This window comes from Phocoena phocoena, chromosome 11 (genome assembly GCF_963924675.1).
Source record: "Phocoena phocoena chromosome 11, mPhoPho1.1, whole genome shotgun sequence".
Lineage (NCBI taxonomy): Eukaryota > Metazoa > Chordata > Mammalia > Artiodactyla > Phocoenidae > Phocoena > Phocoena phocoena.
The window spans coordinates 80,179,696-80,251,784 of NC_089229.1; the positions used below are offsets into that span (position 1 = coordinate 80,179,696).

Consider the following 72,089-nt stretch of genomic DNA (forward strand, 5'->3'; position numbering starts at 1 on the left):
AAGGGATGTACATTTCTTTTATTCCAGTACCTTCATATAATAAAGTTAACAAAAATAATAAAATATTAAAAAAAAAAAAAGCCAGCTGGCACTGCCAACCAATTCCTGTAGTAGTCTTAGAAATCCTAATCCTGTAGAATTTCCTCTTGTAGTCAGAAGCACCACCATCTTCGGGAGTATTTCAGTGTACTGTTATCTACGCCAAGCAAGCCTGGTGATGCAGCTACCTGAGTTCTCTGGGTTGTGAGCGAATATGATCTTCATTCATAATTTCCCAGCTTTCATGTAGGTGGGGATAGAGCCACGCTGAGTCAACCCTTCAAACCTTTTATAGGTATAATTGAGAAAAACCCAGTCTTTGGATTTGTAGTCCGGTTCTGTGGTGTTTGGCACTAGGAAGATAGAAAAGTTAACGAAGAGCAAAGGAATTTCATTAATGAAAACGTCATCATCTTCAGAGACTTTTAATAGTGTTAATTGTGTTGTAGATTGTCCTACCTGGTTGTAAAATATCGGATTCAGGAAAGTCATCAAAATTTGATGTATCATCAATGCTTTTGATTTCTATAGGGATCGCTGCTGGCCTTTCCCTATAAAAAGGTATTGAGTAACCATGGTAAGTTTTCTTGAACTCAGTTTTCCAAAACATAATCCTGCCTGCAAATTCTGCATGCTGTTCTATAGATATTAGAAGAACCAAGGAAATTTATTATGGATTTGAAAATATCTGTAGTTAAGTGGATTTCATACATGAGTATAATTTTTTTATTAAAATATTATCATTTACTTGGAATTTTTATTTCTTTGTACCAAGACTTTCTCATGCTGTCTTTTTAAAGAGGAAAAGTAAGAGTTAATGAAAGGGAAAGCAGAAAAGATTTTATTTAAAGAACTTTATCATTATATAAAGTACCCTAGATATTGTGGGGACTGGATCCTACCTAATTAATTCAGGAATAGAATTCTTCTAGTAGAGGATCCGTAAATCAAGTCATTTAGGAAAATAAGGGGCTCAAAGAGTGAAGGGACTACACATTTGTGATGAAATCTGAATCCAAACACTTCTCAGTCATATAAATGTTAAGGGAATCAGGGACATTAGGTTAAAAAAAATACTAAGTCATGGAAATGCCTTCTTATCATGCTAAAAATAGTTAAAAGAATTTATCAATTTTTATTGCTTCTATTTTTTTACAAGTACTTATTGGATCTATTAGGTGATAAGTTTACAGAATTACGTAAGAGCATGTATATATTTTCCCCAGAATTATTCTAACCTATTTATACTTAATGTACTAACTTAATAAATTTACATTAGTTTAGTGTAAAGAAGCATAGACCCTGGTGCCCTGAGATCTAATCTCTTGTCATTACTTAGCAGGATGACCTTAGGTACTGTGACTGTTCCCTAATATAAAACCAGGAGACTGGACTGGTAGTCTCTAAGCATCCTTCCAACTGTAACAGGGGGGAATCATAGTTCTGCTCAATGAGGTGTTGTATAGACAGTATAATACAGTGTAGCAAGTAAGAGCCAGGACTCTAGAATCAAACTGCCTGGGTCTAGTTCTAGTTAGCAGTTCTAGCTAGATCATTCACTAGCTGAGGCACTGCAGGCAAATTACTTCTCTGTGACAGGTTTATTATGAGGATAAGATGAGAAATGCATCTAAAGCACTTAGAACAGTGCTGGACATACAATAAATGATCCCCCCAAATTGGCTATAATCAGGTAGAGTGCCTAGCATATCATAGAAGCTCCAGTGAAGATCTCCAGTGAAGGGACACACAGACTGTCTTGAAGGTGAAAAGGGGCTGGCTAGGCAGGGCAAGGGCAGGGGCAGGGAGGTGAAGAGCATTTTCGTCAGAATGAAGAGCAAATGACAAAACCCTGCGGTGGGAGAAGTGGGAAAGACCATACAAGATGCAGTTTGTACAGATGAAGCAAGAGCCACATCCTACGATCCTGAAAAGCAGTTAAGGATCCTTAGTTTTATTCTAAGTGCAAAGAGAAGGAAGAAAACGGCACGATCAGACCTGTTTCTAAACTGTTGCTGTCTGAGGAATAGACCAGAGCCACTGAAGGTGGTTTGGCCACAGACTGAATAAAGGCCAGTGCTCACAACGAACAACCGTAAGCAAATTCTTAAAAGTTACTTGCATTATTTAACTTTCCCCACAATGTTCAAAAGAGGGACTGTATATTCTTACAAATTAATGAAGGAGGCACAGTATGGTATATTAATTAGAGGACAAAAATGAGGGGTTATAGAGTCAAATGTAATTATATCTCTGTTGTGCGAACAGTCTCCGTCATGTAACTCTGAATATCAAAATCTAAACAGGGGCACAATATGTGCTTTTTCCTTAAAGTGGACATTAGATAAAATGAGTCATTTAGCTATAGCCACTATAGTCTCACTCATTTAGATAATCCAGAGAACACTGATTTATCACATTATCACAGTCCTACTTCTTGTATTTAATCTAGCAGAATCAAAGAAAAATTAATCACCAAATCTAGTAGAAAAGTTTTTACTCAGACCTCCCACTCAAAGCCTATAAACATACCTGATGTGCCCCCAATCTACACCTTCAAAAAAAGGATGACTTTTTATTTCTTCTACTCCACTATTCCCAATTCTATTTTCAGAATCAATACAAAACCTGGAAAACGGAGACAGAGAAATTATCATATGCAGATTATATCTAAAGTAGTCTATTTGCATGATTTCAAACATTTCATCTTTTTTTCTGTTTACTGAAGTTAACTCTATTGTGGGAGATGTGGGAAAAAAATAGAAATCATCTAAAATTGCACTACTCAGACATAACTACTATAAACACTGAAGCCATTTCCTTCTAGTCTTTTAATATAATTTTTAAAATATTGTGTTAATAAGTAGTTACCATTTTAGGACTGTTTTTTTCACTTAGAACGTTTCTCAAAGTCATTAAATATTTTTCTATAACTTCATTTTCTAAAATTTACACATGGAAACACTACAATTTATTTAGCCAGTTCACTATTGTTGAACATTTAGAAGGTTTTCAATTTTTCATTACTAAAAACAATATCAAGATAACATACTGTACCTAAATCTTTACACACATCTCATTATCTGCATATGCGAAATTCCTAGAAGTAGCATTGCTGGGTCAAAGGTCATAGACAGTTGAAGATTTTGTATAATATGCTGCCAACTGGCTGTTCCCATGGGTTGCCCAATTTATATTCCTTCCAGCCATTTACAACAGAGCCTAAACACTTCATCTTAGTTGAGGAACAGAATGGAATCTTGTGCTTAGAAAAGGTTTCATATAGAGACTTTTGTGATATGAACTGCTACTAAGAATTTATTTTCCCTTTCTCTTTAGGGAATAGGGATAAGGTCATTGTATTTTTTTTTTTTTTTTTTTTTTTTTGCGGTACGCGGGCCTCTCACTGTTGTGGCCTCTCCCGTTGCGGACCACAGGCTCCGGACGCTCAGGTTCAGTGGCCATGGCTCACAGGCCCAGCCGCTCCGTGGCATGTGGGATCTTCCCAGACCGGGGCACGAACCCGTGTCCCCTGCATCGGCAGGCGGACTCTCAACCACTGCGCCACCAGGGAAGCCCAGGTCATTGTGTTTTAACAGGAGTGACCTTTGAAATAATACAAGGCCTCTTCCCTCTTCTTAACTCTGACATTTTTTCCTGCATAATTCCTTTTAAGAGTCTTCATTTTTAAAAAACACCTTTTCTTTACTGATGCCTTTGACTGTATAGATCAGTGATAGTCTTTTTCCTCCCACAAAGCTGAAACAGGCAATTTAGTCTTTTAGGTCCCTGTGAAGTTTTAAGATACCACAAACTCTTCTAGGGATTTAACTACTAACCTAAGAATTAAGTCCTTGGCTTTTTCAGATATAGGCACCTCTGGAGGAAATACCAGAGTTTCTTTCCAGTTCATCACTTTCCTATATGTTTCTTGAGGTGTTTCAGAGCAGAAAGGTGGATATCCTACGTATCAGAGAAAACAAGTTTCATGAGCTTTTGTGATCAAATATGCTACACCTATTATATGCGTGTCACAAAAAACAAAATAGCCCTGGGTGCTCTGCTTAACAATAAAAAAATACCACCATTCAGCCATTTATAATAAAATTGCTAATAAAGTCAATAAAATAAACGATTTAAAGCATTGCCCCTCTTTTACCTAAAAGGCCATGCAGACACAATTTTGATACACGGGAGTTCCAGTTATATGCCCCCTTCCTGACAGAAGATCCCTGGAGAGCTCACTGATATTTATCAGTGTGTATTTAACATTGGCGGATGTCAGAAATCAGTTTAAAGACTTCAGATGTTTCAGCCCATAATATCTACAATATGTTCATCAGTGGCACTCAAGGAAATTTATATGGTATGTACATAAATGAATGATAAAACATACCTATTAGCATTTCATACATAATTACTCCCAAAGACCACCAGTCACACAATTTGTTGTACCCAGTCTGCATGAACACTTCTGGAGCAATGTAATCTGGTGTCCCCACTGTGGAATATGCCTGCAAAGGAACAGCTTGTCAAATCAGTGTTCTCAATATATATTTTTTTAAAGATCCAAGTATGGCTCACTACTGGAAAAACCAATATATACAGAGGTTAATTTTTCATTTAATACTTGTTTTGCGTGTTTATCATGTATAAGGCTTGGTGATAGGCACTGAGTCAGATAATTTGTTATTTAAGACATGATTTCTGTCCCCCAAAGAGCTCAACAATGTTATTTATGTATTTAGCCCTGAATCCATTCCAAAAAGAATAAAAAGCTTGTGCCCAGTAAGCCTGGCTTCCCCACTCACTAGTAATGTGCTCTCAGGCAAGTTATTCAACCTTTCTGAGCCTCAGCTTCTGCTCACATAAAATTGGAGTAATAATACCTGCCCTAACAGAGTGGATACCAGGATGAAACAAGCAAAGGAATGTGTTTGTAAATTACAGCCTACTATAAAAACGTCACGTATTTTCATTATAAACTCATTTCCAGGGCACTGCTTCTCCATTAGAAAGCAATGCAGTTTATGATTGGCATAGAGTGGGCAGGGGATACAGGTTCTCAAAGAATTTCCTGCCCCAAATACCAAGAGTCCCCTCTGTTTCTTCACTGGGAAACACTGATGTAAGTCATGATGGTCACAAGAATAATAAAACCTACACATGAGTAATCAGTGTGAATATTCTGTAATCAGGGGGTACAGAATTCCCACCATAGCCTTAGGCAGTATTCATTTTTCCCTTTAAAAGTAGGAAATACTACAATTCTTTTCTCAATTGTAAAATCTGATCTAAAAGTGACACATTTAAAAGTAGAAGGAAGATTCTGTCATTAATGCATAGCTCAAAACATTTTTAAAAACTTATAAAAACACCAAAATGTCTTACAAGCACAAAAAGTTTACTTGGGCTAATGAGAGAGTGAGGTCATTTTATTTGCTTTGAGAGGGTATCGGACTCTTGCCTTTCAGTCTATTTACCTTCCTGAGGGACTCCTGAATGAGTTTCTCTTCATCACTTGGTTGAATTGAACAAATATTTACAGAGTGTCGATATGTACCAGGCCGTTGTACAAGAAGTTAGGAAATTAAAGTCAAAAGGCACATTCCTAACCTTGACAATGTTCATGGACCTAGTTAAGAGGATAAAGGGAAAGAGGAAAAGGGGCAAATGATTCTAATACTTGCTGAGTAATGGAGGAGGAATCGTGTGGGGTTAAAAATAGACAGTGTCGTTCCACATTAAAGCAGTCACTAAGTTTATCTGCAGTAAAGTCTGCTTTCCAATTTTATTTCATCTATGTTATTGGAACACTGTTAACATGCCAAACTTTCTCTTTACTTTCTCTATGAAGTTCTTAGAAGCACACAATAACCTTACTTATGCTGATTGACATTTGTTGCATCAGGACAGGTAGGGAAAATGGAAACATGAAAATCATACGGCATTTACTACAATTTACACTCATCTCGGTGAGTTTTATAGAGAATGCCAGTACTCGTAAACAGACAGATTAACTAATTATAGATATGCTTGGTAAAATATTCTGAAGTGAAATCATAAAGTAAAAATCAGCATTTTCCTTTACAGGCAGGGAAATGTTACAGAGAAACTAAGAAAACTCTATGATCCCGGAACAAGCTCTATCATTGCTATGAAGTAAGAACTAATCATTGTGAAGCTCCAAATTACCAAGCAAATACCAAGTGAGATTTTAGGTCCAGGGCACAAACTTCTGCCTTCAACTCACCAGTTGTCTCCTGTTCTTCTTCCATGTTTCTGCTTTCCTCTTTGAGTTCATGTTCTGGAATGCTAATTTCAACAAGACAGAATTGTAATTACGAGGGAAAAACTCTTACCAGAAAACAAATTCACACATATCCATTGAAAATACATTGGTTTAAGGGATGAGGAGAAGGAGAGAAGCTTCAGTTCTCAACAGTCCTGCATTAAACCAGCTGTACTACTTTAACCCCCCAAAATCAAACTTACAGAAGTCACTTGGTGGGTTGTGTGTAAGATTTCTGTAGAATTCAGTCCTATGAGCCTTCTTTAATCCCGTGCACAAACCAAAATCAGATAATTTTACGTGACCCTAAGGAAAAAAAGAAGAAAGACAAAACCTAGTAAAATCAGTAGGTTTTATTAACTTAGAGACAAAAGCCTCATTAAAAACTCTTCTAAATGGGCTTCCCTGGTGGCGCAGTGGTTGAGAGTCCACCTGCCGATGCAGGGGGCACGGGTTCGTGCCCCAGTCCGGGAAGATCCCACATGCCACGGAGGGGCTGGGCCCGTGAGCCATGGTCGCTGAGCCTGTGCGTCTGGAGCCTGTGCTCCGCAACAGGAGAGGCCACAACAGTGAGAGGCCCGCGTACCGCAAAAAAAACCACCAAAAAACCCCACAAACTCTTCTAAATGCAATCATAAAACTTCTTAGCTTAGAATTCTTACAGGTGAAACGTAAAATTATCAATATTTGACGATGATTATTTTAAGGAGTGGAAAATGGAAGATGATAAAAAGACAGCCAGTTTTCCCTTGATGTCATTTCACTTCACAGCTCTCTCCTACCATATCAGTCTATGAAATAATATAGGTTAGCAATAATATAAATTGCAGTTGCCCATTTCCAATCACAAAATCACCTCTATTACTTCATAAAATAATCAGCAACCTAATAATTCACTTTATTCACATGCCTTGGCATCCAATAAGAGGTTGTCTGGTTTAATGTCCCGATGGATGAAACCCAACTGGTGGATCGCATCTATTGCCAGAACAGTCTCTGAAATGTAGAACTGTGTTTCCTCTTCCGTCAAAGTATCTTTCTTCATTAGCAATGTCATCATGTCACCTAATTAAATGAGAATAAGTACATGTGTTAGAAATGCCTCAAAAAGGGGAATGCCTTATAAAAGATTTCTTTGTAATATACAACATATGCCTAATTTTTGCACTTTATGATCTACCCAGTGTACCTCCTACCATCTCTAGGGCCCAATAAAAAAAGTGTCACTGCATAAGGAAAAGTTTCATGACATTTAATGGTTTTAAGGTAGAAAGTATGTGACATCAAATCAGAGCAGAGGTGATAAAGAAGTAATATCTACCACTCAACATCCAGAATAAGTGGCTGAGAAAAATATGTCAAAATGTGAGAATGAATCAGTGTAAGCACACCTGGAAGTGGGATATATTCTTTCAAATTCAGGTTTCAAAAACACTCAGTACTCTCTGGGCCAACAAAAATAGGTCATCATCCCACCAAAAGGGTCACTTCTAGACATTTTTTTGTTTTCAAGAAATCTTGCTCTTTTACAAGGGGCAAAGAATAAACACTGGTGAATTTACAACTCAGAATTGACAATTGTTGATATTTTTTCATGATGCTTCAAGTCTTAAAAAAAAAAAAATACCATGCAGGCTCTTTGTCCTCCATTCCCATTCTAGTCCCCTTTCCCTTTTTGCTGAGTAGCCATTATCATGGATTTGGTTTGGTGTGCATTCTTCCAGATTATTTTTGAAGTATGTTTTCATATACATATATATTAATCTATGAACTTACCGTCTTTTGTATGTTTTTAAAAATTACATAAGTAATATCAACTGTACATAATTCCACAGCTTGCCTTATTATTCTACTTTGTTTCTGAGATCCTACTGTTGAAATAGAGCTCCTGACTTTTCACTACTGTAAAACATTTCATCACACAATTATGCCACATTTTATTTATCGATTCTTCTACTGATGGACATTAACCTTGTGTCTAGTTTTTCACTATTATGACACTCCTGCAATGAGCATCCTTTTCAGGCCTCTTGCGCACGTGCATTTTCAACTTTACTGGTATCTCTGAACTGCTCTCTGTAAGGGTCAGAGATTCCTTCGCACAGGTGAGAGGCCCATTTCCCACAGCCCCATCAGACTTTCAGTGTTTTTACTAATCAGATGAGTGTGAAATGGAATCTCATTCTTGTTTTAATTTGCATTTCCCTGAATATGGGTGAAGTTGAACATTTTCCTATCTATGTGTGGACTAACCAGAGTTTTCTTGTGAACACTGCCTACCATTTGCCCACTGGGTTGTTTGTCTTCTTCTTTAGTGACTTGTTCTTAACTCCAGACTTGTAAAGATCTAAATAATTATATACAGTAAACACAGAATGATAATATTTTAAATGTGCCAACTTTATCATTTCTTCAAAATAATCTGATTTGTGGTCCAAATTAGCATTATTGTGGGAGGAACTATTAGAAAATCATGACTGACGGTGTAAAACCTCAGAGCTAGGGATAAAAAAGTAAATCTAATAAAAAAATTGTAATTACATATAACAATGTGCTTGTGTCAGTCTGTCATTGCTATTGTTTGCTTTTACCTCCAGGGAGAAATTCCATGATTAGATAAAGGTTCCTCTTATCTTGAAAACTGTAAAACATCTTCACCACCCAGGCACCATCTGCTTCTACTAAAATATCTCTTTCTGCTCGGATATGGGCCACCTGGAAGAATGTATTTTGAAAAAATAATTGTAACACATTACATATTTTCCAAGCTTACTTCTTAACAATTATCATATTCTCAGTAAATTTGGAGAAGCTCAGGAAATAGTTTATTTTAGCTGATATCTTTAGGCCTGAAAACGTGGGATCACAAGGGGAAGCTGAGGCCTTTGAAGTAGAAAAATGATTAGTCTAAAATTTTTCTAACCAGAATCTCCACCTAGCCAAGGATCTTGGCTTTGTCATGTAAATTTAGGGTCTGACTTAAAAGTTAAAAGTAGTAAGCAATGCCCTATAGATGGGTATGACAAAGTCTGGGTCCTTAGCAAACTATTTTTAACTCTTACTAGTCCAAAAAAGGGACTGACTTGGTCTTTAACCATTAGGTTGTTTTTTTAAGAAGGAGAAACATTTATAATAATTTTATATCATTTTGTTATAATGGACTTTTATAATATTTATAAACATCTACAGCAAATTATTATATAACTTTTTGGGATTTTGCTACTTACTTTTGTCAGACACATAATTACTAGAGCTACTATTATATGAACAATAGACTGAAAAATTTTATAAACTGAGTGATTTGTGGGGTTGGTATAATCAACTTTCAGATGCTTTTCCACTGATATAGTTATACATTCTTTCTTCAAAGATTAATTAACGATAGGAATTGATCTTATGCGTTTGCTATTTTCATTGTGCATCATTATGAACTCTGACCTAAAGCACACAAGAACACAGATTTTGTAAACCTTTTCATGACAACAAAACATGATCTGCTTAAATTATCTGGGATTATTGTATTATGATCTGATACAGTAAATGCTCTGAGATCAAAATCAAAGCACAAGAATAAACGTTAAAAACTAAAAACGTGGGCTTCCCTGGTGGCGCAGTGGTTGAGAGTCCGCCTGCCAATGCATGGGACACGGGTTCGTGCCCCGGTCCGGGAAGATCCCACATGCCGCGGAGCGGCTGGGCCCGTGAGCCATGGCCGCTGAGCCTGCGCGTCCGGAGCCAGTGCTCCGCAACGGGAGAGGCCACAGCAGTGAGAGGCCCACGTAACGCAAAAAAAAAAAAAAAAAAAATCTAAAAACTTGTTTTCTGGCATCAAAAACCTTAAAATCTCTCTGGACCTGTTTCATAAAGTGAAAAATGATACCAAAATTCTTACCTATTGCCCTTTACAAAGCATTTTAAGACGGTAAAGGAAAAACAAACTTTTGGTGTTGCCTCTGTGGTTGTCAGGATAAACTTGGCTTGATTATTTTTAAGTATCTTAAAGCCAGATTACAGGATATGTTTTCAAAAATGAGCCTATGTTTCTAAAGTATAGGAAGTATCATGCACAGTAATCCAGTACCACAATAGTGGGGAGAAAAGTTACTACTTAATTTTGCAGAGTGGTTAGCATTCAAGTAAATGTGATAAAAACTTAAAATAATGACATATTAGAATTGAGTGGGGAAAAGGTTTTCTAAAATGAAATTCAATGGTGACAAAAGCAGATTAATTTATATAGGGGAAAAAACAACCCCAAAGTGCAAAACAGACTTGATGTTGGACTCCAGCGAGATTCTCCTGCAAAATATTCTAGACCAGGGCTGTCCAATAGAAACAAATGTAAGCCACGTACATCATTTTAAGTTTTCTAGTAGCCACACAAAAAGAAATGGGTGAAATTATTTTTAACAATATAGTTTCTGTAACACCCATATATCTAAAATGTTGTAATTTCAGTATATAATCAATATAAAAATTGAGATATTTTACACTTTTTTTTTTTTTTTTGCACCAAATCTTCAAAATTTGCTGAGCATTTTCCATTCACAGCACATCTCAATTCAGACTAGCTACACTGAAGTGCCCAGTAGCCATGCGTGGCCAGTAACTAAAGACAGCTGGGACTAACCGCTGCCTTTTGTTCTTCCTCTAAAACCCGGCCCAGGACTAATCCCATATGGCTTAGTTAGAAGATTCCTGTTTATGTCCTCATCTCTGAGGACCAACATCTTGACACAGACACTTATTCCCATCATTGTCTGCAATTCTCTAACACAGCTCAGTATCTCGACCTTCCTTGTCTTCCGAACCGCTTCCCCCTGGAATCAGCCTGTGTTCAACAGAACCCCTGTCACTGCATCTCTGTTCCTATCACCTTCTCATCCTAACTGAAATCAGGCTGTCCACGGAGAGTCCCGTCTTCCTGCAGAGTGAGTTGTCAGGAATGACCTGCTTTCTCTCTCATGTTTCTTGGTTTCCTGCTCATCCTAGCTGCTTCTGAACCACTGTGACACTTTCCTCATGCCCAGCTCCTCTGCGGGCATGCTGTCAGGTGCCGTGGCTCTCATCCTTCCTCCTGGTCAACCCCCTCAGTCATTCATGACTTCAGCTCATGGCTCACCAGCTTCCTTTCCATCCTTTCTAGTCATGGGTGAATTTCAAGATCCATAAGGACGAACCACCAAATACCCCATCTGTACAGCTCCTGCATTCTCCCTCACCTCCAGTCATCTTTTCCTCCACTGCGCCTCAGCCACCCATGGTAATCTTCTTGTCCTTTTCATAACCAATAACTGCCCTCCCTCTAAAATCTCCACTTTAAGGAACTCTGTTTCTGATCCCCACCTTTTATCCTCCCAGGTGTCTTATTCTTGTACTTCAATCTCCATTCCATGGACCCTACACCACTTTTTCTCTGTTACTCTCCTCAGAACCTCATTTCTTTCTCTACCCGGCCTTGGGTCCATCACTCTTTTGCAAACAGCTTCAACTCCCTTGTCCTCCTCTCCCTCTGTTGTATTTGCCTGGCAAAATACCAACCCTAGTTAGGCCCAAATTTTTGCCTATTCTGTACCTGCCCCAGAGCAACTAAGTATTACCAGAGAAAAATCACCCAACGATACCAAGTGGTTTCACTTTACGTTCATGACTGAAAATCTCAAGGGACATTCAACTGCAAGTCTGCTTTCCCACACTTCAAGTCAGTAGTTGTGACTGTTTCACAACTTCTCTCCGCCTACACCTCCAGCAAGCTACCTACCCCTCCTTTCCTCCTGCTGATGACCTCCCTTATTTGCACTCAGGAGGAACCTGGCACTTTACACGCCAGATCAACCACACTGCGTTTGTTCCTACTTTCTCTGCTTTTCCTCCCTGTCGTAATGTCCCAGCTCCTAGCAAAGATCCACTTCTCTGTCATCCTGTGTACTCCCGTAATTATCTGCCTTCTCTCTCCTGCATCTTCAATTTTTCTCTCTCTAATGGATTCTTCCAATCAGCAGTGCCTTAACAACAACAAAAAAAAACCCAACATTCTTTACCAAACTCTTCTTTGTTCTGCTTTACGTGAAAGACTTATCTACACTCCCGTTCTCCACTTCTTGCTTCCCATTTTCTTTCCCACTATTCCACTTAGGCACTCCGATCCACTGGAGCTGTCCTTCCCAAGTTATTCAGAATCTCCAACAGTGACACCCAGTGGCCTGTCTTCCTCTGGCCCCCTCTCTTAGCAGCCTTCAACATATGTGACCATTCACCTTCTCCTTTGAACGCCTTCTTCTGCTGGCTCCCGTAACACCATGTTCTCCTAGGGTCTCCCTTAACTGAGCAGATGTCCCCTCTTAGTCTCCTTTCCTGGATTCTCCTCTGCCTAGTGTTCCCTAAGGGCTTGGATCCAGGCCCTCTTGTCTTCGCTATATTTGTTCCCTAGGCAATTTCATCTGTCCCATTACTTTAAATACTATCAATCTATTGATTACTTCTGAATTATATTTCTTTTTAAAAAATTTATTCATCTATTTATTTATTTTTGGCTGCATTGGGTCTTCGTTGCTGTGCGCAGGCTTTCTCTAGTTGCGATGAGCGGGGGCTACTCTTCATTGCAGTGCGCGGGCTTCTCACTGAGGCGGCTTCTCTTGTTGCGGAGCACGGACTCTAGGCTCACGGGCTTCAGTAGTTGTGGCTCGTGGGCTCTAGAGCGCTGGCTCAGTAGTTGTGGCGCTCAGGCTTAGTTGCTCTGTGGCATGTGGCATCTTCCTGGACCAGGGCTCGAACCCATGTCCCCTGCATTGGCAGGCGGATTCTTAACCACTGTGCCACTGGGGAAGTCCCTAAATTATATTTCCAGTCAAACTTCTCCCCATATTCTAGCCAACTGTCAACATAATTATCTCTACTTGGATATCCAACAGGGAGCTCAAACTTAATATGCCACAAAGAGAACACTTGATTCCCAGTGTCACCAAACCTGTTCCTTCCTCAGTCTTTCCTACATTAGAAACTGACACCATCAGGCATCCCATTCCCAAGTAAAACTCTAGGTATTATCCTTGATTCCTCCCTCCCTTTTCACTACCCTTACTTCTCCTCTCACCCCCCCAACATGTCACAGAAAATCCTGCTGGCTCTTCCATGGAAACATATACTTAATCTATTTGACTTTTTTCCTCTTTGCTGTTGTATAAGCCACAGTCACATCCTGGCTGGAATCGCTACACAGTCTCTCAAGGGTTCTCCCTGCTTCAACTCTTGTTTGTCCTTCCAGCAAGCAAGGGGACTGATTCATCTTCGTAAAACATCCATCAGACATGACGCTTCTCTGTTTAAGCAGAACATGTCTTCCCACTGCATCTGGAGTAAGACCCACATGGCCTGCAAAGCTCTGTGTGATCTGGTCCCTGCCTCCCTCTCCCCCTTCATCTCCAACCACTCTTCCCCTCACTGAAGTCAGCCACAGTGGCTTCTTGCCGTCTCTGAGCAGGCCAAGATTATTCTTGCCACAAGTCCTCTGCATTTGCACCCTGGATCTTTGTTCTACCAGATCCTTAGATCTCATACTTTCTAATTATTCAGTCTCTCATCAATATTCCCTTCTCAGAGAACCTTCCCTCATCTCATTCTTCCTCCTAAAGCCAGGTCATCTGCATCACTTAATCCTTTTGTAAAATCCGTCTTCATACTACTTCATACTACTCATCAGAAATGACTATTTCCAATAGCTGTCCCCACGGCTGTCAGCGGACAAGAATCAGGTCTCTCCTGTTAATGACTGTGCCCAGAACGGAGAACAGTATTTGACACATCATAGGCATGTAATAAATTCTTGAATAAATGGAACAGAAATAAAGTGAAACAGTGCAGTGAAAATTAAAGTGGGCCATATTTAAATAAAAATCAATATGATACTGCTCTAATAACAAAGTAAGCTGTAGGTGGGACTAAAGACTGAAATCAAGCATTAGGTACAGAGAGGTGCCATCTCTTTCTGTACCCTTGTTGAGTCCTTCACTAGCACATATATTCACTTAGAGTTCTACCCAGACTGGAGATACAGGTGAATGCATGAAATAATACTATTGATGCTTTCAGATTTATGGCTGCCCCATAAACTGCATCAAGTCACAGGAAACATGGAGAGAGCCCAGGAGTACAAAATTGGAGTGGTTACAGATTTTGGAAATACGTAATATCAGCAAATTCTCAAGAGACTGGTTTGCTTATTTGATAGGTGACAGGGACTGAGAGAGCTGAGAACTGTCCTTTATTTTCACTGAAATCAGAGAAGAAGGTATTCTGTTACAGACTGGATGTTTTGTCCCTCCTGAAAATTCCTACGGTGATGTGCTAACTCCCAGTGTGACTGGGTTTGGAGACGGGCCTCTAAGAAGGTACTGAAGGTTAGTGAGGTCGTAAGGGGCAGGGCTAGTGTTCTTGTATGAAGAGACCCCAGAGAGTCACTCTCCTCTCTGTGCACACACCAAGGAGAGGCTATGTAGGGACCTGGTGAGAAGGCGGCCGTCTGCAAGCCAGGAAGAGCGCTCTCACCAGCAACCAAACCCTGCTTGCTCTTGGACTTCCAGCCTCCAGAACTGTGAGAAAAGAAACTTCTGCTGTTTAAGCCATCCAGTCTGTGGTATTTTGTTAGACATGTAAATCAGATTATGAATTTGGAAGAAATCTGAACTATAAGAATTGAGAAACAACGAAGCAGGCTACCAAAAGTCTACAGAGTATATAGTAAGATGTGTAGGTTTCTTTCTAAAAGTCCCAGTTTTAGCACTTGCTCTAACACCTAGTCAGTGGACACCCCTTTGGCTACGTGTGTTAAAGAGCTCATACCTGCTCTTTTTCAAGCATATCAGCTTTTCTCAATATCTTCATTGCATAGATATGGCCTGTATCTTTCTTCTGGACCAGCCGAACCTAGAATGTAAAAATTCATATCACAAATGGCATCAAACAATCACTACTATTTGTTTCGGAGTGAAAGGTAGGCTCCTTTAAAGAAAGCAGTGTTGTAGTTTGCTGTTATTTCAGAAATTCTATTAAAATTAAGCTATTTTAATACACATTTTAATATATTACACTACTTTAATACATATTAAGCTATTTTAATACATATTCTGAACTGTCTTAAGATGCACATGTTCAACAGCAGTGACTTAAAAAAGAAGCACACCTCTCCGAATGCTCCTCTTCCTATAACTTTCAGAGACTCAAAGTCATCCAAGCCAAGTCTGGTCCGCTTGAGCCGTAAGAACTCTGTTTCCTTGCGAGCATGTTGTGATCGACGTAACTTTTTCTATTAAAAAAGGACAGTTAAAAAGGATGATTTTAAAATCGGACTATTTCAAAGGAAGCCTATAGTATTAAAAGATGAGATACATTATAATGAGGGTAATGTATCTAAATATTATATACTGGTGCTATAACTTATTTGCCAAAGTTGAATATTTATTAAGCGTGGAAAAAATAAAATAATCTGAAAAAAAATTTTTAAATTGTTAACAATTGATAAATCTTTATTCTTGAGGCAGACTCCATTAAATATTTCATCTTAACTAGTTCACATATTCTTTCATTTTTATGCTAAATTAATTCAAAAACAAAAATTAAACTTTAGGAAATGCTAATAGTATTCTGATATTGATTTTTTACTGTCAGGAAATCTACTTTGCTTCAATTCCCTAATTTCCAAGGTTGCTCTGTCACAACTACTGAGACTTCTGACACCGAAATAACACAACAGCAGTATTTCCATACAGATTTATTTATGGTAGAATTTATTCTTGGGCAGATTTTTTAATAAAGTGCTTGAGACTTGTCACACAACTTCTTGAAAATATGAAATTGCAACAAAAAAATAATTACACAAAGTATCCTTTAAAATATCCAAGTCAAGAATTTCATAATTCATTCTCCAAAGATTACAAAAAAATACTATTAATTAGAAACATTATGAAATACCTGAAGGTTACACTTGGAATGGGCATTTATTTAACTGTTCTAAACCTCATTTTTCCCCTCACCAAACAAAATTCTCTTTTTTTGACATAGAATTATGTCAAATTACCTCTCCTAGTAGAGGTCACATAGATGGGTAATGAACAAAATCAGGGAAAAAATTAAACCCCGGTTCATCTTCAACTGAACCCTAGCAAGCTTTCAGTGGTTCAGGTCTGAGGAGAAAATAAGTCAAAATGACTGAAACTGTTCAGAAACATTGCTCCTAAATGCAGTACAAGATATAACCACTGAGTAGTCCCTTCCTACCCCTGTGTACATCTGTTTCCAAAAGGGTAAGGTGAACTATTAATTAGAAATATGCAAGCATGGGCTTCCCTGGTGGCGCAGTGGTTAAGAATCCGCCTTACAATGCAGGGAACACGGGTTTGAGCCCTGGTCCAGGAAGATCCCACATGCCGCGGAGCAGCTAAGCCCGTGCGCCACAACTACTGAGCCTAAGCTCTAGAGCCCGCTGAGGCACAACTACTGAGCCCACGTGCCACAACTACTGAAGCCCGCACGCCTAGAGCCCATGATCCGCAATAAGAGAAGCCACTGCAATGAGAAGCCTGCGCACCGCAACAAAGAGTAGCTCTCGCTCGCCGCAACTAGAGAAAGCCCGCGCACAGCAACGAAGACCCAACGCAGCCAAAAATAAATCAATTTATTTTTTTAAAAAAAGAAAGAAATATGCAAGTATGTATCATTAATGCAACGGAATTCTGATACCTCTAACAAAGTTAATCTAAGAGGATAAAATTAGGATATATGTCTTCAATCTAAATATCTAAACAGCTAAGTAAAGTCACATCAATGGTGAAAACAGTGAAGACCACCTTTGTTTAAAAATGCCTTTTGAATAATAATGTTGAAAAATGAATTATTATTAAAACAAAAGGAGAGCTCAAAAGTAGCTTTTCAACTATATATCTAATAAAAAAAAGGCCACATGGTGGCACTATACCACCATCTTTCAAAACAGCACAAGACCTTTTTAAAATTACATAAATGAACAAATATAAGAATTTTGAAAGGCATTCTGAATTTATGACTTTATGGATTATAAAACAGTGTGCAGTTGGATGTAGTTCAGAAACTTGTCTAATCTGAATGGAAAAGATAACCTCATCACACAGTTTCATAAATTATGCTCAAAATTGACAGACGAGAGACAGCCGAAGAAAATAATGCTTATTAGTATTTGATAGGTTGTGTAGTGCAGTAAGTAAATGATGTTTATGTAGTTTTGGGGACAGCTATTAAATGGCAAAAAGGGAGATCACAGTGTATGGTATATATAATCCTACAAAAAAGGGAAATCACCTACAACATTGTTATAGTACTTTAAAAAAAAAAAGCTATCCATAATATTAGAGTCAGTGTTGTAGTCCAGAGAGAGCTGAAACAAGTTCACATTAAACTAAAAAAAAAAAAAAAAAAAAAATCGATGAAAAATCATTGATACATCTGCTCACAACCTGTGTAGATTAAGTCACCTTGAAAAACAAATAACATTTTTGAGGTAATCACATTCTTTCCTCTCCAAAGACAACAACAAAAATCTGTGGACAAACTTAACATCTCATGGCTCTCTTGCAGCTTAAACTTGCCCAGTTTGGTTTTCCATTAGAGTAAATAATATTCCATGTTCGATGGGATTTTAAGTGAGATGAAACTAGAAGTACGCCATTTTCTTTTTCCTTTTCAAATTGGCGTTCTTCAAACTCTCAATCTGTAGGGTGCTCAGTTTTTGTAGAAGACAGTGTACACAGAAGTTTTAAGATAAGAAAGGGGTCAGCTAAGAACTTCATCTCAGTATAAATGCTTTTTAAGGCCACGTTATGTATGGTTGAGTTTTCACAAATTATTTCACAAATAACTTTCTATTACAGAATGGATTAAGGATGAGTTTATTTTTATAAAACAATTTTACTTTGAAAAGACCCACCCCACATAAAGATAGTTCCAAAATACTGTACATTAGATTGAGAGACCATGTCTATTTTATAGAATGTGACAGCCTGGGACCCAGTATGGGGCCTAACAAGAAGCATTTGTGGAATTCAAATACCTTTACCAAAAATTTTAGATGTTTTATAAATGGTTATAATGGGCCAATGAGCATTTTTAGGGGTAAAATCACCTCACATTTTCTACAAGTTATTTAAGGAGAAACAAAGAAAACAGCTCCAGATGTACTTAGTACTTCCTGGTGTGAACCAGAGATTACAAGCCGGAAGCTACAAGCTGTACTCAACTCACAGATGCATTTGATTTGGGCCCCCAAGTTGTTTTTTGTTTGTTTGTTTGTTTTTTGTGGTACGCGGGCCTCTCACTGTGTGGCCTCTCCAGTTGCGGAGCACAGGCTCCGGACGCACAGGCTCAGCGGCCATGGCTCACGGGCCCAGCCGTTACGCGGCATGCGGGATCCTCCTGGCCCGGGGCACGAACCCGCGTCCCCTACATCGGCAGGCGGACTCCCAACCACTGCGCCACCAGGGAAGCCCACCCCAAGTTGTCTTCAAATCACTCTAATGACTTGCCAATATTTTAAAAAGCGAGTGTTTTCACAAAAGTCCAGATTTCCAGCTTCTCTTGAAAAATAGGAACTTGGCCTCACTGGGCCAACGGTGCAGCCCCCTTGGGTGGGCAGCAAGCAGCTCTGGGACCGGTCAGTCCCTATCAAGGCGCCAGTCACCAGGCGACAGGTATAATCGGGCTGGTGCTCTTGTTCTCTTTCAGTAAAGTGAAAAGTGGTACGTCTTTATCAAAAGATAAACTGTGAGGAGGGAATCTTTTACAACAAGGCAAAAAAAGAATCTATTTCTTCGTGGAAATGAAAAAAAAAATAAGAGTTGAATATGCAAAGTATGTTAGATCAAAAGAATATAACCTAAGACGTCACTATGAAACAAGCGTGGCCAGCTTTTCTCATTTATGTTTACCTGCTTGGCCCTTGGACACCTGCTTTCATACAGTTGTTCATTATTAAAGTTCAACAGTCTTCATATATTCATTATTTTGTACATACCTCTTAACGATCATGTAAATTCTACCTATTTAAGATTCATATCAATTGTTACTTCTTCCATGAAACGTTTTCTGATCCCCTGAATCAGGGGAAAAAAAATCTCCATATTTTCAAAGTTTGCCACATTCTATCATGTGTATATATTTTTACACGCACACGTAATCTTTCCTTCCAATCTGTAAACTCTTTAGGAAGAGATCCATTGTCCATTTGTTCATTTATTCACCAAATATTTATTCTCGCCCTCTGACAGCCCTGGAGATGTAAGGAGTTTCTACTCTGGGAAGATGGTATTTTAAGGCTGCCACAGGGACAGGAACAGAGAGTTCTGTCCCAGTGGACATGATGCCTAAAGTGAGATGGAAAGAGTCTTGAAGAATAATGAGACTCAGGCAGGAGGAAAGAAGAGTTCCAAGCAGCAAAATAAAGCACGGGAAAAGGTTCACAGGCGAGAGCGTGGAAATGAAAGTAATTTGACATTGTTGGTCAGCCTGGCGGTAGGGTGACAAAAGATGAGGCTAGAGACAGGGAAGCAGAGGCCAAATCATAACGGGCCTTGTACACCCATGTTAAAGAGTTAGCCTTATCCCAAGAGTACTTGGGAGCCAGTGAAGGGTATTAAGCAAAAGAGTGACATGGTCAAATCTGGTTTTTGACAGATAACCCTAGTTGACGTGTGTAGAAAAACTGGGAGTGGGAATGTGGCTGAGAATGGAGGAGGAGAGACCAGTTGGGGGCAGCGATTCTTCAGGGGAAATACACGGTAGTTTAAACCACTGGGTTCATGGCACCAGACTAGTGAACTGGGTGGTTTTAAGAAATATTTAGGAAAAATGTAAGGAAATTTGGCAACTGATCAATTATTCTTGAAGCCCTCTTTTCTTATTCCTCGCACTAGATACTATTCACTGAATATATATATGTTCTTGGAATTAAAAAAAAAAGCTGCCCCCTTTCAAAGATTTCCATCACAGCAACAAAGTAAGAACTCCACGTTCAAATAGGAAACCCACATTATCTAAGTTATAAAATCATCTGATACCATTACAAGAAAAAGTCACTGGGGTTGCTTTCATACAGTAGTTTTCCCCCTTTTATTGAGATATAATTGATATGTAACATTGTGTAAGTTTAAGGTATACAATGTGATGATTTTGTTTTTTTCTTTTTTGGCCATGCCGCTCGGCTTGGGCTTGCGGGATCTTAGTTCCCCTGACCAGGGATTGAACCCGGACCCCCTGCAGTGGAAGTGTGGTGTCCTAACCACTGGACCACCAGGGAAGTCCCTACAATGTGATGATTTCACAATGTACATTGTGAAATGATGACCACAATAAAGTTAGTTAACACATCCATTACCTCACATAACTATTTTTTTTTGTAGTGAGAGCATTTAAGATTTAGCAACTTTCAATTATATAAGAGAGTACTGTTAACTAGAGTCATAGTAATTATAGCTTACATACCTCTTCATCTGCTAATCCTTCTTCTTCCATAGCCACTTCTAATTTCTTCTGCCTTTTCAAAAAAAATTATTTAAATTTTAATATGTACCTAAGTATTCCCATTTAAGAAATGTACATTTATTTTTTCAAGTTTACACTCAGTTTGCCATGCTAAAAAAATCTTTCAAGTTGAATCAAAATAATCACTAAGAATAGTGACTAATATTTATAAACATATATGCACATATAAATATTTCTTTCTCAAAATATAAATACAGTCCAGAATTAGCTGCCTCAATACTAGCCAAATGAATAATTTACTTCTAAAGCTGCCTAAATGAATCGTTAGCAAAGGTGACTCGTGTTCTGATACAGAAAACTCTGTTATCTAGTGTTCAAATCTCCAAAATCATTAACATTTATCAGAGCTTATACTAGATGTATAAAAAGGTAACTACAGTGACTAAAAGTAAAATTTTTTAAGGTGGACATCCCTGTGCTCAAACCTTGGTTTTAACGCTTATTAGCTAAAGGAGCTTGTCTAAGTGCTTCACTTAAACACTAAACTTGATTTTCCTAATTAATCACAGAAAGATGTTCAGTGCAATTAAGTATATTTTATTCTAATTCTTGGAAAATTGGAAAGTCATATACGTACATTAAAAAATAACCCATTAACTACCAGAACATTTGCTTTTCTAGGTATAGCCAAGTTCAGTTCTTCAATATTTGAAAATGCACCCTTAAAGTTACTTAAGCTACGGGTGAGGGGGGTGATGGATGAAATAACTAGTAACCAGAGAGATAGCTGTGGTACACATTTTGCAACTCATTTCCAAGTGACTATTAGTATTTTATTTCCATGGTATTGCTCTTTTTCCTAAAGATAAACCTGGGAGAGCTCGTCCTAATTAGTTTTGGAGCGTCTCAGATAAAGACTAACTTTCAAGGATTTATCCAAATGGGTATAAGGGCTGAGGATTGAAACCATCATACAAATCTTTTGGCATTTGTTGTTTATGACAATATGTCCAAAGATAAGCTCTTTTCTAAACCACTGTTAAGATCCTTTTTATTTCTTATGGAAAATTCACAACAAAAATACCTAAAGCCTGTTCATAAATCAGCACCTAAAAGTATATCCTCCACTGACTTTCTCAATTCTAGTAATAAGCACCTACCCTGATGCTAATCACACTGATTTTTATCTTTTTTTACACATTATCCACCCAAGCCCAACCCTTCCAATGGACTAAGTTCCTAATGCTGGATTCTGTGCCTGCCATCAGGCACCTCCGGGCGCCACAGAGCTGCTTGTTGAATGATTTGAGTTTTCTTCTCTGCAGGAAGAATCCAAAGAGTAAGAGGACCATTAACCCAGGAGGACCATCAATATACGAACAACTTTATTCTTCTGGCAAATCCCTACTGTCCCCTTTCCTCAATCCTTGCCAAAGCTAATATTTCAGTAAATTATCCCTCCTTCTAGGGAGACATGCAATAACTTCTATCCATTTCCATACCTAAATGAGAAGACCCAAGGACTTCTCTTGTACCTTTCTAAAAAATAGCTTTCCTTCTAAAATGACCTTATGCTTTGTTCTGACTGGTACTTTGACTTATGCATTTACCCAGTTAATTAAGCCTTAAAAATTCATCACATGTTTCTTAAAGTATTAGCTTCTAGAAAATAGCTGACTATTTAATTTGACTTCCATGGCACCACCATGCTTTTTTTTTTTAATAACAGTAGATACTTTTATTCCTATTTTCCTTTGTTTGGGAACAGAGAGCAAAACTGAATTATTTTAAGGTTTCAGCAATAAAAGACAATGAACCTTTAAAATTCTGATGAATAACTTGAGTGACTGTCGAAAAATACAGGTCTTTCCTTCCTTGGTTCTCTTTTACTTTATTCAGTCTCCCTTGATGATCTGCTCACTTCCAGAGACTTCCATCACATTTACAATCAGTATAATTTCTTACATGTTTGGATTTATTTCTAACTTATGGTGTGGTTTCTACTTGTGCCTGCCTTTTGGTATTTCAGTTTTTCTTTTTCCCTTGGCTTCTTCTGAACTTATTTTTCCCCCATCCATTTTCTTTCCTTCTATTAGTTTGAAAGTTACAAACTCTATTTTTATTCTTTTAGTGGCTACCCTAGAAATTACATGTACACTTAATTTGTCAAAGCCTTAAATTAACCAATCTTTACCCCTTTCTGTGTTGTGTCCCTATCCTTAGAGACACACTGATCTCTAAGAACAATTTAATTCCACTTACTTCCCTCTTGACTGACAGTCTACTGCAGGAAAATACTTTTTTTTTAATACATGTGACATTATCATTATTGTTGATTTTTCTTACACAGTCAATTTTGGCTGAGATTTAGCCACATATTTACATTTAGATCTTCTGAATGCGATCACTTTCCTTCTGCCTAAGTCGAACCTTTTGGAATTTCTGCTGATGGCAATCTCTTAGTTCTCTTTCCTCTCTTCCTTTAGGAAATTGGATCAAAGATACGTTTGTTCTCCTCACTATTCTCCACGTTTCTTAGCTCTCTTTTATATTTCCTTACTCTAAGTTGACTTCCGAATAGTTACTTAAGTTTCATTTTCTAGTTCTAATTCTCTCCCCAGCCACGTCTAATCTGTAGTTGGACCTGCCCAAAATTATGTTCAAAACCAGATTCTTCCCCTCGAGTTCTGTTTCACTAAGTTGTACCACTTTCTGGTTGCCCAGGTGTGAAATTTCAGAGCCAGCGTTGACTACTTTCTCTCACATACCATATTTGGGTAGTTGCCGTGTTTTTTCTGTCTTTCTCACTCAGTTCTTCCCTGTTGTTGTCATAATCCTAAAGCAAGCCTCCCTTCCACTGGCCTGGACTACAGCGCTAGCCTTTCCTGTTTCTGATCCCTCCTCCCACAATCCACTCTGTACATCACAACTAAAGTAATCTTCCAGAGAAACACCTGTGATCATTTAAATCTTCTGTTCAAAAGTTTTCAAGGCTCTTTACTACCATGAAAATAGCTCCACTACAAAGCATCCAAGGCTCTCAGGAAACGGTAAAAATCCAGCTTGAGTTAAACTGGACAGTGCCTTGACCTGGCAGTAAAGGTGCTTTCTTCTGTCTCTGATATCCTTCCTCCTGCTCCTTAACCTCTTTCTTCTCCCTTTTATGTATATATAAATAGTACTCTTCCTTACGAGCTCTGTTTAAATGCCACGACCATTTATGAAGCCTTCCCAGTGGCCTTAGTCAAAAACAATCTCCCCCTTCTTTGCCCTTCTCAAAGGGCATACTTTTCACCCTTTCATGTAATATTCATGTGCATTATCTCCCTTACTATAAGTTTCCTGAAGGCAAAATAACGTCATTCATTCTTTTTATAATTCTCCCATTTCCACTGATATACACACAACACCAAATGTTTCTGGATTAAAGGCAGTCATTAAGTAGCCCTCTAAAAGAAAGTATAAAAAAAAAAGAAAGTATAAAGATATACCATAATTTCATGGTTAGAAACGTTTTGTTTAAAACATCAATTGACATGTGATATAAGTGTATAGGTGCCCAGGACAGGACACTATTCTGTGAAAATAAAACAAGGAACCAGGTATACTGTCAGTATACAGGGACCCACAATATTTATATTATTCATGGACAACATGCTTACATCCCACTTGCAGTATAACAGCTTGTTTAACTACACAGAAAATTCTGACCAGCCTTTACTATACCTGGTTTCTCTCTCTTCATGCTGTAAAATGAGGTTGCTGTAAAAATTCTCCAGCGTGAGCTTGGCCACAGTCACTCTTTCCCGGGTATGGTTGCTCATAGGAAAGGTGGTTGTGGTCCCTGCCGTCATTGCCATAGTAACAGAAACTAGAACAACACAGAGACACAAATTACTCAACAGAAAGAACACTTTCTATCCCTTTTAACAAATTCTAGAAATGGTTTAATTTCTACTAGTCAACAACATTTTACCCTAACAGTTAAGACATTCAAATGAAACTCAAATCCCTGTAGGAACCAGGCAGGAAACAAAAATGTATGATTCCAGCCAGGTGACAACATGGAAGTTTTATGGCTTTTCCTGAACAATGTCTGTCTACTTAAAGCTAACTTTTAAAAACCACTGAGCCAGGCAAACAAAGTGCTGGTTTAAAGAAGATAATGTGGGGACTTCCCTGGCGGTCCAGTGGTTAAGAGTCCGCACTTCCACTGTAGGGGGCACGGGTTCGATCCCTGGTCGGGGAACTAAGATCCCACATGCCACGTGGTGTGGCCAAAAAAAGAAAAAAAGATAATGTGGACAATTAGACAAGATAAGGAATGTAAGACTGATCTCTGGTGGCTGCTATAGGTGGGCACTGACCCTAAGAGACTTGCCTACCATAGTCCACATCTAGACCCCAAAAAAACCCCCACAAAAAACAAACAAAAAACCTAGAATGGTTCCATACATTAAAGAGGTTTTTGCTTATCTGGACGGGAATCATAACAGACTATCCTAGAGGAGATCCAGATTGCCAGGGTGACCATCCAATGTTGCATTCTTAGCTGAAAAGTATTCTTCCAAATCTGCCACCTATTCCCCAACACCTACCTCTTCTTAACTACATAAAGACACAGAGCCCTGGATATCGACCTCAACTGGGCTGTACTCCAGGGATAGTGGAATGAACCAAAGACCTTTCTTGTGCTTCATGTGAAACAAGTCAAATACAGGTTGAAAGTAAACAGTTTAACTATGGCAAACTCCCAGTTCCACTGTTGTCTTAGTGGGTTTACACCTCCATTTACTGCTTCAGCCTCATTATGTCGATTATTTTAACATCATAAACTTGTTCCTCTGCTGACTACTATAAATCTTTTTTTTTTTTTTTGCAGTACGCGGGCCTCTCACTGTTGCAGCCTCTCCCGCTGCGGAGCTCAGGCTCCAGACGCACAGGCTCAGCGGCCACGGCTCATGGGCCCAGCCGCTCCGCGGCACGTGGGATCTTCCCGGACCAGGGCACGAACCCGTGTCCCCTGCACCGGCAGGCGGACTCCCAACCACTGCGCCACCAGGGAAGCCCCTATAAATCTTTTTATAACAAGAAGCTGATGACATTACTTGTTTAAATTGTTCATGGCACGTACAGCAAATTAGCTTAGCAAGATAAACATAGACAACGCACAAACGCGGAGTGCTGGTATCTAAAAGAAACTTGATGAGAGTTTATTCATTAATTTTCCCCTTTTCTTGCCTGAGGATTTAAGGCAGTGGCACTCCTAGGCATGACTGCATTTCTTCCTCACAGAAGCCTGGTAAAGAAAGGAAGTGAAGCTTGGACAAGTCACACAGCTGGTGAGCTGCAGAGTCCAACTCCACCCAAGTGCTAACTCCAACTTGCCTTTCTGGCCTTATCTGCTGCCCTTCCTCACCACTCACTCTTCTCCCAACATACTTGGCCCTTTCATGCCTCCAAGCCCTCACAGGACCTATTCCTGAACCAGTTACGTCCTACACTCTATTTGCAGGCATCCTGCTGATCCTTTACAGCCCAGTTTGTCTGAAGCCTTACTGCGGTGACTTCTCTAAGGTTCCCTGCCAGAAGAGACATCGATGGACCAGAAGGGGCCAAACGGCGTTCTTCCGAGCGTGCTCTCTACCATTTGTAACAAATACTCCCAGGACTGGCGCTGATCACGTCACCTGCCTATCCCCCTAAACTAGGAACACTTCTGGGCAAGAACTTTTTCTGAATCATTTTTGAGCATTCACCTTGATAGCACCGTATTGGACACACAGTAGGCATTAATGAGTGAAGGAGTCCACCTATCAAATGGCGGGGGGAGGGGGCGGTGTGGGAGGAGCATTGAAAAAATTAGCAAAAACTGCCTATAAAGGTTGGCAACTGTGGAAAACGAAACTTACTGAACCTTGGAGTCAGATATTTAGAGATCTAATCCAGGTCCTGCTGCTAACTGATCACATGGTCTTATTCAAAGCACCAGAACGCTCTGAACTCAAGTCACTTTCCGGCCCAGACAGGAATTACAGTACTTGCTCTGCCTCGTTCACAGGCCTACTCTAAGGCCATCTGAGATAATATAACGTAGAAATTATACAAACGTAAGACATTATTTTAGGCATCTAGGTTAATTTTTTAATGTGCTTTAATGACAGTGAGCATTATTTTTTAAACAGTAATAAAAATAAGCTCAAGAATTATTCTGGCCAAGTGATTTTCAAGCACTAAGCTTGGAATGCTACCTAAGGCAATGCTGCCATACCGTCTTCGGAAATCTCACCTGGGTTCGTGTTTTATGTTTCAGGATCACATGCAGAAAAGTCAAAGAAAGGAAAAGAGGGAATGGGATTGTATATAGCAAACAACCCAAATCGTGTTTGCTAATTGGGATTTGGGGATTTGGTGAGGAGAGGGCAGCTGGGAGGATGGACTAGAGGTGGAGGAATTCAAATAAATTTAGGAAATCCAGATTATACAAAGTTTCTTACTGCAAGACTTCCTGGCATCATTAATATGTTAATATGTATCCTGAATCCTCAAAAGAGGGTTAGGTAAACATTTGCAGTAGTATTCTAGGGAGCCTCTTAGGCATATAAAATTTAAATTTATAGATAGTTATCTTTAAACACTGGTAAAAAAAGTGCCTGCTACTCTTTTTCAATATCTGGGGGAGGGGGACTTAGAGACTCCAACAAAGAGTAATTAATACCTAGAAATTTTAGAGTGCTTTCTGATTTGTCCAGAGTATCTGTAGCTGATAGAGAATTTTCAGATTGGTTTGCCAATCTGCAGGAGGAAAAAAGGTCAAGACCCAACTATAGTTATCTATAGTTTCCTTTCAAAAAGTGAATGATGAAAAGACTAACAAACAAAACCATGCCCCTTGAAAAAAAGCACAAAGAAATAACACATCAGTAATATTTGTAGAAGTTGGAAAGAAAGATGTATGATGAACTCAGGGTGTGGCCTTGGAAGGCAGCTGACACGCTGCTCTGCTCTGTCTGGCAAGAAGCAAGGTCTGGCCTTCAGCTGCCAGCGTCCCAGGACAAGGGAACTCTGGAGGCTCCTTTATCCTCGCCAAGTTCACAAGAGACTGATACACAAGACGTAACGGCAATTTGCTGATTCACACAATAAGAAACTGAGGAACACGAAACAGATACTTGTATCTCTGGGCAAATGTGCTCCGTCCTTGTAGACAAGCTGAATGTACAGACTGAAGAAGACTGCTTGGTAAGCATGGCAACAAAACAGAGAACTGTTATGCAATTTAACTGTTTAATGGCATAAGGATAAGGTGGAATCTTAAAAAAAAAAAAAAAGATCGATTGCTATCCTGCCCAGGACACCTCTGCCCACTTCAAAGTGGCTAGAGGAGATGGCCAATATTAAGCCCTGCTACTGACTGGGCTTTCCCAGATGATGCAAAATTGGGGGGGCTAGCAGTGGGCAGAAATATTACTGAGAAAAACTTTGGGGGAAATTTTTGTGAAACATAAATAAGTTAGGGAATTGAAAACAATTCCAAACTACAGAAATTGTTTGCATTAACAGTACAGAAATAAATATGAAATTGTTTTAGATAAAGATTTTTGAACCTGAGGTCTTTATACAAGAGGGGTAAAGAGAAGATCAGGTTTCTCCATTATAAAGACGTAATGAGTTTATAACTCCAAGATTCAGAAGTGGATATCGAGTAATGAAAAACAACTTCCAAACACTGTATAATTTAACCATCATCACTATGGTCTTTCCATTCTAGTTATACATACATGCAAGAGTGCAAGCCCTGTTTAAAAACCAAATCAGAGCAAAACCTATGTCTATTCATCTTTGTAACGGAGTATTACAGCACCTGGCCAAGTGCTGAGCACACAGTCGGCATTCTGTAAATGACGGTGAGCAACTGAACTCAAGTTTAATGGATTTTAAATTATATATGTCCCATATCTAATAATTTCCTTTGGATTAAAAACTAAAGAATTACTTACTGTTATGTTAAGCTTCAGAGAGACAAATCCTACTTGAGAGATACAACTACAGTAAAAGCCAAAAATCCCACCCTTAGTCTTGACTGAATAACATCTTTTAGAGATTAGCTTAAAAAAACAAGAAAAAATTATTACTCTCCAACCAGACACAAGTAGGCTTTATAAAATTCAAATTAAACATAACTAAGAACAGAAGTGACCAAGTTATTAAAAAGAATGGTCTGGATGACTGGCACTTATTATACTGCAGATTTATTCCTCTAATGGATTTCACACTGTTCTTTGTCTTTATAAAGCCCTTTCTTTAGCCAGAAAAAGAACAGGATACAATTTGCAAGTCTAGAATTCCTGGACTGATAAAAACAACACTAGGTGCCCCTGGATTTCCTGTTCATGTGTTTTCTCCAGACTCCCCTGTTCATTAATGGAGACTCTACCAATCGTTGAGTCCAGCATTCTTTCGTGTTTATCAAGCCTGGGGAAAGGAGATAACAAATCTGGCACTCAGGCCATCTATAAATACATGTAGTGTCTCCAGCATTTGCCATCACACTTCTAAAATAGGAAAACAGAGCTGCTTTACCTGACTGGTAAAACACTATTTAACCGATGATTTCACCTTAGCTTCCTCATATTATATTTCAGAGTATCATTAATGCCTTGGTGTATAAAAATTTTCGTAGATTCATCATTAGTTGCCGCCATAGTGTCCTAGGCTGCAACAGGTCCTCAGGTTGGACACTGTGTCCGTTGGGTCCCTAATGATAACAGAGCATCCACAGCTTCTTTCCTCTATGAGGTATAATCCGAAGAGCAAGAAATTCACGGTCAGGTGAGAGTTCAAGTCCCAGCACTAACTTTTACTAGTTGTATTATTTCCAACCAACATTTACTGCAGATATACACTACCTTCCAGCACTGCACAAAGTACTCAGAATGATAAAATATAGTCCCTGCCCTTAGGGAGTTCACAATCCTATGCGGACACAAGGGAAACTAAAGGAAAAGTGTAGTCAGAGGTTTAAGAGAGGAGGAGATGCCTGACTTGAATCTTGGTGGTGGGTTGGGAAGGATAAGAGTTCACAAGTCAGACGACCAGGGCAGAAGAGGAAGAGGTGAAAGGGCATGAAATCAACTGACACACTTGAGTGCAGAGAAGGGCTTGAGTATACATTTGGTGAAACAGCCAAAGATGAAGGTGGAAAGTCAGTTAGGAATCATGATAAAATACCTTTTATGCCATGTTAAAAAATTATCCTGAGTATAAATGGGAGTCATTTAAGGCTTTTAATTAAGTGAAGAACTAATAGCCAATAAAGAACATTAATTGAGTGCGTACCCCAGTACAAGAACTTTTGTAAAAATGTTACATGTTTTAATACTTTTAATCCGCCTAACCACCCCTAAAATTCTATCTGATTGGCACTTCAGATAGATTATGCTAGCAAAGGGAAGATGGCAAGAAAGCTGGGAGTAGACTAGACTAGAGGAGTGTAAATCAGGTTAGGGGACTCAGTAATAAACACTCAGGGGTTACAAACTGGTGGCCTGCAGCCATGTTTTGTGTGACTTGCACTATGATTCAGACATTAGAAGATTTCACGTAAAAATCCAGGTTTCTGGTTCCTCTCCAAAAATCAAGTCTGTCAAATTTGAACCCATATTCCTGCCTGCAAATAGGCAGCAAGGACAGAAGAAGCAGGCCCCTTGCAAGCCCGCATCCCGCCAGAGTCCGCCAACTTTCTTCCCTCAGGCCCAGCCTCCTTCACTCCTTGCATTACCTGCCTGCTTCCGTTAGCATTTGAGATTCCAATCCTGGTTTAGTGCAGAATAATAAGGGCCCAGTTCCACATAGTAGCAGAAGAGATTAAAAGAAGGGCTGAGATACTCACCTGAAAACACTGAAACCTATAATTCAATTTCAGATTTGGATGACTGGGTAAATGTTGATATCATTAGTAAGAACAGGAAGTATAAGAAGAGCTAACGGTGGGGAAAGAAAATAAGTTCAAGGCTGACCCTGAGTTATTTCACCAGACACAGGATCCATGTCTCTAAAATGGATATAAGCCATGACAGCCTTACAGAGTGGATGTGATGCTCCAATGATGGCAGAGCACAGTGATGAAGGCCCCAACGCTAGGTCTGAATCTTGGCTCAGACACTCACTGGCTGTGTGAGTTTAGGCAAATTATTTAAACTTTCTGTGCTTCAGTTTCCTGTTGACTAAAATAAAGATAATGATGGCCAACTTGTGTACATGCTTATTATGTCAATGCAAGACTTACAAGAATTATGGAAGTTAATATTTATAAAGGACTTAGAACGGTGCCTAGCACAGAGCAATGTCATGTGTTTGATAAATCAATATGTAAATGAGAAAATATTTTAAACACATCTGGCTCATATTAAATGCACAAAAATGATGAATTTTTTTCCCTTCCTTACCCAATCCTCCTGCTCATTCTTCCTTCCTTGAGCTGCTATCCTAGTAAGTTAGTTTGTAAATTTATTCTCTAGTGGATATTCTCTATCTCTTCTAGTCTTCAAACCTACTTGATTTGAAAATTTAGAGTGCTTTTAGTGGAGAAAGAAATGTATCAAAAAGTACTTATCAGTTTTCTAAGTAGAAAGACTTGAAGTACAAAAAAACAAAACAAAAAAAGCTTTCGGTAGAAGTCTTACTAGAAGTTAGTGGTGATTTGGGGCTATGTCTAGGACAGGAGAAGGTGTTCCAGAGAAAAACTAATCACTCCTCTTACAAGGAGGAGTCTCTCCTCCTGAGACAACAGACATCCACTCTACTTATAATCTATTTACTGTGTTTAGTGCCAAGAGCTTTTGTTTTTCATTAGTCAATGTGACTCTCTCCATTTGGTGTGTGTCCTGTTCACTAGTCCAGAGGAGCGAATTCATACAGACGGTTGTCCTTGCTTTCTATGTGTCATAAGCCTGGTGGTGATGGCACAGTGGTGCTGAAATCAACATTATCATTTTTATTTTCAAACCCGTTTTACAAAGAGGCATTTTCCCCTGCTGAACCAAAATATAGTTCAAAGGTTGAGCTCCCAAAAGCTTATTTAGCTATAGTAATACTGTTAATAGCAGACTATTTAAGTATGTTGATCCGAATAATTATTAAAAATCCCTCTGCACATTGTTTTTTTAACTTGAGAAGGGAAAGTGTTTATGAAGTAAATGTAAACAATTAAGCTAAATTAAACTGAATTAAATTTGCCAAACAAAGTAGTAGTAATTTTATCTAAAAACTGGCCTGTTTACAGATCTTAATGTTTAGGTAAGGTAGTACCCCATTTTTCTCAAAAATATTCAGAAAGAAGCCATCTATTCTTAAATGTATTTACAAAATTAAATTTTCTATCGTTATAGCTGTCTAGTAATGCATTAGATCTTGCCTGCAAAAGATGCTCAGTTCAATCTACCAAGTCATAGTGAACTTAAAAAAATAAACTGGGGCTTCCCTGGTGGCGCAGTGGTTGAGAATCATGGGTTCGAGCCCTGGTCCAGGAAGATCCACATGCCGCGGAGCAACTAAGCCCGTGCACCACAACTACTGAGCCTGTGCTCTAGAGCCCAGGAGCCACAGCTACTGAAGCCCGCGTGCCTAGAGCCCGTGCTCCGCAACAAGAGAAGCCACCGCAATGAGAAGCCCGCACACTGCAACGAAGAGTAGCCCCCGCTCGCCACAACCAGAGAAAGCCCGCACGCAGCAACGAAGACCCAACACAGCCAAAAATAAATAAATAAATTTATTTTTTAAAACTTTAAAAACTAAATAAATAAAAACTAAACTACTTCAGCTGAAATGCCGAACAACTTAGATACTGATAATTTAACACCAGAATGGTAAAACAAACATTTAGATAGTAGAGGCATCCCTAAAAGAATTTTAGATCAAGTTCTATTAATTGGTACCCTCATAAACACACACAGGAACATACTTGCCTTTATTAGACTAAAAGAGGAAAAATAAAAATCACAATTTGCAAGGCAAGAAGTGGGGGGCATGGGGGGAAGGGGGGAGGGGGAGAGTAAGGGAGGACCAGAGTGAGGACTTCAAAGCTATTTGTAATGGAGAATTATGCAGAAACAAAACAACAAAAATAACATGGGAAAAAACAAGGATTAATAGATTATAAAAATATATCCTTATTTATTAATATTTTATTTACATATAGAATTCATATATGTAGAAATTATTGAATTTACAAACATGAAGTTAGTAGCCTAGAGAAGTTCGTGGAGAGCGAGAGAGCGTGAGAGGGAGTGAGGGGTTACGAGTGATCTGGAGCCTTCTGGGCTCCCAGCCTTAAGCTGTGGCTCTGAATTGGGAGGTGGAGGAGTAAGATGAACAAAGACATTGAAGGCGCCAAGAGAACTACCCCTCCCTGCGCCTTGTCAGATGGTCACACTCCCATCTCCTTCCAATACCCAACAACATGAGTTTTCTGTTTTTCGCCTCTGTTATAAAGAATATGGGTCACTGAAAGTAAGACAATGATTTTCTAAATAAAGTGTTCAATTTGAAGGTTAAAATTTATGCTTTAAAAGGTTAGTTTTAAAGATAGACATTTAGAAATGGAAAAATAATCCGGTTCACAAAAGTAGCAAGGAGGAGGAGACGGAGAACAACATTCATAAAATCCCTGGAATAACCTTGATCCAAAACAAAACAAAACAAAACAAACAAACAAAAAAAAACTGTTGGCCTTTTAATGAAGAAATCTCATCACAGATCGTGGAAGGAAGGGAAGAACTATTCAATTAATGTGCTGAGACAACTGGTTACCTATTTGGGAAAAAAAGCAAGTCAGATGTTCATTTCACTCCAAAGATCAAAATAAATTTCAAGTGGTTCAAAAGGGTGAATATAAAAACTAAAGGAAAAAACAGAAAGGAAGGAAAAAGAAAGGGAAGGGAAAGAAAAGGATGGAAAAGAATGGCAAATAAAAGTAAAAGGAAAAATTAAACTTCAAGAAAATAAGATGAATAACTGATCTTTTAAAGGAAAAGGACTGTCTTAAAAGGAAATCATCACAATGAAAATACTGCTAGGAATCATTACAGAAAAATTTGGAATATACATATATGTATGTCAAACAAGATTAAAGGATAGTATTTTAAGCGAAATTGCAAAGTAACATTATATATTAAACGCTTATGTTAAAAATACCTCATACCCATGTTAAAATAACAAATTATATTTCTTAAAACATATATAAAGTTCGTAACAGCTTTTATAACATTAAAGTTGTAAAGAGACAATAAAAACCTTACTAGTAAGTGGCTAATACTGATTGACAAATATATATAAGTAAAAGTAGCTAACAAACATATGAAAAATATTCAATTTTACCAATAAATCACAGACATGGAAACTTTAAAATAATCAATATATGCCCTACCTGAAAGTAGACACAGTTTTGGGGAAAACCTTCTTGGTGGGGTCCAGTCTATCATCAGACATCTTTCTACACATCATCTGTGTTCATGTGTATGTTTTTCTAGCTTTATTGAGATATAATTTATATATAAGATTGTGTAACTTTGAGATGTACAATGTAATGATTTCATATATGTATATATTCAGAAGTAATTATCATAATAAGGTTAGTTAACACATCCATCACCTCATATAGTTACAATTTTTTTGTGTGTCTAGTGAGAACTTTTAAAATCCACTCTCCTAGCAACTTTCAAATATACAATACTTACAAATACTTTCAACTTTCAAGTAACAGTATAAAATTGTTAACTATAGCCACCACGTTGTACATTATATCCCCATAACTTATTCATCTTAAAACTGGAAGTTTGTAAGTGAAGTCAGACAGAGAAAGACAAATATCATATGAAATCGCTTATATGCGGAATCTTAAAAAAAAATGATACAAATGAACTTACAAAACAGAAACAGACTCACAGACTTAGAAAAGTACTTATGGTTACCGGGGGGAAGTGGGGAGGGGGAGGGATAGATTGGGAGTTTGGGATTGACATGTACACACTGCTATAATTAAAATAAAATGCCTTTCCATGAAAAAAAAACAAAACGAAACTGGAAGTTTGTACACTTTGACCACCTTCACCTACTCCCCCTCTCCACTCCATCCTCACCTCTGGCACACTGCAACCACCAAGCTGCTCTGTTTCCATGAGTTTCAGTTTTTTTATATTCCACATCTAAGTGAGATCATACAGTATTTGTCTTTCTCTGTTTGACTTATTTCACTTAGCATAATGCCCCCAAGGTCCATGAGTGTTGTCAAAAATGGCAAGATTTCCTTTTTCATGGTTGAATAATATTCCAGCGAGGGGTGTGTGTGTGTGTGTGTGTGTGTGTGTGTGTGTGTACCATTTTCTTTATCCATTCATACATTAATGGGCAGTTAGATTGTTTCCATGTCTTGTCTATTATAACATGAGGGTACAGCAGTGTCTCTGAAAGTAACTATATTTCCTTTGGATAGATACCAGAAGTAGAATTGCCAGACAATATGGTAGTTGTATTTTTAATTTTTTGAGGAACCTCCATACTGTTTTCCATAGTGGCTGTACCAATTTACATTCCCACCAGTAGTGTACAAGAGTTCCCATTTGTCCACATCCTCAATAACACTTATCTCTTGTCTTTTTGATAATACCCTTTATAACCAGTATAGAGTGATATCTCGTTTTGATTTGCATTTCTCTGATGATTTGTGATGCTGAGCACCTTTTCATGTAACTGTTGGCCATCTGAATATCTTCTTTGGAAAAATGTTTTTTCAGATCCTTTGCCCATTTTTTTATTGGATTGTTAATTTGCTACGGAGTTGTATGAGTCCCTTGTGTATTTTGGATATTAATTGGGGAGATTTTTGATTACTGATTCAATCTCCTTGCTCATTACTGGTTTGTTCAGATTTTCTGTTTCTTCAGGATTCATTCTTGGTAGGTTGTATGTTTCTAGGAATTGATTTCTTCTAGGTTGCCTAATTTGTTGGCATGTAATTGTTCATAGTAGTCTCTTATGATCCTTTGTATTTCTGTGGTATCAGGGTAATATCTCCTCTTTCATTTATAATTTTATTTATTTGGGTCCTCTTTTTTTCTTGGTTAGTCTAGCTAAAGCTTTCTCAATTTTGTTTTTTCAAAGAATCAATTCTTAGTTTTGTTCATCTTTTCTACTGTTTTCTATTCTCCATTTCACTCATTTCTGCTTTGATCTTTATTATTTGCTTCCTTCTACTAACTCTGGGCTTAGCTTGTTCTTTTTCTAGTTCCTTGAGGTGTAAAGTTATGTTGCTTATTTGAGAGCTTTCCTTTTTATTCATGTATGCTTTACATTTATCACTATAAACTTCCCTCTTAGAAGCTTTTGCTACATCCTGCAAGTTTTGGTTTGCTGTGTTTTCATATTCAATTGTTTCACATTTTTAAATTTTCTCTTTTGATTTCTTCTTTGATTCATTAGTTGTTCATGACTGTGTTATTTAATTTCATGTATTTGTAAAATTTCCAGCTTTCCTCCTGTTATTATTTCTGGTTTCATACTGTTGTGGTCAGAAAAGATACTTGATATAATCCTTATCTTCTTGAATTCGTTGAGACTTGTCTTGTAGCCTAACACATGATCTCTCCTAGAAAATGTTCCATGTTCACTTAAGAATAATATACGCATTCTGCCTCAATGGGATGGAATGTTCCGATTTTGTCTGTTAGATCTATTTGGTCTAATTCAAATCTGCTGTTTCCTTATTGATTCTCTGTCTGAATGATCTATCCATTATTGAGGGGGGTATTCAAGTCCTCAGTTATTATTGTATGGCTGTTTATTTCCCCTTTTCACTGTTAGTATTTGCTTTATATATTTTGGTGCTCTGATGTTGGATGCACAACTATTTACAATTGTTCTAATCTTCTTGATGAATTGACCCCTTTATCATTATATAATGACCTTCTTGTCTCTCTTGACTATTTTAAGCTTAAAGTTTATTTTGTCTGATATAACTATAGCTCCCCCTGCTTTCTTTTCGTTACCATTTGCTTGAAATAACTTTTTCCATCCCTTCACTCCCAGTCTATGTGTGTTCTTAAAGTGAGTGTCTTGTAGGCAGCACATTATCGGATCTTCTTTTTTTATCCATTCAGCCTTTCTATGCCTTCTGATTAAGAATTTAATCCAATTATGCTTAAAGTAATTATTGATAGGTTAAGACTTACTATTGCCTTTTTATTGTTTTCTGAACGTTTTGTAGATCCTTTGTTCTTTGCTTCTTCTCTTGCTACCTTGTTTTGTGAATGATGACTTTTTGTGGCAGTGTGCTTTGACTCCTTTACTCTAGTCTTTTGTGAACCTACCACAGAAAGTTTTTCCTTTGTGGTTACCATAAGGCTTACATAAAACATCCTATTTTAAGCTGATAACAACTTAACTTCAATAGCATATAGGAAATTTATACATTTAATCCTCTGTCCCTCACATTTTAGGTTATTGCTGTTACAATTTACATCTTTTCAATATTGTGTCTCCAATAACAAATTATTGTAGTTATGGCTATATTTAATACGTGTGTTTTTTAACTCTTTTTTTTGTGTGTGTGGTATGTGGGCCTCTCACTGTTGTGGCCTCTTCCGCTGAGGAGAACAGGCTCTGGACGCGCAGGCTCAGCGGCCATGGCTCACGGGCCCAGCCGCTCTGCGGCATGTGGGATCTTCCCGGACTGGGGCACGAACCCGTGTCCCCTGCATCGGCAGGTGGACTCTCAACCACTGCGCCACCAGGGAAGCCCTGTTTTTTAACTTTTAAACTAAGTTTTTAACTTTTAAACTAGGGTCACAATTTCAAAGAACCAGATTTTGACCATATATTTACCATTACCAGTAAGTTTTACACATTCAGATGTTTTTATGATGTTAATTAGCATCCTTCTATTTCTGCTTGAAAAACACCCTTTAGCATTTCTTGTAAGTTAGGTCTAGGGGTGATGAAATCCCTCAGCTTTTGTTTGTTCAGGAAATCTTTTTCTTTCCTTCATTTGTGAAAAACAGCTTTACTGGGTATAGTATTCTTGGTTGACAGCTTTTTTCCTCCAATATTTTGAAAATCATCCTCCCACTCTCTCCTGAACTGCAAAGTTTCTATTAAGAAATCGACTTACAGTCGTATGGGGGCTCCCTCGTATGCAGGCTTACACAGATGCTAGCTGAGGCCACTGCCCATATTCTGCGGTATGTGGCGGTGCTGCTGGCTGGGCTCTGTGGTTGGGTGAGACTGCTGGCTGGACTCTACATCCAAGCAGAGCTGCTGGGAGGGCCCCCTCACACGGTGGGACTGCTGGCTGTACCCGTGGTCAGCTGGATTCCGCAACCACCTCTGGCGGGGTGAGGTGGCAGGCTGTGTTCCCTGGCAGGGAACATAGGTTCTGCAGGTTGGACTCCATGAATGGGAAGGTCTGTGGCCTGGGCTCTGTGGTTGCTCCTGGTTGGGTGGGGTCTCAGGTTGTGCCTCCTAACCAGATGGTGCTCCTGGCTGGACTCCATGTTAAGGGGGGGGCCCAGGCTGGGCTTCGCAATTGGGCAGGTTATTGGCTGTGCCCTACTGTTGGACAAGGTCACCGGCCAGGTTCACTGGTTGGGAGAGGCTATATCCTGCAGTTGGATGAGCTACAGACTGTGCTTTTCAGATGGTCAGGGCCACTATCCAGGCTCCCTCAACAGGTGGGGCTGCAGGCTATGCTCTGCAATTGGGCAGGGTCAGTCGCTGGACTCCCTGCCTAGGCAAGGCCACAGGTTGTGTTCAACAGTTGGGCAGGGCCCTAGGCTGGGCTCTGCTGCAGACCAGAGCAGTAGGGTGGCTCCACAGCTGTCACCATGGTTTCCTGGTCAGACAGGACTACAGGCTATGCTCAGCAGTTAGGCAGGACTGTGAACGTGCCTCTCTGCCTGGGTAGGCCTGTGGAATAGGCTCCACGCCCAGTTTGCTCATTGGCTGGAGACCTAAATCAGGCCGAGTTGCTAACTGAGCTCCCTGGCCAGACAGGGCCGCCAGCCTGCCTCTGCAGATGGACAGAGCCACTGACTGGGATCTCTGCTCAGGCACCACTGTAAGCAGGAATGTGGTCCACCAAGATCTGAGCACTGGTTGCTGTGAACCCCACCTACCTTCCCTGTCTCTAGTGTCTCCCAGTGGTTGAGTCCTACAGATTTCCCCAGTGATTCCTGTGAGGTGAAACCCAAGTGGGCTTCCCAGGAAGTGTCCCGCATCACTGGGGGAGCCGGATGTCCAACTTGGGCTCTTTTTCCCACTGGAAAAACCACAGACTCAGGGGGACCCTCTTGGTGTGGCACTGTGCTGGGCCGGGCGAGCAGCAACGCATTCAGAGGGTGGCTGCTCCTTTCCCCCTTTTAATGTGGTCGTTCTCAGTCTCTGCAGTCCCGAGGGGTGCGTCAACCTCACCCCTGGGTTCTGGGATTTTTACAATGGTGTCTGGTCCATAGATAATCAATAATTGGTCCTCTTGTGAGGGGGACTGAAGCTGGCAATGACTTATGTCACCATCTTGATGATAACTTTCCCTGTGCTTATGTTAACTGGTCGGGATTAATCCTTTCTGACAGGGAACGTGGCAATTTATACCAAGAACCTTAAAGTTGTTTTTTTATCTTTTGACATAAATAATTTCACCTTCAGGAATCTATGCTAAGAAAAGAATCAAAATTGTAGCAACGATTCGAAGTTTTTTTTTAAATCAAAGCATTATTTAAAACAGCAAAAGAAAACAAATGTTTAAAAGTAAGTGAAATGACTGATGGAATGGTGATAGCATGAAATATCATAGAAATAACACTGAAGAAAATTTTCCCCCAAAAATTTAACAACATGAAAACTAATGTTAAGTAAACAGGATACAATGTTCTATCTTCAGGTAAAATATAAACTCAACTATATGGGGGGAAAGGGTGAAATATGATGTGAAATTATGGATGATTTAAATTTTGTCCTTTATCTTTTTTTTGAATTTTTGAATTTTTAATTTTTAATTTTTAATTTTTAATTTTTCCATAATGGGAAAACAACCATTTTTATAAGAAAAAAATATTTAAGAGTGTGTGAGGGTGCAGGTATGGACTGTAAAAAGGAATCAACTTGCACTTTTCAGCCCACAGAGGTGGTTTTCCAGGTACCACGGTACTTGAATTTTTTCTCTATGAACCAAATTCTTAGTTTTGGTTTAGTGGAGGATTGTGAAGAATACCAAAAAGAGTCTGAGGTCCCAGCATAAAACTAAAGGCAACCAGAAGACTAATGGGAATTCTGCAAAGTTTTTCAGTCATACCTTACACTTCTTTTTAGGGAAACATTGTTTTAGTGGCTTATACCTGTGCATATTTACAAGGGCTCAAACTGTCACTCTCTTCTCATATAGCTTTTCTACTGGTGACTCAAAAGGCCCATACCGAAATCAAAAAGCAAGGCAGCACAAATCTCAGCTAAATGAACTTCAAGTCTTACTTAAGGTAAGGGAACTACTTCTCCAAAATCGTAAGAGACAAAATGATTGCTCTAGCTTTAAAGAAGATCCCCACTCCCCTTTACTCCTTCTTTGCCTGTTTTAAAGGAGATAATAATGCATGATTCAAAGCACCAGTACAACCAAAATTGCCTATTTTGTGCTAAAAGATGAAGGTTTGGTGTAACAGAGAACAACCAATGAATGGGCAAGGCAGGAAAATGGTGAGTTGTGAGAGGTGGTGTGACTTGCTGGTAAAGGAATGGGGAGGAGCTTTGGGAAGCAGCCTGAACACACAAATCCCTCAGCAGCCCAGTTATAAAAAGTTTGGTCATCTCTGCACTATTACCTTTCACTTTCCTAAAAGTTAGCTTCTAAGAGGAGAGACAGAGAGAGAAAGAGAGAGAAACAGACCAACCTTCACACACACAATAAAACTTGAAAACAGACCTGAGTTTAATTGAGGCTGTAAAATATAAATTTCATTAAATGACTTTAATTAAAAATACAGGGGCTCCCCTGGTGGCGCAGTGGTTGAGAGTCCGCCTGCCGATGCAGGGGACATGGGTTCGTGCCCCGGTCCGGGAAGATCCCACATGCCGCAAAGCGGCTGGGCCCGTGAGCCATGGCCGCTGAGCCTGCGCGTCCAGGGCCTGTGCTCCGCAGCGGAAGAGGCCACAACAGTGAGAGGCCTGCGTACCACAAAAAAAAAAAAAAAATATATATATATATATATAAACTCCTATTTTAATTTCCCCATTCATTCAAAATATTCAAAGCTTCTACATCACTAAACAGCTTCAGGAGAGACTTAGGTAGATTCCTCCATTATATCAATTTCTTTTATATTTCTTAGTTTTAAAATTACTGGGTTGCTTTTTGTTTGTTGTTTCTTTTTAAATGAAAACCACTCGCTGAAAGAGATCAGACTAATTTAACAACATAAGAGCCAGAAGCAGAAGTCCTTTTTGAGGGCAAAGATTGGATTAGACTAAAATTAAAACATGATATCATGAGTTACCTTTAGTTATTTTGAGTGATTTAAACTCTCCCAAGAGACTTTTGACCATTACAACTGACCAACGAAAGCTGCTCCCAGCTAAAAGCAGACATACCGTATGACTCATGAGACTCAGATATTGTGTTTAAAACACAGAATACTTGACTTCTGCAATCATGAGAAAATCCAGGAGGTATCCACCTCAGTAAGACACCAGAGAACAGAAAACTTTAAGGCAGAAAAAAATATTTTTAGTGCTAGTGACCTTTATAATTAATACCTGAACAGCTTATTATCTAAGTATCGAACAGGGCCATACCACTTTATTGAACACAATTCTGGTTTATTTGGAAAACAAAGAGAGGAGAAAAAATGCCTAAAATGGAATAAAAAGTAACTAATACAGTTTTTTGTCATCAGGGATAGCCTGCAATTCAAGTAAACATTCTGGCAAACCCTTCCATAAATCACTTTATGAGCTCAATTCTGTTCAGCATTTTTCTAGACTCCACTAAAGGTCTCGGGTCACAAATTTAGCTCGCCACCAGGCAAGACTGTTAGAATCACAGAACTCGAAAACAGAAACTCTATTATCTAGTCCATCTCCCTCATTGTACAGACGTGAGGCCCACAGTCACTTGGCTATCTGGGGCAAAAGCCTGGACTAGAACAGGCCACTCAACCTTTAGGGGAAGCCCCCAGTCCAGCTGGAGAGTCCACAGTGCAGTGGCAGCTCTAGGACACTGTGTGGCCCCTGCAGAGAAGCTGCCCTTCGGAACACTGACAGCTAGGTCAGTCCCGGACCACAATGGTGCCTACCAGCTCTGTCATTGATGTCCATGTCTGACACTGACACTGCTTCCTATCTTAGGATTACGGGTGTGTGGATCAAATAACTGGTTTCTGCCTGCTTTTCAGATGACCGAAGAATGACATTTTTACCCCAAACTTCCTGGAAGCCAAAGTATTGTGACTAAAGTCTTCTTAAAGGCTATTAGTACCACGATTACAGAAGTTAGTCACCATTAAGCGATCTAGACTTAGCTTGGGACTCTACCTCTATCTATAATTATTTCCTTATAAAATTATGCCCCAAAGTGCGGTTCTCAAAATCATACATACTGTAACAGGGTCTTGTGTACTCCTTGTCTAAGACACATGGGCACGAGGGCAAACCTAAATGTACAAATATTCAGGTCTCTGGAATTTGCCATAGGTATTCTATAACAGATGAAATAAGGTTTCTAAAACATAAAAATACATTTTTTTCCAAACTGGAAATATCTTCTTTTATATTTATGAAAGTAAAATATCTGTCATGTAAAAATGTGAAAATATCCAGAAGTACATAAACTGCCAAGTGAAAGTGACTTCACCATCCTACCACCCATAATATCCGGTTTTAACTGTTGGGTGACAGACTGGAGTTAGACTGCCTGGATTAAATTCTGGGCCTGCCACTTATGAACTGTAAGACCTCTCAGGGTGTCAGTGTCCTTATCTACAAAACAGAGATAATGACAGCATGTGAGAATTATTAACTAGCGTTGATTAAGTACTTTACAAAGTGTAGGTATTGTTCTAAGCACTTAAAACATATTAACCAATTTTAATAAGGTAGTTGATTGATCCACTAAATGGTTAAAGCACTTAGAATAGTGCCTGAGAGTTAGTCGAGGGCTCATTAAGTGCTAACTGTTGTTATATCCTTCCAAAACTTTAATGCCCATATAAACACACACACATACAGTTTTAACATAAATGGGTTTATATAAACTGTTCTGTATCTTGCTTTTTCCCTTACTATCTTGCAGACATCCTTCAATGTTAATACCAACAGATCCACTTTATCCTTTGTAAGCAACACACAGTAAGAATATTTTCTAACGTATAATGAATTGTTTTGTGCTAGACCCTGTACTTTGTGTATCATCTCACTTAATCCTCATAAGACCCCTAAAATGCACGTGCCATTATTATTCCTATTAGAGAAGAGGGAGGTGAGACTTAGCTGGATTAAGTAATTTGCCCAAGATCATACAGCTAAACATGGTGGAACCAAGATGTGAACCTGGGTTCCTCTGCAACTGAGGGACCGTGTACACTCCATTTTCTACAGTGCTGTACTTTGTAACTAATGTCCCCTAACAGATGTTTGGATGATTTCCATTGTGCGGGTGTGTGTGTGAGATTTTTAGCAATGTTGCCGTGAACATATTAGGTCACAGGTTGTGCATTCTTTCTCCTATTTCCTTACTATATTCTTCCATATGTGCAATTGCTGAGTCAAAAAAAATTCACATTTAAAATTCTGATACACACTGCAAGATTGCTTTCCAGAGATACAGAACCAATCGATCCATCAGTTATATGACAGAGCCAACACTGGTCACTGCCCATTGTTTTAATCTTTGCCAGCCCAACAGGTTAAACAGGACATCTTAGTTTTGCTTATGCATTTCTTTGATTGTAATGAGATAAGCAGATTTTCATATATTTTAAGTAATTATTTCTTCTTTTATAAGCTGCCTGATTTAAGTTCTTTGGCCAGCTTAAATCATACCATAATGCCAATATTTAAAGAATTTCAATTTATACAATTTAAGAGAAAAATCAGAGCATGCTTTAGTTCATGCGGGAACTATAGTTATTACATTAGCAGCAGGGTACTTTCCTGTAAATCAATAGGATCAAATCAAAACTACTGTCACAAAATGCAAAGGTTGATAATATATGTAGAATATGACTTTCCAAACCAAGTACAATTTTCTGTGATACAGATGTGACATTAAGACCCTGTTGCTTCGACCCTATTTATTTGGACTAGCATATATAAATTTTTTTAATAATGCCAACTTATTCTTTAGCAGAAAACTTCCCAGCTTAGACCACAAATCTCTGGAAAGCAACTAATCAATGTCTTTACTGTTATCGTGATCATCACTGCCATCATCACAGCCATCGTGATGGGCCAGACAGTACCATGTGCCTCATCTCGTTTAATCTGCCCAATGGCCACGTGAGGTACTATTTTCGCATTTTCCAAATGCGAAACTGAAGTTCAGAGAGGTTAAGTCACTTGCCAGAGGCCTCTTAACTAGAAAGTAGCAGAGCTGGGATTTCAACCCTGTATGACTCCAGACCCTGTTCTATTGTTCCAGTAAGGTGCCTACCCTTTATGACCAGACTCAAGCAGTTGAAGCCAAAGCCAAAAATAAATCTATGACTTTCAAAACGCAACTCCAGAGAATGACTGGTCTCTTCTTACATGATCACCTTACTTATTCTTAACAAATCTTAAGTTGCTGTATAATTCCTAGTTTTAAAGAAACTTAAAAGGATGGACTTGCCCATCCTTCTACCAGAAACAAGGCTGTGCTAACCTTCTTCCCACTCAACTTGCCTTCTCACCCAAACAGCTCTATAAGCTGTTTAAAAGAGATTTATAATCTTTGTCGTCCTCATTTACTTGTCTAAATAGGGAAAAAGTATCAGAATGCTTTGCTGTATGAGCTGGAGGATTAACCAACATTGAGAGGCAGCCAGAATCTTGGCAAAGATACCATCATTCGGGTTGAAGTCCAGGTTTAAGCTGTATCTAGATGGGTTTGCAGGAGCCCTGAAATAACCTCAGGGGACAGAAAGGTCTCCTATGGTGACAAAGGAGTCCTTCTTATCTGCTTGGCAGCCTTACAGTCAGCGAGTTCTTACATCTAACCTAAATCTCTCCCACTGAAATTCAAACCTATTTCTTTTTCTCAAATTCTCCATAAAAAGAAAGAACTTTACTGCTGCAATTAACTTGCTCAAATTCTCACAGCAAATTTTTAAAAAAGGTAGCTGGAATCAGCATTGATTTTCTTTGATTCTCTTCATTGCATAATCAAAAGTTCTTAATTTTCAGTCCTTTTTGCTAAGGGAAGAATTGCTTGTCTCTCTCAAGAAAACGTGTGAAATTGGTTTGAAAATAAAGTTACTTTATTTATAAATCTTCATGACTAGTACCTAACTGAGAATTTCAAAAACAAAAGCCCTTCACAGTGCTTTTACAGTCTTTACTAACAAAAATCAAACCACAGGTAACTTTTATCAAAGGCTTCTGTGTCAAGTACAGTGCTAAACGTTTAACATGTATGACGTTCTTTCATCTTCACAATAATTCCATGAAGTAGATGTTTCCCACGTTTAAAAATAAGGAAACTGAGGCTTAGTTAAGTCGCCATCCCAAAGACATACAACTAGTAAACGGAACCGGGTCTGCCTCATACCAGAGGCTAAGCTTATAACCCATTCGGCTGCATCGTCTCTCATCTGACCTTTATTTTTAAATGGGTAAAAGCCTCTGTTTATAGAGCATTTTGTTCCTAAAAGCACCAAGTTCTTTATAAGTAATTTTATTTTCCTCATCTCTTTCCAATACAAAATTTGTGCAATATAACAACCCCAAGGTTTGACAAAACTGAAGAGAGTCGTACTTAAGAAGGCAGCAAATATCTTTAAAAACTAAGAAAAAAAATACGTGTGCCAAGATTTAGGAGCCTGAGTTTCAGCAAGCATAGAACTTTTGCACTAGATAACCATCTGGTAACAGTCCACTTTGAAATTCTACTCTGTTCCATCCACCTACTTATTTATTTATTCTCATACTTAAACTAAGCTATTTCCAGAGCTGTAAAATACATTTTGACATCTGGTTGGGTAAGCCTCTCCCCTTTTTGCTTTGTTTTCCCCCACCCCCAGATTTTTACACACTCTTTCACCTAAACATTAGACTCTGCTTGTAAAGTTCAATTAAAAATATTGATTGGGTATCAGTTTTTTAAAAGAGGGAAAAAAGCATGGTTCAAGCAAATCCAGCTTCAGCCCCAGGATTAAAATTACCAATTTGACTTTGGTTCCTTTGCCAAGGTATTTCTGCCACCTGGGAGACAAATATCCAAATTGAAGGTTAAGGTTTTAAAGTCCCTTTTAAAAATCTGCATCCAAATTTACAGTGTCTGTTACTGATTACAGAAAAAAACTAAACATTCAATAAACCTATCAGGTGGTGTTTGCAAGGCAGGCCTTCAGGATGCCTAAAGATAGAGAAATAGAAGCAAGGAGCTGATCAAATAATTGGCATCAAAAGCACCCATTATAGAACAGACACTTTGCTAGCAGGAAGAGACCCAAATAGTAAGAGAGATGACACGAGCACTTAAAATCCCGTAATCTGTTGAAGGGAGCAAGACTAACCCACAAAAACAATCAATGCATGTGACAAATATGCCTGCGTGGGCCTTTCTGATATAAGCAGGGCTTCAGAACAGGGAACGATCAGTGTGGGCTGCAGTGCCCAATAAAGACTAATGAATTGGGTACACTCAACTCTAGCTTACCCGAATGTGGTAACCAAAATTTAATGACAGCTATTTAGAAGCCCATGTGAAGAAAAACAGTGATGAGCTCAACTTGGTTTATAAATCATGACTGAGCCAAGCTTCCAGCAGCCTGATAAAAGGGCAGAGAGCCTATAAGCAAGCATCTCTCTCTGTCCCTGCAGCAGCTACTCCAGATGACATGCAGAAACTGTGGCCGGAACCGATTAACACAATGGGAAATCCCCAAATACTCTGTGGCCTGAGGGCTATTCAGTACCAGAACCTGACCCTACTCCCCTATACTCAACCTGAGAAGTCCCTTTTCCAGAGGACTTGTATCCACAAAAACTCCACCCAGTTTCCTGACATCATGGAAATTCACTAGTTCACTCAGAAGACCTAGTATGTGGGCTCATCTATTCGTGGAAAGAGGTAGCTCTTTCCAAAAGTACTGAGTCAGAAATTTTTACCAGCACTAGATTTGTTCAAAAAAAAAAAAAAAAGGAAAAAAGAATTTTTTTAGTTGAATAAACAGGATGAGCACTGTATCTCCTTCCAAGGAGCAAAAAAATAGTGCTAAACATAGCTGGGAAAACTGGTTGGGAGGAATTGGGGTGGAACTTCTCAAAACCTGAAATCATATGCAACCTCTAGAGTTATTAATTTTAAAACATTAATAGATAATGCAAAGCAAGACGTCTCAGTGACTTCTTTACCAACCTGACATGTCAGTAAGCATTACTTAGGGAGGGTATTTGCTTTGAAAATGAGTAGAAAACTCACCTGTGAGTTAGTTTTAAGACAACTTCACTAAAATGAGGAAGTTAAGACTATTTAATCTTCTGAGGTTCCTTCCCAATCCCATGACACTGTTTATACTTTTTAAAGGTAATTATTAGTACTTTAAGCAGAGAACCTAGCAGGCTGTGAAGTGCTTTCACACACAAGCCTCAGAACTCAATTCCTAATGAGATACACTGTAAATCATAAAACATCTCCTCATATCCTGTAGCTTTTATTAAGTGAAACTGGGTTAATTTGGTGGGTTGTACATTTTTAGAAGTGAAATAAACACTCTATATGGTTTAGACAATAAAACTTCTACATCCAGGATAACGGTTATTTTCGGGGAGAGAAGGAAGGGAAGGACTGCAAAGGCATCTCAAACTCTATCTGTAATGTTTTGCTACTTCAGTAAAATCCAAGACAAACAGAGCAAAAAGTTAAGATTTGTACAGCAGGTACACGAATGTTCCTTACATTTTTCTCTATAACTTTATAAAAATTCATAATAGAAAGTCAACTCTAAGTTTCTAATGTAATCTTGAGAAAATAAAAATGACAAACATTCCAAGGACTTTTAAAAGGTTTCTTGCAGATAAACCTTTTTAAAGCTATTTAACCTTATACTGTATATAAATAGAGTAGATTGTTTCCTACTAACAACTATCTATTTTCCTTATTAATATCGTCACCATTTCTTTTCTTCCTTACACCTCCATCTAACAGAGTCTATGTAAAAAAAGCACAACTCTCTCTAGGGCATGTGAACAAAGGAAGCTCAGGGAGATGGGCTCAGTGGAGGTGATAGTCCTGGAACAGCTGGGGAGGGGGAGGGGAGAGCACAGGTACAAAGACCACTGCCCAGTGGGAGAGGCCGCAGATTTCTGGAACCGTGTCTTCAGTGAGGCTGCATTATTTTGTCTGAAGTATCAAGACTTCCCAGAACACCAGAGAGATCTATATTTAAAAGATTAAAAACGTATCCCATACATACTAAAGTATTCCCAGATGAAATAATGTAACATCATCAAGAATCTGCTGCAAAATAATACGGAAGGAATGGGTGTGGGTATAGATGAAATAAGACTTATCATGATTTGGTAACTGTGGAAGCTGGTGATGGTACATGGGAATATATTACACTCTCCTGTGTACGTCTGTGTATATTAAAATTATCCCGCAATAAAGTGTTCAAAAAGTATCCCCAAACTAAAATAAACTGTTTAACTATTATCACATTAAAAGCCTTGCCCCATTCCCACTTATTAGACCTATTCACGACAAGGAGATCAGCAGTCAGACCAGAGTTAATTCTGACGCTATCACTCCTCAGCTGTGTGCTCTGGCCTTAGATACTCAGTCTCTTTGGTTTGAGTTGATCCATTTGAAAAAGTGAAAAGGGCTGGATGAGATGATGTCTTAAGTCCCCTTTTAGCTATAACACGATTACTGGATTTATAAAACTGACTTAGTTACTGCATAATACAGTTAAGAACTGCACATGTTATTAATAATATACTATGGTCACATAGGAGCATCTTTAATCCCTCACTTATTTATTTATTTGACGAACATTTAGGGAATGCGCACTATGTGCCTAGCAGTATCACATGTGGGCAGAATACAAAGTTAAATGATGCAGAATCTCTGCCTTCAAGATCCAACCTAACGGTGGAAGACAGATGTATAAACAATACGATATAAGTATATGATAAGAGCGGTGATGGAGGTGAAAATAGTAGAAGGCCTTCCTAGCATGAGAAAGCAAGGAACTGTAAATAATTTCATATGCAGAGGGAAAGAGAAAGTAAGTGGCAGAAGATGAGACTGGACAAGAGAGTAGGGACCAGACTGAGAAGAGCCCTGTACGTTATGCCAAAGAATTTGGACAGTACGTTGAAAAGCGATAAAGAAGGTATTTTAAAGATTTCTAAGCCAGAAATGATGTGGTTCAATTTACATTTTAGATGAATTGCTGGAACAGGAATATAGATTTGGTGGTGACTGGTGGTGTGTGAGGAACAGAGGAGAGTAAAAAGGAAGGAAGCTAAACCTAGTATTTAAGAGATAACTAAAATGGTCCAGCAGGATATGATGAGGCCTTGAATTGAGGTAGTATTACTGGAGATTACTGAGATACTGTTCTAGCAGCATCTTGAGGCTTGGAGTAGGGAATAGAAAGCATACTAAATTATATAAGGAGTTGTTAATACACAGTAAAGGTAATCAGTTCCTTCTCCAAAGTAAAGGTAAACAAAGATCTTAGAAATGCACATTTTAGGTACTCTATTTCTACCCCCATCTTTCAAGATACCATAGAAACTATGGCATGAGACAACAGTATCTCTTCACCACCGGTGGGGGACCAGCTTCAAGCACAGTGCCACACATATTAGGCGCTTAATAAATATGGGTTAGGTGTTGAACATGACGAGTTTTAATAACTAATGAAACAGTGCCACGTGGTACAGGTGGTTAACTCCCTGCTCACCGGCCATATTAGCAATGATTTGATCAAGAGCACAAGTAAGGAAAGATGAAAATTCTTTTTCAGGTGATTTTTACGCCCCTCTGAAACCCTTCCCATAACCCCTCATCCCCTTCAGATTTTTAGACCACATCAGCAATAATCCTCACACAATGGAGTGGACAGCTAAGTTCTTGTTATTTGAGTTAGACTACACCCCACATGTAGAGCATTATAGAAGATATTTTTTCCTTATAAATTACATTGTACCTTTAACCTGAGCCCCCAAAGGGGCACCTCTGAGAGAAGAATCAGAAGTGCTCAGTCAGTCCTAGGTGTTGCAAACCACATGGACTTCTGTTTCAACTTTTATAAAACAAAAGCAATACTTTTTCCCTCAAAAGCCATTATCTTTATTTGAATAAAGATAAAAAGTAAAGCACAGGAAGGTAGGTCATCTAGACAATGTCTTGCTGTTAATGGCTATTTGTCTGAAATTAGAAAATTCTGCCCATCTGTTAAGTACTACTTTCTTATACTTTAAGATTTTCTCAGCAGTAAGCCTGTGGTACCAAACAATGAAATGTAGAAATCTGGTCACTCTATTCCAAACTCATAACTTTATAAAACGTTAATATCACCCCAAATGTTATTGACATAATTGTCAATAATATGTTGATGTCATTGACATGTTATTGACAATAATGACAATATATAATTAATAATAATTAACTGAATATTAATTATGTGTCAGGTAATAAAGCTTAACACTTTATATACACTGTCTCATTTGATTTTGATCCTCACATTAACCCTAAGAAGTAGTATATAAAGTTACTGCCATTCTGAAGTAGGAAAAAATGGGGCCCGGAGATGTGTATCATATCTGATTTTAAATAACCAAAACAAGCCTGTGAGACTCAGTAGCCCAGAACTCTTCATCACTCTTCAGTACTGTCTCTCCCAAACCATGTCAGGTAGGGGGGCAGGTAATATCCCTATTTAAGGATAAAAAACCTGAGGCTCAGGAAGTTGGCAAAACTTGTCGAAGGTCACACATTTAGAAATAGAGCCAGCATTAGGCTCCTGGTTCAGGGCCTCTACTACTCTACCTCTAATACTGGATCTGTTCCATGAAAAAATCATAACCACCCCACAGGAATCAGCAAAGTATAAAATCCCCACCCTGTTTCAAAAAAATAAAGTCAAACACAAATGGCTTTGTCAACATAGCATAAAGGTCATGAGGTTCTTAAAAAAAAAAAAAAGAAAAACCAGTAAGATTTCTTTTTGATGCATCAAAGTCACTTTTTAACTCAGATCATAAAAGGAGCTAATTTCGAAAATAATGCTTTTCAGATTTCTAACTGTGCATTTATTTTTGCTTTCCCAATATTTATTTATGTGTTTCTTTTACAGTCCACATTCAATTGTCAAAGTTTTCAGTATTTATCAAGGACTTGGGAAAAGGTTAAAGAGCAATTTTCTGTCCCCAACCCACAGAGAAAACAATGTATACAATTAATGCTCATAGAACCTACTGCCAAGTAACAAGCAGGTGCAATATTTCTCCAATGCACTGGGCGAGTGTGGGGCAGGGGGAGCAGAAGGACAGGAGGGGTGAAAGAGGGCAGAGAGAAACACTGAAAACAAACCACACTTGGTGGGGTTCATTTCTTTTAAGTGACTTACATCTCATAAGGCATTTGGCTGTTGACAAGATGATCCCGCCCTTGAATACAAGGAAGTTGCACCCAGTCTCACAAAGCACAGATTCAATCACCCCAAACAGAAGTCTGGACTTCCCTCCAAGACAAATATGGAATTCAATCTGTGTGATGCTTTGAACACAGCTAATTAATTTGCAATCCTTCATTATGACCATACAAGGAAGGGAAAAGAGCTACCTTCCTAGTCCTTCCTTGAGGGGGAAGCAATAGAGGAAAAAGCATAATATTTAAATCCCACAGCCAAGTTTTAGAAGTTTTCCATTAAGATACACACCCTAGCTGAGTCATCAGCATAATACCCTACAGTGGCTCACCTCAGTACTAACTACCTTTCCTATACATGGTCTTCCAGCTCTGCTAATTGACTCAAAACAGAATGGGTAAGAAGCTATAACTTGTTTCATTCTTTTCACTTAGTCACTTAACCCTATAATTTTTAGAGTAAATGCACTGACCTTAATCCACTTAAGTACTTAATCTATAGCTAAATGAATAAAGAAACCACAACTCAGTGAAAATTATATCTGAAAATAGCCAATAGCCAAAGCAGTAATAGCAACATAAAAAAATTGCCTCGGGCTTCCCTGGTGGCGCAGTGGTTGAGAGTCCGCCTGCCGATGCAGGGGACACGGGTTCATGCCCCGGTCTGGGAGGATCCCACATGCCGCGGAGCGGCTGGGCCCGTAAACCATGGCCGCTGGGCTTGCGCATCCGGAGCCTGTGCTCCTCAATGGGAGAGGCCACAACAGTGAGAGGCCCGCGTACCGCAAAAAAAAAAAAAAAAATTGCCTCATGAACCAATGAGAATGTTTTAAATCCAAAACAAAGACTATGAGGGGGGGAATTCTCTTATCCTAAGGTTAATGAGCGGACCCTTTTCAAATATATTTACTCCCAAATAGTTGCATAAGATTCCCCTACTAAATCTTTTGGGAGGGTTCCAACCAAGCTCTAAAATCAGTGGGAGACCTCTGTGGTATTTCTAAAGCCATTTTCCCACTTTTCCCTTTCCATATAGTTGAAAATGGCACACGGGGGACTGAATTAAAGGTTATGGATTTCCTGACATCTTTCACAGGCCATCGTCCACTCACATAGATCCAAAGTGTTCATAATGGAAGCCTGACACATCAGGCAACTCCAGCTCCAAGCTTTGCTCCTACCTTAAAAGTACCTGATCCCATCTACCACGCTGAAAATGTGTTTTCCACTCTTTCACCATCACATTAAAAAAACAATACAGAGTTTTAGGCAAATTCTTTTAAAACTAAATGAAGGGCTTCCTGGTGGCGCAATGGTTGAGAGTCCACCTGCCAATGCAGGGGACACGGGTTCGTGCCCTGGTCCGGGAAGATCCCACATGCCACGGAGCGGCTAGGCGCATGAGCCATGGCCGCTGAGCCTGCGCGTCCGGAGCCTGTGCTCCACGACGGGAAAGGCCACAACAGTGAAAGGCCTGCGTACCACCAAAAAAAAAAAAAAACACTAAATGAAGTAATACTTCTTCAGATACCAAGCTGATAACTATCTTAGGAATCTACTTCTAAAACTGCAACTAGACTCCCTGGAATTGAATCCCTGATTCCACTCTTGCTAGCTTTGTGTTTTACAGAAGTTAATTCACCTGTCTGAGCCTTGGTTTTCTCACTGATCAAGGAAATTCTTGCCAGTTACTACATGTAATGCCTTTAGGACAGTACCTAGCACATGGTAAGTGGTCTGTCTGAAGAAACTATCATTACCATTATCATTGCTATCTATCATCACTGTTGTTAACTTGACAATCTGTTAACTTGTCCCTTTTACCATCTTTCCAATATATGGAAGAATCTATCAAGAGATAACTAGATCTCTGAATTACCACTAAGCTAAAGAAAATAATACATTAACAGCTTGGTCAGCAAGTTACATATTCCAAAGAACTTAAGTCTGTGATTTAACACCATAAGGACTCAACGACTCAACTATAATACTAGTTTAGGATTCATCTGAATCTCTTATGGGCAACTGTTACAGACTTCAGGGAGGCCCTAAGTTATGAGTATTCAACTTTTGAAATCATGAAGCCAAAAATGTTTCGTCTTCAAAACAATCACAATACATTTGGAGAGAAGGATGTACCTATAAGTAGGGTACAATATAGAGAATTAAACTACAGTAATTTGAACAGGAAATTAAATAGGTTAAATTTTCCTGGGGTTAGGGAAAAAACAGCAGCAGCAAAAAAAAAAATGGTACTGCAGATTGAAAAGTTATAGGTTATGAACTATAACATTTGCACCATGAATTTGCCATGGTGATAAATATGTAATTCAAGATTTTATATAAAACTTAATTTATACATATGAAAATACTATGGTAGAAAAAACACATTAGCATCACAGAATGAAAAATAAGCCATAAACTAGCATAAGATATTTGCAACACATAAAAACAAAGAACTAAATACAATGGTAATACAGTATTAATAGCTATTCTTATATAGTTCTTACTATGTATCAGGTACTGTTCTAAACAATATACGTGTATCTTAAATACATGAAGAATTCCTATGAATCAATAAGAAAAACACAAACAACAAAATTTTTAAATGAGCAAAAATCCCAAATAGGAATTCACAGAAGAGAAAACACAAATGGCCCACAGACATAATGAAAGATGCTCAACTACAATTCTAATCAGGGAAATGAAAAAGCCCTGATGAGGTATCAGTTCATACCCTAGATTTGCAAACACTGAAAAGGCTGTCAGCATCTAGTCCTATTGAGGAAGTAGAACAATGAGAACTCTTATCCACTGCTGGTAAAGGTCTAAATTGGTATAACCGCTGTGGAGAAGAGTTGGATATTACTCAGTAAAAACGAACAGCCAATGACCAAGCAATCCTATTCCTAGGTATACACAGTAAAGATACTCCTGCACATGGGCAGTACCTAACAACATTCACTGGACATTGTTACCACGGACAAAAAAAAGTACGAAACAAATGACCATCAACAGAAGTGGAATTAAAAAAAAATAGTCTGGTATATTCATCTAACTGAAAACGACACAGCAGTTAAAATGAACAAAGGACCACTACATGGACAAATCTCAGACACATGAAGTTTAAAAAAAAGGAAGGAGTAATAGAAGAATATGTACTGTATGTTTCCACTTATATAAAGTTCAAAAAGAAGCAAACCTAAAAAATAATATTGACTCAGTGGGATGTATTCCTAGGTGATGAAACTATAAGTATAAGCAAGGAAGTGCCTACCATAAAATTAAAGACAGCAGTTACCACCAGGAGGAGGAAGGGCATATGAGGAGCTTTGGGGATACTGGTAAAGTTCTATTTCTTAAGCTCCCTGGAAGATTCTTTGTTGTCTGTTTCATTATTTTTTCTTACTCTGTACAGATACATTTTATATGCTAATATGTGACACACTTCAAAAACCTTAAAAAAACAATTTAACATGTATTCATTCCTTTGTAGGCAAGTCTACATAATGAATCCATCATTGAAACAATGTATACACTGCAGAGTAGAAAAGTAACTACTTTAAAATAAAGAAAACCTTAAAATCTGCAATAGAAACAAAATCCTAAAACTTTAAAATTGAACCAAACTAATTCACAAGCAGAAAAACAACGCAGTAATGACCCAAAGCATCATTTGTCCAAGCATGTTCTACAAGATATTTTTTTCTTAGATGTCTGAGGGAAAGTGGGTACCAGGAGTGAAATAAATTTGAGGACTAATGGGTTAAACGAGTAAATCTCCTAAGGAGGAAACAATTTCCCAAACTGCTTAACTCTGGAATCTTTTAACATGGTGAATTACATAGTGATTCTTTTAGGATTCATGTTTCCTATAACACAAATTGGGGAACATTTTATGACATAGAGGCCATACTAGAAAGAGAGCAGGAGATACTCTGATAAAAGGTACTCAGATATCTAAGTCTTCAGTAGCTGATCAGTCCAAGCCAAACCCTGGCAGTTGGGATCACAACCCATAACCAATTACAATACTTTAGTAACTAAGGGAACAGTCATTTGAGGTGTTGCATGAACATGGAGACAGCTTTATGTGCCTCCCTTGGGGGCAAAACATGATATAAGCAGAAGGTGCAACAGAAAAGATCTGGGTGGTATATAAAGAAACATTACTACGGCTTTTAGGGTCATGGTAGACTAACAGACAGAGGGTCTTATGTGGCTTAGGTAGAGTTCAATAGAAGCCTCCAGCACAAAAATCTGTTTCAAATCATATCTCTCAGTTGAAAGGTTTTTCCACTAGGCTTCTCCTAATACAATTAGAAATTCTCTAGTTTTCTACTAAAGTTTTCCCTGGGTACAAAGCATCTGTGAACTGGATCTGCCAATTCTTCCTAATGTGCTTTTATTACCATAGGAAAATAAGATGATAATGCTCTTCAAAAGAAAATATAAACTCTGCACATTTATTTTTAAAACTTCTTTATGATCAGACCACTAACATATACTTTTGCAAACACTTATTTCCCTTGGAAACTAACTTCTGTGTTTTTAAGGAAAAAGTTGTCGGACACAATGTCTTTGTATCTCAAATGTGTTAAAATATTATTTGAAGAGAATCAAGCATCTGTCCTTCCAGGGTAGCACAGGGATTCAAACTGGAAAATGTGGTCCTGCCACAGGTTTCTGTGAAGATGGCAGACGGGCTTCTTCAGAGGGCTCTTGACAGATGGCATTGTTACTTGACGATTTACTGCAACCCAGGCCCAATCTACAGCCTCACAAATTCAGAAATTTGTTTTTACCAGCATCAGGTATCTCCTTCTCTTAGGAGCAAACAAAAATAAATCAAGCTTCAACAGGAATCAGAATACAAACCTATTAACATAGAACGACAAATATGACTGTGACAAAAGGAAGAATGCCTGTTTGTGGCTGTACATGGCCAATTATTTCATTACAGCCAGATTGATACTGACAGCCAAATCACAATAACAGGGTTCCTGAGTACACATGGAATCAGAATTAAGGAAATAAGAGGAATTGAGTATTTAATGGTCTTCTGTCACCCTGGCAATAACTGTTGTTGTGTTTTTTATTGTTGAGGTTGTTCTGTTTTGTTTTTAATTAAGCAACTTCTATGTCCAGGCATTCTTCCAGGTCCTAGGGATACAGAGGTCTCTGCTTTCAGAGAGCTCAAATTTAAGGAACAGCTGAAGAGTATATATTTCACTGACGTTTGCTGTAATATTATTAATAAGAGCAAAAAAAATGGAAGCAATCTAAACGTCCAACAATAAAGTTGCAATTAAATAATGATAAATCTAAATGATGAAAAAATGCAGTTTTTAAAGAAAAGTACTTTTAAGCAGTAATTCATGACATGGAAAAATGATCATGGTGCAACAGAACATGAAAAAAGCAAGCTATGAAAGTATATGTACAGGAAACCTGCACAAGCCTCTTAGATACCCTCATCCACCAGAGGACAGACAGCAGAAGCAAGAAGAACTACAATCCTGCAGCCTGTGGAACAAAAACCACATTCACAGAAAGAGAGACAAGATGAAAGGCAGAGGGTTATGTACCAGATGAAGGAACAAGATAAAACCCCAGAAAAACAACTAAATGAAGTGAAGATAGGCAACCTTCCAGAAAAAGAATTCAGAATAATGATAGTGAAGATGATCCAGGACCTTGGAAAATCAATGGAGGCAAAGATCCAGAAGATGCGACAAATGTTTAATAAAGATGTATAAGAATTAAACAACAAAGAAACAGAGATGAACAATACAGTAACTGAAATGAAAACTACACTACAAGGAATCAACAGCAGAATAACTGAGGCAGAAGAACGGATAAGTGACCTGGAAGACAGAATGGTGGGATTCACTGCTGAGGAACAGAATAAAGAAAAAAGAATGAAAAGAAATGAAGACAGACTAATAGACCCCTGGGACAACATTAAACACAACAACATTCGCATTATAGGGGTCCCAGAAGGAGAAGAGAGAGAAAAAGGACCTGAGAAAATATCTGAAGAGATTATAGTTGAAAACTTCCCTAACGTGGGAAAGGAAATAGCCAAGCAAGTCCAGGAAGTGCAGTGAGTCCCAGGCAGGATAAACCAAAGGAGAAACACACCAAGACACATAGTAATCAAACTGGCAAAAATTAAAGACAAAGAAAAATTATTCAAAGCAGCAAGGGAAAAACAACAAATAACATACAAGGGAAATCCCATAACGTTAACAGCTGATTTCTCAGCAGAAATTCTACAAGGCAGAAGGGAGTGGCATGATATACTTAAAGTGATGAGAGGGAAGAACCTACAACCAAGATTACTCTAGCCGGCAAGGATCTCATTCAGATTCGATGGAGAAATCAAAAGCTTTACAGACAAGCAAAAGCTAAGAGAATTCAGCACCACCAAACCAGCACTACAACAAATGCTAAAGGAACTTCTCTAAGTGGGAAACACAAGAGAGGAAAAGAACCTACAAAAACAAACTCAAAACAATTAAGAAAATGCTCATAGGAACATATATATCATTAATTACCTTAAATGTGAATGGATTAAATGCTCCAACTAAAAGATACATGCTTGCTGAATGGATACAAAAACAAGACCCATATATATGCTGTCTACAAGAGACCCACTTCAGACCTATGGACACATACAGACTGAAAGCAAGGGGATGGAAAAAGATATTCCATGCAAATGGAAATCAAAAGAAAGCTGGATTAGCAATACTCATATCAGATAAAATAGACTTTAAAAAAAAGAATGTTACAAGAGACAAGGAAGGACACTACATAATGATCAAGGGATTAATCCAAGAAGAAGATATAACAATTATAAATATATATGCACCCAACATAGGAGCACCTCAATACATAAGGCAACTGCTGACATCTGTAAAAGAGGAAATTGACAGTAACACAATAATAGTGGGGGACTTTAACACCTTACTTACACCAATGGACAAATCACCCAAAATGAAAATAAATAAGGAAACAGAAGCTTTAAATGACACAATAGACCAGATAGATTTAATTGATATTTATAGGACATTCCATCCAAAAAACAGCACATTACAGTTTCTTCTCAAGTGTGCACGGAACATTCTCCAGGACAGATTGCATCTTGGGTCACAAATCAAGCCTCAGTAAATATAAGAAAACTGAAATCATACAAGCATCTTTTCTGACCACAACGCTATGAGATTAGAAGTGAATTACAGGGGAAACAATGTAAAAAACACAAACACATGGAGGTTAAACACTACGTTACCAAATAATCAAGAGATCACTAAAGAAATCAAAGAGGACATCAAAAAATACCTAGAGACAAATGACAATGAAAACACGACAATCCAAAACCTATGGGATGCAGCAAAAGCAGTTCCAAGAGGGAAGTTTATAGCTATACAAGCCTACCTCAAGAAACAAGAAAAATCTCAAAATAAATAATCTAACCTTACATCTAAAGGAATTACAGAAAGAAGAGCAAACAAAACACAAAGTTATCAGAAGGAAAGAAATCATAAAGATCAGAGCAGAAATAAATGAAATAGAAACAAAGAAAACAAGAGCAAAACAATAAAACTAAAATCTGGTTGTTTGAGAAGATAAACAAAATTGATAGACATTAGCCAGACTCATCAAGAAAAAGAGGGAGAGGACTCAAATCAATAAAATTAGAAATGATAAAGGAGAAGTTACAACAGACACCACAGAAATACAAAGCATCCTAAGAGACTACTACAAGCAACTCTATGGCAATAAAATGGACAAACTGGAAGAAATGGACAAATTCTTAGAAAGGTATAACCTTCCAAGACTGAACCAGGAAGAAATAGAAAATATGAAAAGACCAATCACAAGTAATGAAATTACAACTGTGATTAAAAATCTTCCAACAAAAAAAAGTCCAGGACCAGATGCCTTCACAGGTGAATTCTATGAAACATTTAGAGAACAGCTAACACCCATCCTTCTCAAACTCTTCCAAAAAATTGCGGATGAAGGAACACTCCCAAATTCATTCTATGAGGCCACCATCACCCTGATACCAAAACCAGACAAAGATACTACAAAAAAAGAAAATTACAGACCAATACCACTGATGAATATAGATGAAAAAATCCTCAACAAAATACTAGCAAACAGAATCCAACAACACATTAAAAGGATCATACACCATGATCAAGTGGGATTTATCCCACGGATGCAAGGATTCTTCAATATATGCAAATCAATCAATGTGATACACCATATTAACAAATTGAAGAACAAAAACCATATGATCATCTCAATAGATGCAGAAAAAGCTTTTGACAAACTTCAACACCCATTTATGATAAAAACTCTCCAGAAAGTGGGCATGAGGGAACCTACCTCAACATAATAAAGGCCATATATGACAAACCCACAGCAAACATCATTCTCAATGGTGAAAAACTGAAAGCATTTCCTGTAAGATCAGGAAAAAGACAAGGATGTCCACTCTCGCCACTATTATTCAACATAGTTTTGGAAGTCCTAGCCTTGGCAATCAAAGAAGAAAAAGAAATAAAAGGAATACAAATTGGAAAAGAAGAAGTAAAACTGTCACTGTTTGCAGATGACAGGATACTATACATAGAGAATCCTAAAGATGCCACCGGAAAACTACTAGAGCTAATCAACGAATCCGATAAAGTTGCAGAATACAAAATTAATGCACAGAAATCTCTTGCATTCCTATATACTGATGATGAAATATCTGAAAGAGAAATTAAGGAAACACTCCCATTTACCACTGCAACAAAAAGAATAAAATACTTAGGAATAAACCTACCTAGGGAGACAAAAGACCTGTATGCAGAAAACTATAAGACACTGATGAAAGAAATTAAAGATGATACCAACAGATGGAGAGATATACCATGTTCTTGGATTAGAAGAATCAATATTGTGAAAATGACTATACTACCCAAAGCAATCTACAGATTCAATGCAATCCCTATCAAATTACCAATGGCATTTTTTACGGAACTAGAACAAAAAATCTTAAAATTTGTATGGAGACACAAAAGACCCAGAATAGTCAAAGCAGTCTTGAGGGAAAAAACAGAGCTGGAGGAATCAGACTCCCTGACTTCAGACTATACTACAAAGCTACAGTAGTAGAGACAATATGGTACTGGCACAAAAAGAGAAACACAGATCAATGGAACAAGGTAGAAAGCCCACAGATAAACCCACGCACCTATGGTCAACTAATCTATGACAAAGGAGGCAATGATATACAATGGAGAAAAGACAGTCTCTTCAATAAGTGGTGCTGGGAAAACTGGACAGCTACACGTAAAAGAATGAAATTAGAACATTCCATAGTACCATACACAAAAATAAACTCAAAATGGATTAGAGACCTAAATGTAAGACCGGACACTATAAAACTCTTAAAGGAAAACATAGGAAGAACATTCTTTGACATAAATCACAGCAAGATCTTTTTTGATCCACCTCCTAGAGTAATGGAAATAAAAACAAAAATAAACAAATGGGACCTAATGAACCTTAAAAGCTTTTGCACAGCAAAGGAAACCATAAACAAGACGAGAAGACAACCCTCAGAATGGGAGAAAATATTTGTAAACGAATCAATGGACAAAGGATTAATCTCCAAAATATATAAACAGCTCATACAGCTTGATATTAAAAAAACAAACAACCCAGTCCAAAAATGGGCAGAAGACCTAAATAGACATTTCTCCAAAGAAGACATACTGATGGCCAAGAAGCACATGAAAAGCTGCTCAACATCACTAATTATTAGAGAAATGCAAATCAAAACTACAATGAGGTATCACGTCACACCAGTTAGAATGGGCTTCATCAGAAAATCTACGAACAACAAATGCTGGAGAGGGTGTGGAGGAAAGGGAACCCTCTTGTGCTGTTGGTGGGAATGTAAACTGATACAGCCACTATGGAGAGCAGTATGGAGGTTCATTAAAAAACTAAAAGTAGAATTACCATATGATGCAGCAATCCCACTACTGGGCATATACCCAGAGAAAACCACAATTCAAAAAGACACATGCACCCCAGTGTTCACTGCAGCACTATTTACAATAGCCAGGTCATGGAAGCAACCTAAATGCCCATCGACAGATGAATGGATAAAGAAGATGTGGTACATATATACAATGGAATATTACTCAGCCATAAAAAGGAACTAAACTGGGTCATTTGTTGAGACGTGGATGGATGTACAGACTGTCATTCAGAGTGAAGTAAGTCAGGAAGAGTTAAACAAATACGTATACTAACGCATATATGGGGAATCTAGAAAAATGGTACAGATGAACCAGTTTTCAGGGCAGAAATTGAGACATGGATGTAGAGAACAAACGCATGGACACCAGGGAGGGAAAGCCGTGGGGGGGCGGGGGTGGTGATGGTGTGATGAATTGGGAGATTGGGGTTGACATGTATGCACTGATGTGTATAAAATTAATGACTAATAAGAACTTGCTGTATTAAAAAAAAAAAAAAACCTGAGCCTAGGGGGTTAGGGGAGGGATGGAGTGGGAGGTTGGGGTTAGCAGATGTAGCTTTTGTATATAGAATGGATAAACCACAAGGTCCTACTGTATAGCACAGGGAACTATATTCAGTATTCTATGATAAGTCATAATGGTAAAGAATATTAAAAAAAGAATGTATAAAAATTTTTTTAATAAAAAAAGAAAGTATATGTAGTATCTGATCATATGTACATATATGTATCACATGCATATATACATAGATGTATATATTTCCTATTTCTTTGTATGCATAAGAAAAATACCAGAAAGAAAGTCACCAAAGTGCTGTTAATAATTATATTTTTTCCTTTATAACTTTTCAAATTTTCTAATTTCCTGAAATATCACTACATGCCTTTCATCACCAAGGGAAAAAAAATTACTTTTAAAGTAATTTCAATCAATACAAATACTAGAATCTCTTCAGATTTATCTGTAAGAAGTTATCCATGAATGCCAGTCCTTGACTTTGTCTTTGAAGTCTCAGGGAGAGGAGTCACCCTTCCCTATGCCTTTAAGCCATACTCTACAAGGATAAGCAATACACCTGAGTAACACACCCTCTTATCTCTTCATCCTACTGGCAGTCTCATATTTCTTGCTGTCATTTCAACTTAAGCACCGTACAGGTAACTCATATTTAATTATGTCTGAAAGTAAATACATAACTCTTCCCCCACAGCCCATCTTCTAACAACCCCATTTCTAGCCATGGCACTAACCTTTCTCCCAATCAGATAGCTTAGAAAGCAGCCTTAATTCATCGCTCCCTTTCCCATTTCAGGTTCATTAATAAAACCTGTTGAAATCTCTCTCCCATCCCATCTTACTCGTCATTCTTACTTCCATCACCATGCATTCCAGGCCCTGACTGCACTCAGTCAGTAACATGACTGTACCAGTATTCAAGTGGGTTTTCCTGATGCCATTCTCTCCCTTTGCTAAATCACAGCACCTTATACAGAATTTGGATGATGTCATTCCTAGGCTCAAAAACTTTTAAAGCCACCCCCTTTTTTCCATTCCAATCTAAACTTCTTTGCCTGGCTTTTATTAAACCCCATAATTTAGCTCCACCCTTACTACTTAACTTTATTTTCCATTATTTTCCGGTCTCATCACTCATCAACCAACAGACATGCCATAATCAATCTTACCACCAAGCCCTGATATATCTAAACATAAAAATGGCCCTTCCTTTCCCCTCTACTTATATTTAAAGAACCTAATGAATATTCCCTCTTCTACAAAGCTTTTCTTGATTTCTCCAACCTCATTTATATTTCACTTTTCAGAACTTGTCTAGTGTGTGGTATGTGTGTGTGTGTGTGTGTGTGTGTGTGTGTGTGTGTATAAGTTCTTCACCTTTTCATCCACTGATGGGCACTTAGGTCATATCCACATCTTGGCTAGTGTATATAATGCTGCTTGAACATGGAGGTGCAGATATCTTTTCCAGTTAGTGTTTTTGTTTCCTTTGAATATATTCCCAGAAGTTACTATGTAATTCTGACTCACTGATCAAGTGGACTTTAAGCTTAAAATGGAAGCAGCAGTAGAAAAAGTCCAGGTATTACCGTAACTACGAAAGAAGCTGGTCATGCTCTTAAAGAAAAAATGACAATAATGCGTAGGGTCTAACAAATTATTTACTGCAGAAAAAGAAATGGGAAGGGTGTGAGCAACAATGTGGTCTTAGGTCCCTGCAAACCCATGTCCAGAATATGGTATTAAATAAAGAAAACTGACATTTTAAAAACAAGTTAATATAATACCACTAAGCGTCGCTGAGATTTGATGGTATGGGACTCTGAACTGGAATAGAGCGATGATAGAAAAGGAGAAGCACAAAGAACTGCTGGTTTGCTCTTGCACTGTTGGTGGGAATGTAAACTGATACAGCCACTATGGAGAACAGTATGGAGGTTCCTTAAAAAACTAAAAATAGAACTACCATACAACCCAGCAATCCCACTACTGGGCATATACCCTGAGAAAACCATAATTCAAAAAGAGTCATGTACCACAATGTTCATTGCAGCTCTATTTACAATAGCCGGGATATGGAAGCAACCTACATGTCCGTCGACAGATGAATGGATAAAGAAGATGTGGCACATATATACAATGGAATACTACTCAGCCATAAAAAGAAACGAAATTGAGTTATTTGTAGTGAGGTGGATGGACCCAGAGTCTGTCATACAGAGTAAAGTAAGTCAGAAAGAGAAAACCAAATACCATATGCTAACACATAATATATGAAATCTTAAAAAAATGGTTATGAAGAACCTAGGGGCAGGACAGGAATAAAGACGCAGACCTACTAGAGAATGGACTTGAGGACACGGGGAGGGGGAAGGGTAAGCTGTGACAAAGTGAGAGAGTGGCATGGACATATATACACCACCAAATGTAAAATCGATAGCTAATGGGAAGCAGCCGCATCGCACAGGGAGATCAGCTCAGTGCTTTGTGACCACCTACAGGGGTGGGATAGGGAGGGTGGGAGGGAGGGAGATGCAATAAGGAAGAGATATGGGGATATATGTATATGTATAGCTGATCCACTTTGTTATAAAGCAGAAACTAACACACCATTGTAAAGCAATTATACTCCAATAAAGATGTTAAAAAAAAAATGAACTGCTGGTTTGGAATATGTTAGAGACTGAAGCTGACATAGAGATAAACTGAGCTGTAATGGGGACTTCGACATTTGGGATATCTGCTAGAATTCTCCCACAGCTAAAAATCAAGGCATCTGATAAATGCCTCGCTTAGCCTTCCATCTCTCACATAGGGAAAGAAACATTCTGGATATGAATGCAACCCCTAGGAAGGAATTAGCCGATTAAATGGCAACGATTAATTGGGAAACCTCAGAGTAATTCTGAAGTTGGTTACAATGGCTGGGGATGGGAATGTGGGACATAACTAGGGAACAAAAATTACAAAAAGTTCAGAGAAAAGTAAATCCTGCTTGAGACTATAAAAGGTAAGATATGTCATATGTTTCAGTAAGTTCTCAAGAACAGAACTCTAGTTAAACTAGCCTTGATTAATTTTTTTAAACATCTTTATTGGAGTATAATTTCTTCACAATGTTGTGTTAGTTTCTGCTGTATAACAAAGTGAATCAGCTATATGTATACATATATCCCCTCCCTCTGGAGCCTCCCTCCCACTCGCCCTATCCCACCCCTCTAGGTGGTCACACAGCACAGACAAAGGTGGGTGATCGCTAAAAATCAGCAAGGATTCAGGAGGAACAAGTCTTGCCCAGTAACATTATTTCTTTTCTTGGCAAATCTACAAGGCAAACAATCTATGTGACTCTCTGAAAGGTACTTAACAAGCTCCACTCTCCAATTCTTTTTAGGGGGATAAGGGAGAAAGATGAAGAAAAACGGGCTGAGTAATAGATGTGTTGATAACTGATTAAGCAACAAAACCCAGAATGCTCATAAGAAAGTTCTGCAAGATTCACTGGGCTTAGACAGTTATATTACCAATGAACCAGATAACACTTTTGACGACATCCTTATCAAAACATGAGGATGAACAGATCCTAGAGAATAATCAAAAGTGGAGCAGCAGAGTCAGAATCCAAACTAATTTTTACAGAAGGTTAACTTTAACAAGTGAAATTGAATAGAGAGAAGGGAAAAATTATATTTGGATTCAAAAGCAAAGGCTAAGTATAAATTGTGATAAACTGTTATATACATAAAGAACAACTAAAGTTTTTGTTGAATAAAGCTTGCCACAAATTCAAAGTGTGATATGACTGCCTCCAAAACTTACATGACCTTAATCTTAGGCTGAGTTAATAGACATAGGTTAGGAAGAAGCAAGGTGAATGCCATACTCTTTGCTGTAATGTTGGGCTCATACCTGGAGAAGTTTTCAATAGTCGGCAATGCCCTATAGACAGTATGAAGGGACAAAGTAAAATGTTCTTGTAATTTGAAAATTAAGTCCTCTCTGGGAGTAATAACAGCATGAAACAAATCAATTAGATAGTAATTCCAAGAAAATGTGTAACTGAAAATATTTGAGAATATCCCAATGCAATCAAAAGCGAGCAGGGTGTATGTACTTTCTGGGAGGCAGGATTAGAATGTGAATTAAGAAAGCTGAAACCTTGTCAATTGCTTTTCTTCTGGCTAAAGGAAAGACTGTGTTAATAGAAGAGTTACATTAATTAAGAGTTACATTAAGAGTTACATTAATCTAGTGGGGGGGAAGCAGGAGTTTAACAAGCAAGGTTTTGCCTGCATTCCCCTAACATTGTCTGAGGTGGAGATGGCTGACCATATCCAGAGCAGTGCTGGGCAGGTGCATCCTTATAAAAGAGAGGCTCCATCAGCTATTCTGGCTTAGTGACACTCCTCACGAGGATGACCCATTTTGATTAGAATGACCACTTCCTACGTAGATTGTTCTACTGAGGTGACAGTGCGCTGCCAAATGATGCAAGCTTCCGTTCTACTCACGGTGATATTAACAAATTCATTAGTTGACATTTTTGTTTCTATGTCAGTCTCCTGGTCACTTGCTAAATGTAAGTAAATTCTAGAATCCTGAGTATTTCTGGACACACACACACACACACACACAAACACACAAATTCACATCTATGTACCTGGAAAAGTGAGATCTATATCTTAAATATGACAATCTATATATCCAGATACTACACACCTGTGAAGTTCTGCTTCTCTTTATGACAACTGTAATTTATCTAAAACTGAACCACACATTTTAAGAGAGAAAACTAATGAAATGTAACACATATGGAGGAGAGTGGCCAGGAAGGTAAGAAGTCTGGAATCCATGATATTTGAACAAATTAAATGAGCACGCTTAGCCTGAAACAGAGAAGGCATAAGACAGCTGTCCTCAAACATCACTCTTACAGTGATACAAAATTATCTCTAATTCTGTGATGACAACCAGTTGAAAGCTGCATAAGGAAGAACTTTGCAATTTATACTGTTCCATGCCTGGCACATAGAAAAAGCTCAGTAAGTTTTGGCACACGATAAATGTTCACAATGTTAGCTATGATTGGGTTTTAAGATATAAAAAGTGTCATGAGAGAGATATGCACAAGATGCTGTGGGAAAGCAAAGGAGGAGCACCTAACCCTGAACAAGAGGTGAGAGGTCAAGGCAGGCATCCCTGAAAGTGGAGATGCCTAAGCAGAGTACTAAAGAAAGCACAGGAGTTACCCAGAAGAGTATGGGAGAGGGCATTCCAGAAAGTAGCACGTAAGACCCAAGGTCAGAGAAAGCTAGAGGTCCAGTACAGCTGCAGAGGTGTGTAGAGGGAGTAATGGAAGATAAGGCTAGAAAAGCAAAAGGGCACCACTTCTTAAAGGGACTCAGGCTCGCATGCCATGTTAAGGAATCTGGAGGAGGCGATGGGGAATCATTGGAAATTTTAACTGTAGGAGTTACATAATCAGATTTACATTTTAGGAGAACCCTTTTGGCAGCCACATAGAAAACGGAAGACAGCAAGACTGGTAGCAGAGAGATGGCTATTTTAGTAATTTGGAGTCCACGTGAAGATACTGACACTGAAAAAGGGCCGAGATGGATAGAATTCAAGAGGTAGTAAGGAGGACTTAATAAATAACTGGATGTGAGGGATAAACAAGAAGAGGAGTCAAGGATGATTTCCAGGTTTATGGCTGGGGCAACCAAAGAGAGAATAACATCTCTCTTCTTACCTTGGAGGAGGTAAGAAGCATGAGAAAGATTCTGGGAAAGGAGAAGATAACATTGACTCTTGCGGAAAACACCCAGGTGGCGATATCTAGGAAAGAGATGGACCATGGAGTCTCAAGCTCAGAAAAGGGTCTGATTTGGAAGTCATCATCACAGGGTTGTCAATGAAGAAGATATCGGAGCATAAGAGATCATCCAGACCCCAGAGTGTGTGGAGTGAGAAGAGGATTGGAGACAGAAGGCTGGAGAACACCAATCACTGAAGAGAATGAAAGTCAGCAATGCTGTGATCTGTTAAGTTTCTTATCTTTAGGCGAGGAACTGAAATCTTTAGGCAAAGACTAAACACCCACTTACCAGGGATTAGAGGGAATTCACAGTAGAGAATTGGACTATTTGACCTCTACAGCATCTTTCAACTCTACAGCATCTTTCAACTCTGAGTCAAAGACTTTAATTCAATCCAGTATTTCTTACAATCTGAGAAAACTTTTTATCACTGTTAACAGAAAAACTAAAATCATACCTATTTTTATTCTTTGGCTTTGTTTGTCCAATGATGAAAAAACATTTTGAAGAACAAGTTTCTTATTTGATAATGTTTTCATAAAGGGAAGGAGGACCTGTGTTGACCTAGAAAGGAAAACACAGGCTCTAGAGCTAATTTCTTATCCTACTTTCCCCTCTATGCGTCCAGTTATATGGCTGGTATCAGGATGCAGTTTTACCCAAGCACATGTGCCTATTTATTCTTCCTTTCCCTTTCTGTCACCTTGTACCTGACTGGGACTATACATAACCTATGGTTTTAAGTCTTAACATTTCAGACAGGTAGCTATAACTTTCACTAATATTTAAAGTGTGTTGGTTTCTGTTTCCACTTCTGCTCAATTCTAAAAGCAGAGAGACACAGGTACATAAACAAGTTTTTAAACTTAAATCCAGAAATGTTTGATGAAAACAAACTGTCATTTTTGGCACAACACACCCAGGGTATTTTTAGACAACACTACTTGCGGCTCAACTTAACCTTAAAATATGGCACTGGCCCCATCAAGCGGCACCTGGAATGGGTGTTAGAGGTGCTTGACCTCCGTCAACCATATGCCCCTTTTCTGCCGCCCCCCGAAGATGCCTCTCCCGCCCCTCGGCAAGCCTTAGTTTTCTTCTCCTGTCCTGCCTTTCGCTTTCCTCCTGGTAGTGGCCATAGATTTTATTACCACTAATGGCACTAAAGCTAACACAGCTGTCAACACCGCCGCCCCCACCCGCCAGAAATGCAACTGATATACACCTAACTGGGGCCTATAATGAACTTTTCAGTTGTCCTTAGAAAACAATTTAACTATATTCTGTGTCAGTGGCCCAACTCACAGGACAGAAAAAACAAATGGCTGCAGAAAGTAAACCTTTGTGAAAAGAAACTTTGAGTGCTTTTTAGCTCTGGCAGTCTAACGTCGAGACTCAGAATCATGACTTGCAGATGCAGGTTTCTAAATGACCAAAAAAGGTGGAAGCAGGGCAAACTAGAGACAATGGCTGATACCATTTGAAGTTTAGAGTCATGCTAAGTAATTACAATATAATAAGCGCTAGCATAGAGAAGATAAAAAAAAAAAGGCTATATCCAGAATAAAAGGACTTTAGCACTAGATATTACAATTCTGGGAAACTTTTAGGGTGCCATAAAACTTGATGGGAAAGGCAAATAATTATGTTCCTGCCACAATCCCCTCTCCCTCAAGTCAAGTGCTCCTGAAGCCATGCTCTGATGTCGCCTTCTCCTTATACGTCAACCCTACTTGCTCCGGGCACTCATCAAAGAAAAAGGTTTTAGCGGATTTCTTCTCCTCTATCTCTCTGGCTAATGGTGTCGTTACCTTTTCCATTTAATTTCACAAAATGGAAGCAAGAGACATTTATCCCTGGCAGCAGGCTGAGTGCGAAACACAGCAGAGGTGCTTCCACGAGGCTGTAAGAGGCAACAGAAACACTTCCTTACAAAAGCTCAGAGTGCTAAAGCTGAATAAAATAAATATAGAAAAACGCAGCAAAAATAAAGTTATTTTATTAGGACAAGTTCGTTTATCTTATCCAGCCTCTTGCCCCAACACTAAAATAATCCCTCAACAGCCTCTTACATTCTATGCTATAATGTTTTCCTGCTGCTTTTTGGCCTGAAAAACTCCTACTCACCCTTCAAGTCTAAGCTCAAACACTACCACCTCCCTGGAAACCTTCTTTGATTCTCCCAGATAGGTGCTCCCTTTCCTTACGTGCTCCCTTTCCTTAGATGCTCCCCTGAGTGCTCCTTCATTACAGCAGCTACATGACACTGCAATTATTTCTAAACCTCTAAGCAGCCCTGCAGGTGCCTGCCTGCTTTCTGAGTGCGCACCGTGTCTTTTCATCACTGCATTTCCTGGTACTCGACACATACCTCATAGGTAATTCACAGACTCCAAGAACTCCCTAGGTCTCAACATGAAGGGGCATCACCCATCCATCCAAGTCTCTCCTTTCCAATCCCACATGGTTTAGAACTTCATTATCTATCTCCTAGATTATTTAAATTAGTCTCTTCATTGGTCTTCCCATTTCCGGCCCCTCTTCCCTTGAATCCGTTCTGTATACTCTTGCCTCTGTAACATTACTAAAGTATTGATAATACTTTAATTAAATATACCAGGTTGAGCAGTTGATGATGCAGAGAATGAAAAGCTGAAAAAACACCTGTTCCCTAAACTGAATGGGCTCAAGTCCAATAGGGCAGAGAAGTAAATAATTAACATATAATTTATCAGGTGTTGTACGGATGGTACCAACTCATGCTAATCCCTCTGCCTAGCATGTCCTTCACTCATAAATGGTCAATTCCTATTTCACTTTATATAAGAAGCCTTCCTAATCTCTCCAGCCAGAAGCAATCTCTCCTTCCTCTGCCCCCACAGGGCCCTGTTACTTGCTTATCACTTTCTGCTTGAATTACAGTTATTTGTACCCATGCATTTTGTCTCTTACTGGATTGAACCTTTCTAAATAGAAGGGCAATACATTTTACTTGTCTCTATTTTGCCATGGTACCTAATACAGTGCCCAGAAAATAGTTGATAAATGTTGAAGTGTGATGATTAACCTCACTAAAATATTGAGTCTGTGATTAATTTAGGATTTGCCAGTATTAAGACTATCAGTGGGTCAAATACATACAATTCAAGACTGAAATTTTTCCACTCTAGCCACAAAAATAGAAAGTCTATTCTGTTTGGCGAGGTAATAGTGGACATATGGAGAATATTCTCAACCAGATTTGAAAGATGTGTCCAAATGAAATGGATCTCTATTGTAAAAAGACAAGAAAAGGCAACTCCCTAGTCTTCAAAACCAGACAATTAGCCCCTGCTGACAAATACAGAAAAATTAAGAAGGACAAACATGGTGTGGTATTTCCATAATGGGGGCAAGTCAATGGACAAATGCTCAGCTAAGTAAAAATGTCCACAACTCAATAAAAACTAAATTTAATAAAATAAGATACTGGCACAAGATAATATTTCAAAAATGGTTCATTAAATAAGCTCTCTGATCTCTCAAATAACACAACTTTCCAGAGGTGAATACTTGCAGCTTATCCATTCTTTAAAATTTATAACCAATTTCCTACAACAGTGCTACTGTAAGATACCCCATCAAGCCCTTGTTAGGATCCCCAATTCTTTAATTTCACTTTTTTTTTAAGCTAACATTTTATTGTATTGTATTGTACTGTATTGTATTGTATTGTATTGTATTGTATTTTTTGGCTGCCTTGGGTTTCGTTGCTGCACGTGGGCTTTCTCTAGTTGCGGTGAGCAGGGTCTACTCTTCGTTGCGGTGCGCGGGCCTCATTGCGGTGGCTTCTCTTTGCAGTGGCTTCTCTTGTTGCGGAGCACAGGCTCTAGGCACACGGGCCTCAGTAGCTGCAGCTTGTGGGCTCCAGGAGCTGTGGCTTGCGGGCTCTAGAGCGCAGGCTCAGTAGTTGTGGCACACGGGCTTAGTTGGTCCACAGCAAGTGGGAACTTCCTGGACCAGGGCTCGAACCCCTGTGCCCTGCTTTGGCA

General features: G+C 38.6%; 1 protein-coding gene across 1 annotated transcript; it reads right to left on the reverse strand.

The window, feature by feature from the left end:
* Positions 1–264: 264 nt before the first annotated feature.
* On the reverse strand, positions 265–24,693 carry STK38L (serine/threonine kinase 38 like). Its single transcript, XM_065887331.1, has 13 exons — positions 24,560–24,693; positions 20,834–20,885; positions 15,510–15,632; positions 15,170–15,253; positions 8,923–9,046; positions 7,242–7,396; positions 6,535–6,637; positions 6,293–6,354; positions 4,436–4,553; positions 3,879–4,002; positions 2,572–2,667; positions 499–590; positions 265–392 (listed from the first exon to the last, which is right to left on the reverse strand). The coding sequence occupies exons 1-13, from the start codon at positions 24,691–24,693 to the stop codon at positions 265–267; spliced, it is 1,395 nt and encodes a 464-aa protein (XP_065743403.1).
* Positions 24,694–72,089: the final 47,396 nt, after the last annotated feature.

Excerpts from the sequence above, each read along its gene's own strand:
- STK38L (XM_065887331.1), bottom strand. The coding sequence starts at position 24,693 with ATGGCAATGACGGCAGGGACCACAACCACCTTTCCTATGAGCAACCAT. Across the intron at positions 4,003-4,435 it reads TATGTATGAAATGCTAATAG|GATATCCACCTTTCTGCTCT; the intron begins GTATGTTTTATC and ends TCTGATACGTAG. Across the intron at positions 393-498 it reads ATCCGATATTTTACAACCAG|TGCCAAACACCACAGAACCG; the intron begins GTAGGACAATCT and ends CTATCTTCCTAG.